General features: G+C 35.9%; 7 protein-coding genes and 1 long non-coding RNA gene across 17 annotated transcripts in view; 4 read left to right on the top strand and 4 right to left on the bottom strand.

Moving 5' to 3' along the window:
• Positions 1 to 5528: 5528 nt before the first annotated feature.
• LOC100257965 (uncharacterized) lies at positions 5529 to 11410 on the top strand. Its single transcript, XM_010661303.3, has 4 exons — positions 5529 to 6400; positions 7188 to 7469; positions 7579 to 7670; positions 10197 to 11410. Exons 1-4 carry the CDS (start codon positions 5762 to 5764, stop codon positions 10975 to 10977), a joined length of 1794 nt encoding a protein of 597 aa, XP_010659605.1. The 5' UTR covers positions 5529 to 5761; the 3' UTR covers positions 10978 to 11410.
• A 299-nt stretch (positions 11411 to 11709) lies between these two features.
• On the bottom strand, positions 11710 to 15427 carry LOC100263103 (protein SOSEKI 1). Of its 4 annotated transcripts, none has more exons than XM_010661306.3 (8): positions 15189 to 15427; positions 14734 to 14831; positions 13737 to 13870; positions 13564 to 13633; positions 13358 to 13470; positions 12654 to 13275; positions 12440 to 12541; positions 11710 to 12010 (listed from the first exon to the last, which is right to left on the bottom strand). In XM_010661306.3, the coding sequence occupies exons 2-8, from the start codon at positions 14784 to 14786 to the stop codon at positions 11845 to 11847; spliced, it is 1260 nt and encodes a 419-aa protein (XP_010659608.1). In that variant the 5' UTR covers positions 14787 to 14831; positions 15189 to 15427; the 3' UTR covers positions 11710 to 11844. The 4 variants fall into 4 exon arrangements, with proteins under 4 accessions (XP_010659608.1, XP_010659610.1, XP_010659609.1 ...); XM_010661308.3 differs by having other exon boundaries at positions 13737 to 13921; positions 15189 to 15425; XM_010661307.2 differs by lacking the exon at positions 15189 to 15427 and adding an exon at positions 15005 to 15134.
• Positions 15428 to 17644: 2217 nt separating this feature from the next.
• Positions 17645 to 36302, bottom strand: LOC100242579 (hypothetical protein At1g04090). 4 transcript variants are annotated; one of them, XM_059742175.1, is made up of 5 exons: positions 35838 to 36302; positions 35489 to 35583; positions 22741 to 22789; positions 19430 to 19547; positions 17645 to 19341 (listed from the first exon to the last, which is right to left on the bottom strand). In XM_059742175.1, the coding sequence occupies exons 3-5, from the start codon at positions 22777 to 22779 to the stop codon at positions 17774 to 17776; spliced, it is 1725 nt and encodes a 574-aa protein (XP_059598158.1). In that variant the 5' UTR covers positions 22780 to 22789; positions 35489 to 35583; positions 35838 to 36302; the 3' UTR covers positions 17645 to 17773. The 4 variants fall into 4 exon arrangements, with proteins under 4 accessions (XP_059598158.1, XP_059598159.1, XP_010659612.1 ...); XM_059742176.1 differs by lacking the exon at positions 35489 to 35583 and having other exon boundaries at positions 36217 to 36280; XM_010661310.3 differs by lacking the exons at positions 22741 to 22789; positions 35489 to 35583; positions 35838 to 36302 and having other exon boundaries at positions 17645 to 18612; positions 18787 to 19341; positions 19430 to 19724.
• Positions 36303 to 44739: 8437 nt separating this feature from the next.
• On the top strand, positions 44740 to 47790 carry LOC100240836 (beta-hexosaminidase 2). The gene is made up of 2 exons (XM_002266861.4): positions 44740 to 45957; positions 46748 to 47790. Exons 1-2 carry the CDS (start codon positions 45180 to 45182, stop codon positions 47698 to 47700), a joined length of 1731 nt encoding a protein of 576 aa, XP_002266897.1. The 5' UTR covers positions 44740 to 45179; the 3' UTR covers positions 47701 to 47790.
• A 3150-nt stretch (positions 47791 to 50940) lies between these two features.
• On the top strand, positions 50941 to 51669 carry LOC100245930 (non-specific lipid-transfer protein 8). The gene is made up of 2 exons (XM_002269584.4): positions 50941 to 51410; positions 51511 to 51669. Exons 1-2 carry the CDS (start codon positions 51064 to 51066, stop codon positions 51518 to 51520), a joined length of 357 nt encoding a protein of 118 aa, XP_002269620.1. The 5' UTR covers positions 50941 to 51063; the 3' UTR covers positions 51521 to 51669.
• A 327-nt stretch (positions 51670 to 51996) lies between these two features.
• LOC100247715 (protein neprosin) lies at positions 51997 to 55476 on the bottom strand. Its single transcript, XM_002269463.5, has 7 exons — positions 55037 to 55476; positions 54735 to 54821; positions 54390 to 54647; positions 54117 to 54281; positions 53223 to 53276; positions 52990 to 53136; positions 51997 to 52741 (listed from the first exon to the last, which is right to left on the bottom strand). Exons 1-7 carry the CDS (start codon positions 55175 to 55177, stop codon positions 52364 to 52366), a joined length of 1230 nt encoding a protein of 409 aa, XP_002269499.1. The 5' UTR covers positions 55178 to 55476; the 3' UTR covers positions 51997 to 52363.
• Positions 55477 to 65717: 10241 nt separating this feature from the next.
• Positions 65718 to 70065, bottom strand: part of LOC104881352 (uncharacterized) — a 20140-nt gene continuing 15792 nt past the window's right edge. For all 3 annotated transcript variants that reach the window (XR_009467534.1, XR_009467533.1, XR_009467532.1), the window contains exons 3-4: positions 68926 to 70065; positions 65718 to 68806 (exon numbers count right to left, since the gene is read on the bottom strand). The exon at positions 68926 to 70065 is cut by the window's right edge and continues 1786 nt beyond it. This is a non-coding gene — a long non-coding RNA (uncharacterized LOC104881352). The remainder of the gene's footprint in view (positions 68807 to 68925) is intronic.
• LOC100266530 (myosin-12) overlaps positions 67556 to 70065 on the top strand; it is an 18603-nt gene continuing 16093 nt past the window's right edge. Inside the window, exons 1-9 of one of the 2 annotated variants that reach the window (XM_059742325.1) lie at positions 67556 to 67670; positions 67788 to 67916; positions 68652 to 68795; positions 68920 to 69065; positions 69167 to 69323; positions 69398 to 69456; positions 69542 to 69701; positions 69796 to 69945; positions 70041 to 70065. The exon at positions 70041 to 70065 is cut by the window's right edge and continues 112 nt beyond it. In XM_059742325.1, the coding sequence (XP_059598308.1) occupies positions 67668 to 67670; positions 67788 to 67916; positions 68652 to 68795; positions 68920 to 69065; positions 69167 to 69323; positions 69398 to 69456; positions 69542 to 69701; positions 69796 to 69945; positions 70041 to 70065 (973 nt within the window). In that variant the 5' untranslated portion in view covers positions 67556 to 67667. Of the gene's footprint in view, positions 67917 to 68651; positions 68796 to 68919; positions 69066 to 69166; positions 69324 to 69397; positions 69457 to 69541; positions 69702 to 69795; positions 69946 to 70040 lie in introns of both variants that reach the window. The other variant, XM_010661311.3, reaches the window with a different exon arrangement.

The following is a 70065-nucleotide window of genomic DNA, read 5'->3' on the forward strand; positions in this document are numbered from 1 at the left end:
TCGTGTTTTGATGATAAAAAATTATATTTAAGTTACTAATTAATTAGTTTGAATTATAAAGAATTTTAGGTGTTAATTCGAAAATTCATCAAAAGACCTAATGGATGCAAGATCAAAACTTTTGAAAGATCTTTTAATCATAGGAAATATATGTAAGATGAATGCATAAGTACATTTAGAATTTTCATATCATTTCACGCATATTTGAAAACCCAGTTTATGCTTTAAAGTTACATTTCCATTAAAATCCGAGTTATATCAAATGAACCTTAAGTAAAACGTTTCAAAATTGACATATTATTTTACCTAAAGACTTTGTTTAAGTGCTAGAAGCAAAAAGTTTAGAAAAAGATAGGTTTTCAGACAAATAATGGTAAACCGGTCAAGACACTGACCAATTGGCTCAACCGATTAGGGTACCGGTCTATTGGTTACTCTTTCTCGGTTAAGGTCCGATCAAGGGTAACGGTCACCTACTAATCATTTAATTCTCCAACAATTAGTGAATCAATCGACCCCTAGCTCGACTGATCAAGACTACTTTTTGGTTTTTTGGCTCCCGATGTTAAAAACATAAAAATTGAGAGTTTCACTTCATTTATGAAAAAGAGAACACCTGCATTTATTTGTTCACCTATTTGTTCTTGACATAAAAGGTCTCATTCTTTTATTAGTACATTAAATCTCCATTTGCATATTCTTTAGTGCACCTTTGAGATTCATCCTAGCATTAAGTTGAATTTAAGTAATTGTTAAGGTAGGTTGAGAGATTCAAACTTGTCAATTACGTGTTAAAATCTTCAAGTGAGTAGAGACTTAAAGAGATTGTGTAAGAGCCAATTGGAGTCGGAATCCAAGTGTAAAAAGTAATTAGAAGTTTGGTTGAAACTTCAAGTATAAGTAGAACCCTCACTTGGTTAGGAGCTTGAGAAAAGTGGATGTAAGTAAGGAAGTGTCGAACCACCATAAATCTGAGTTTGCTTTCTATATCCTTATATCTTTATATTTGTGCTTGTTGTGCTTAATTTTATTGTGTTTAATTTTTTTTTTAAACTCCAATTCACCCCCTCCCTCTTGGGTTTTTATCTATTTAGATTAACCCTTTATTTTCTCAGATAGGTTAACACAAAAAGTTTAAATTAATGAGTTTAATCAATCTATAATATGCTCGTCAAATTAAGCTCGCAACAACCAATAGTGATGGGATTTTTATGACATAATATAAAAATAAACTCTAAAAAGTTTAACTTTATAATGCATAGATTATTTTTGTTATATTTAAGTGTTTATGGTATCATCGTTTGTAAACAAAAATTTGACATGAAATGCTATATATGACCAAGTTACTTAAAAAGCTCTTAGTTGTTTACTATGGGACGATGTTTTGAGGCTTTTAAAAGGAATTTGAAATATGACATCTGGAACTTAGATGCTTCTCCTCTTATCTCTTCAAAGTTGTATTGGAAAGTAATTGAATGACTATAACTTCTATTATTTATGATTTCACATGATAATGACTTGCAAGCAACTCCTATGAGGTCTTATTTTCCAACTTCATCGACCACTTATCCACTTTTGGGTAGGACATTCTTTATTAGATCATTGAGCTCAAGTTGCCTTCATAGTTTCAATTTTGTCACTTATGTTTGAAGCAAGGAAGCATTTTATAAAATTATTAGGTATAAATCATTATAGAAGTAAAAAATTACGTACATTTGCATTAATAACTCTAAGAGATATAGGGCACTTGGTTTTCGGTATGTTATTTTGTTTCTTTTGAAACATTGTAAACCTAAGAAATATGTATAATAATACCTTGTTTTTAAATATGGGTTCAATTAATGATAAGAGAAGTTGAATAACATAACTCTAAAAGCTTTTTGTCAAGCTTTTTTATGGTCTAAAAATTCAATTTGATTGTTAAAAAAAGCTTCTATGATGTATTAATTGATATATTAAAGTACATTAATATTGTTTATAACTAGTCATTTGTTAAAAGAGATTGATCACATAAATACAGGGTGCTTTAATTTAAGTGGAATAAAGTAAGTGGTGAAAGAAAGTTGAGAACTACAATAATGTCTTAAAAGGGTTATGCGTAGAGGTTTTAGTTAAGAGTGTATATACATTTGAAAAAGTGGAAGTTGAATCTTACATAAAAAGCTCTAATTCATTCAAATAATGGCCTTTAAACTTATTTATGAATTGCTCCATAATTGCTGATTAAGTCAATAAATCATGAATTAATGAGATGATATCATATGTATATTGATTATTAATAAGATATTACGTGTTTTATTACTTGATCATTAAAAAAAAAATGTAATAATAACATATTACATCCCATAAAAGTTAATTCCTTTCTCTCTTATTTTGGTTGAATTGATTAAATAAAATGTGATAAAAAACCATTGGGATGAATACCTTGGTCTAATTACTAAGTTAATACCTTTAAGCCATGGTATAACCAGATTCAACAATAAGAAAGTTAAAGACTATGATGAATCAAGAAGTGAAGAGAAGCACGCCTCATCCAAAATCCATTATGTCGACATACCTCAGTACAAGAATACTATTTGTAGTGTGATAAGGAATCAATGAATGGTAGACATTGAAGTGGCAGCTGTAAGTGCTTCTTTCCCAGATTTGCCAAAGAGGAGTGGGTGATAACTGATAACACTAAATGAGTAAATACTAAGACAAAATAATTAAAGTAATAGATATTAGTATTGTCAATGAGTGCCATCAAAGAGGTGATCTTTCATGATTGAATCCATGCCTTATTTTTTATCTGCATTGGATGAATATCATATAGGTCCATGTATCAACCCAAAATATGCATCAACAAAAGTTAAAGATATGAGCATTTTCTTTTTCTCTTTTTTTTTTCTTTTTTTTTTTTCATCCATATCATTGAATTCGACAGATTGAAGCAAGCCACCATAAATACATATATGATATAACTAAACTGGGTCAACACTCAAGCCAATATTCATTCTATATGAATCCTACAAAATCCATACTCTACACTTACGTCATTGAAAAAAAATAATGGAAAAATAAGTTCTAGGGCTAAAAGTTTAATTTACCTCGGAAAAAATGTACATTTAGACCGCACTATTAGCCCACACCTCGGGGAAAAAAAAAAAGGACATGCACAAACCCATAAAAGGTCGATCCAATCGCAAGAAGAAATCGGAGCTATATACCACATAGTTGTTGTTCACTTGTCAAAAAAACACTTGGAAAAGAAGACAATTTCAGGAAGCTTCATGATCAAGAAGCTTATAATTTCCCAACCAAGATAAGGACAGATCTTCCAGTTTCATTGAAGTCCCCTTGTATTAAAATTGCTTGAACCTTCTTTTGTATCTCTCACAATATATATTTTTATAATAAAGAGATTCATTTACAGGTGATTATTCTCTTTCTCTTCTTCTCATTCTACCATTTATGAAGAAATTTATCAACTTAAATTAGTATACAAGATAAAAATATTTTTAAAAATATGACTTTTTTGCTACATTTGATTCCAAAAGAGTACTTCAAAAAATAAAACAAAATTAAAAAAAATTATTTTATCATATTTGATTTTATTATAAATATATTTAATTATAGAAAAACTAAGGGAGAATACACGAGAATGAAAATAGATAAAAATAAATTTAGTAAATTATTCTTATATATTATTTTAATTTATTTCATTTATTTTAAATTTTTCATATGAAAATTTTATAAATTAAAATCACATAAATTTTTAATTAATTTCAATTACATTTACTTATTTTTTAATATTTTTTAAAATAAAACTAAAAATGAGAAAATTATTTTTCTTAATATTTTTTACTCCATATTTTTTATAGAACCAAATATAGATAAAGAGTTCAATCAATTGGTTTTTACATTAGAAACTCATTGAAAGGACATGTTTTATCTCTTGCCTACCATAGTTTGTCATTTTTTGTTTTATCTAAAAGATGAAGTGAAAATTATAATTTTCAAAGATTATTATTATAGAAATTTCATTAAATATGGTTTTATTTATTTATAAGCTAATATCTTATTTTATGAAAAACAATATGTTTTTGGCTTTTGGGTTAGTTTTGCTTTAAATCATAAACTTCAAATAGGAATGGAAATTTTTATTAAGTTTAGGAACATGTTAATTCTTACATTCCAAACAACATTTTTCGTTTTCTACTCTAACAAGTAACAACTAACAGAAAAAAAAAAAAAATTGTCACCACAGTGAAAATGGAATAAAAATAATTTTAGTGAAATCAATGAAATTTTAATTAACTTACAATGATGTATTTTGTTAGATGCAGAAAATAATATAAAACATATTCAAATTAATGTTTGATTCCTTTGTTTCCGGTAGGCTTGTATGATTTTTTATCATTAATTTTTATTTATTAAATAAATATTATTTTTTTAGTCTTATTATTTAATAAAAAAACTCTCTCAAAGATGCTGTTTTAAAATACAAATAAAAATTTATTTTAAATTCTATGAACAAGAATATTATTATCATTTTTTTTTCATTTTCATTTATTGAAATAAAAACAAATAATTATTCTAATTTTAAATTTCAAGGTTTTTCAAACACAACATAAATGCTAGAATTTAGGGTTTTTTATAATATTTTTTTAAAATAATTGTTTTAAGAATGAAATTATTACTACAAAATAATCTATTTTTAAAATAAATTTAAAAACCTATTTTTGAAAAAAAATGTTACAATGTTAAGAATGTTTCAAAAAAACAGTTACCAAAACCCTTAAGAATCAGAACAATGAAGACAAGCCGAAAGAAAAATTAACAAAGAAGGATCAAGTCTGAAAACACCACTGTTTTCTACTTCTGTTCATTAATGAAAGCTGGGGAATCGTTCCTGGACAACTTCTCATGTAACAAATCCCAAACTATTCATTAAAAAATATAATACAGTGGGCGTTGAGATGACCGGCAACCTGGTGGCGGTGGCAAGGCAATGGTCCAAACGAAGGTTGGAGGCCACTACATTTTTCCATGAAGGTTGGAGGCCACTCATCCTGTTTCCACTTCCCACGTCTTCAACAAGGGAAAAAGGAGAAAAATAAAAGAAGGGTACAAGGAGAGAGGACCAGCGCTTTCAATCGGAAGCCACGCCCTCTATGGCTCTATCGATAGGGTTATCTGTGGGTCCCAGTGAGCATGACCTGTACCATCACTGTCCTTCAAAAATTTCAGTTGAAGCGCCCTTTTCATATGTGAAAAGCGGCTGTGCCTGCTCTATAATCCCTATTTATCAAAATCCCACCACCAACCTCACAACAGGCGCGTCCAGACATTTTTGCTTTTTCACAACCTATTAAAAGGGCGCGTGCAGGCAAGCATGATGGGAAGATTTTTAAGATTTATTATTAAAATTTAAGATTACTTCCATCCTCATAGGCATAGGCATGGGCATGGGCATTGGGTCTGAAAATTTACATTACCATATGGGATAAACCTAGGAAGTTGCGCTTCTTCTTTCTGCATATCTATATATACATATAAATATAATGCTCATTTTCTCTATAGTTCTCTGCAAATCTCAAGCAGAAGAATAGACATCTGCACTTGACACCTGTCGTCCTCTGCAGAAAGGCGGTATCTCCCATGACGCTTTGAGATTCGATCGTGACTTGCTTCCAACTCTCTCATTGTCTTCTTCTTCCTTGTCCTCCTCTGCAATGCTGCTCTGCATAAGAGGGACACACCTCAGTTCTCTACTCTCATGGCGTCTCTAACACCAGGCGTGTTATCCAAGCTAATACTAAATGCCGGCAACAAGGATGTGAAGGTGTTCGGAGAGCATCGATCGGCATTGTTGCAGGTCATTGAAATCGTGCCCTCCCTCGCCGGAGGCGACGATCTCTGGCAGAGCAGAGGCTTCTTCTTGAAGCTCTCTGATTCTCTTCACTCCGCTTACGTTTCCGTTTCTGATGAAGATGTCGATTTGATCTCCACCGATAAGATCCAGCTCGGCCAGTTCGTCCACGTGGCTGGCCTCGACGCCGGATCCCCTGTTCCCGTGCTTCGCGGGATAAAGCCAATTCCGAAGCGGAGGCCTTGTGTGGGTAATCCCAAGGATCTGGTGTCCAGTGACTTGTTGCCTATTCGATCCAGTGCTGTTCATTTTTCAAGGACGACGAAGAAGGATAAATTGAAAACCAAGGCCAAAAGGTCGGTGCTTCAAGATACTAAGTCGAGGCGAGCTTCGATTGGGAATGGGCCAACTTTGGAGTGTTTGGAGCTGAGGAGATTGAGTTTGGACTCGGCGAGAAGGGCTTGGGATCAGAGTCCCACGCCTAAGAAAACTACTCCACCGAAATCATCGCGTTTCAAAACCAAACAAATTTCCACTTCTTCAAATGTATGTTTTCTTGTTTCCCCCTTTTCTGTTTGATGTTAATTTTGTGAATGTGGTTGTGATTTCAATATCAGGCATATTCTATGTTTTCATTCTGCGGTTGTCTTCTTTTTGTTCCGTGATACTTACTTATCCTTTGCTTTCATTTTAGTTCAACCCAAATTTAATTAAAGTAGCTAACTAAAAGCCTTTCTCCATTTTGTTGCTTTTAACTATTTCGTATCCTCTGTTAGACCCCTCCTTTTTTTTTTTTTTTTTTTTTTCTGATTAAATATTAATTTAAGTCCTTTCTTTGGGTTTGTTCTAAGAAATCTGGTTGCTGAACCGAGCCCAAATTCAATTGTGCCCATAAGAAAACCGACTTTAGGAAGCATGAGTGCTACACTGAAATTAATGTTGGTATTCCCAGCAAATAACACCTAGTTCCTACTACAAGTTCATCTCAGATGGGTAAAAGGTGAATATACTACCAACTTGAAGATTAATTTAGGACCTAACACTTCTAGTTGGTATGGTTCATTTATTTTCAGAGCTATGCATGTACTCCAAGTGGTAAGAGCAAATGAACTCTCCAAAAGTTAATTCACCTGCACGATCACTGTAAGATTATATGCTTTTATATTGTCCTTGAAAATTTGTGAGAACTTTGCTACCACGGAATGCAAAAGGAACTCTTGTTTTCCTGACCTATCTGATGAGCTATAGTTGCTTACATATCCGAGTTATATGTTTTCATAGGTATTTGACTTGATGTTGGGTATGAATTCATCTGTGTTCTGTTCATTTACAGGTTAGTTCTGATAAGAAGGCTTCTTTCAAGATCGATTCATCATCAAAGCGTTCAAGTGTGAGTATTTCACCATTGAAAAGCAAAAATGAAATATCTTCACCAAAACTAGCTTGCAAGCCTTTGCAAAAGGATTCGAAGTCATCGGTTGGGGTTGCCATTCCTAGTCGGGTTGGGGTTGCTATTCCTAGTCGTGTTGTTAAAGTGCCCTTCAGGTTCAAAACTTGGTCAGACCAAAATATTTCATGGGATTCACTTCCTCCTAGAATTCATGATTTAGGAAAGGTGTGCAATTATGTCCATGTCTTTTGCTTTTTTCATTTTTTCCTTTAGTTCATATCATACCTTATCCTTATTTTTACATGATTGGGGATTTTTTGTTTCTTCTTTTCAGGATGCTGCATCTTATAGAAATGTTGCATTTTTAGCTGCTGTAAATGCACTGGAAGAAGCGTCAGCTGCAGAGGGTGTCATTCAGTGCATGAGGTATGCACTCTGTTGATTAGGTGCTACGAGGTGCCTAGCTGAACATATAATTTGGCTTCACATCATGCTCACTTAATGTGAAAAAGCCTAGGTGTGGTCATCTTACAAGAAGTGATTGTTTTGATGCCTGAAATTTAAAGGGTTCTTATAACATGAAATCTTCTTTTTAAGATTTAGGTATAGCTTTGGTTATTGAGCAAAACAAATAGTTTGGACTCATGATTTTCCAGCCTTGGTAGCTTACACTACCATCAGATGTGCCTACTTTTACTGTGCCAATGCTGGAGTATTGGCTCTGCGGCATACCGATATGGAAATAGAAAATGGTCTGGAAGAATGCTTTTCCTCTTAAGACTTTGACCTTGTAACTTTACATGGTCAATTAACCCAATTCTTCCAGAGAAGAGATTTTTTAAGGACTGCTAGTGGAAGAAATATTATCTGCTGCTATATTAAAGGCCTTGACTTTGCAGCTTGTAACAGAAGGCTTGGAAAGAAAATGTTGTTACCTGCCAAAAATTGATTGACTTAGAGTATTTAATTTATTGAGGTAAATGAGAAGGCCAGTGAGTTTCCTAATAAAAGGATAATGGACCATTACAACAACAGTATGGGAGAAAAAGGTAAAGACCACAACACCTAGATATAGTTGAGATTGGTTGGTATCAGCAGAGAAGAGCAATATCAAGGTTGTTCCCATATCAGCCAAAGGGTATCCTTCTGTGTTGGCAAAATTAGGAAGCCAGTGGAGAGAGCTTTGAACAGAGATGGCTGAGTAAGAATCTCTGTTGCAGTTTGAAGATATCTCTAAATATCATTTGCTTCATTGCTAAACTTAGTCATTGAGATCCACCTCGTTACCTTCCAATATGGTCTTAGTTGAGTACTAAATTTAAGCTTAGTAAAACCCAAGGGCTAGAAGCTCAGCCTTGCAAGAATCTTTTAAAACTCTGGGCCTTGAACAGATAGATGTCTCAGGAGTTTTCTCTGTAAATCTGCCAATCTCACTTTGACCCAAATTCCCTAAATAAGGTCCATTCATGCTTTAGCTCATGCTGTCAAGTGGTAGAGAGTATCATGTAGGAAAGATGATGACCATAGGAATGAGGTCCCTTCATTTCATTCTTTGATAATGTTTGATTGAGTGATACTTTTTAATTCATTGGTGAAGATAACCAAACACCCAAGAAATGGCATTATTTCGGACCCTATGAAAAATGTTTCTGTATTTAAACATTCTTTGGTTTATTCCTTCTAAAAGACCCAAAGATCAGGGCACTATCATAGAGTATTCAATCCCTAGAACGCCCAGACTTTGGATATTGGAAATGGAAGAAGTTAGACCCAGAAGCTGCAACCTAATAAATCCCCTTGCCATCATAAATAGGATACACTCATTGCATCTTCCAAAGAACAATGAAGAAGCAAATTTCCTTTGTGCTGTAGTAGTGTCATTCAATTATTGGGAGAGAATTTTTGTGTTATTCCTTTGAGAATTGCCAACTTTTTGTTCTCCCCAATTTATTGGCCTTGAATTGGAATCTTGAACAACATTGTAGTATAGTGCGACATTTATCAAACTTGATCAAGTTAATGCAATTCTGCTCATGATGAGAAGGAATACCTCTTTTGAGATGACCTATGCTTGCTAAACTTTTCCATGATAGGGGAACTTGTACTTTAGCATTGAGGGTTGTCACATAAAGGAAGCATGGGGATTGACAAATTGGATGGGTACTAATTACAGTTTTAGTGGTAAAGTATGCGTCCCTGAAGGAAAATCAAGTAGGCTTATAGAACTTTGATTTGAGATCCTCAAATGTACCTACAAAGATAGGAAATACATAAGTTATGAGCCATTTGGAAGTCCCTACAGTGTGACATGTCACATATTTGACAAGGACAAGTCTTGTCAAGTTGAAGTCAGTGGAAGGTACTGACCTTGTAACATGCACCCATTAGATGGAAATCATTATCAATTAACTAAGAGGAGTTTTGAAGTGGGCTAAAATGTTCAATTGGCTTCCTGTGGGCAAATCCTGTAGTATAAATCATCATGGATAGAATAACATTTTAGCCTTATTTTCTTTTCCATCCATCAATGGAACAAAATAAAATGATTTTGCTTTGCATTTATCAAACTGATTTTAACTTGATAAATAAAAATTTTAAGAGGTTTTGGAGTTACTCATTGTTGGAGGTATTTCGAAATGCCATGCTATATTATATTGCACATGAGGTATGTAAATAAAAATATCCATTCTCTTCTTCTGAGGAAAACAACAATCTTGCTTTAAGTATCATAATCAGCAAATTATATAAGTTGATATAATGTATGTATCTGTTCTCTCTATGTATACACTGACTTTAAGCTCTGGATTGTCTATGCAATTAAAACGAAAAGGGTAATTTGTACTTAACATTCATTGAAACATAAAGAGGGCCTATTGGAAACAATTTTGCTTTCCTAATTCTGCTGCCCTGTTCAGGCTTGCTAAGAGTATGGTTGATTCTTCTTTTTTCCAGCATGTTTGCAGAACTGTGCGAGTCCTCACAGAAAGATTCTGCCGGACCACTAGTGGAACAGTTTTTGAACCTCCATCAGGATATGCAGAAAGCAGCAATGTCAATTAATGCCTTGCTCAGCACAAGGCTTGCTGAAGTGGAGAGTAGCAGTTGTTGTAGCTCACAGCCTCCATTGGCAGAAGCATGTAAAAATTTCAACAATAAGAATGCCATATCATGGGTTCAAGCTGCTCTAGAGACAGATCTTTCCAAATTTTGTCTGTTCAGGAAGCAGGACAATAGAGAAATTCGGAGTGGTGAAAAATGTCACTATATTGTCTTAGAAAATTCTCCAGAAATGAAGTCTGAGAACCATTCACCTCAAAACAAACCAAGCCCCAGAAATAATGGAGGCTTATCAGATTCTAGTGCAAAAGGGTTGCCAAGCCCTTCATGGCGGCGGTTCTCAGCCTCAAAGAGAATGAGTGCCAAAAGGGAGGAATGGTCTAAGGGGAGTGGATTAAGGGAGACTGCAAATTTGGCAAAAAAGCTTCTATCTGTATCTCGTGGGTGGTTCCTGAAGTATTTGGAAGATTCATTGAATAAGGGATTTGGATTGAAGAGGGAGGAGGGAGGTGCTGAAATTGCATGTCTGCTTGGGCAGCTTAAAAGGGTGAATCAATGGTTAGATGGCTCAGTCGAGGATGGAATGGAGGTTGATGAGAGGATAGAGGGTTTGAGGAAGAAGTTATATGGCTTTTTACTGGAGCATGTTGATTCTGCAGTTGTTTCTGGCAAGTAGGTAGATATGGTAAAACAGAGAAAATTATATTGGCATATATTCTCTCCATTACTGATTAATTTAAAGTTCTGATACATATATCAAGATCCACGGTTAAGAGTTTACCAGGATGTGTGTTTTTGGCTTGGAGTCCCATCACAGGATGCACAATCATCCCGTTTCACTTTTTCTACTGTTTCTCTAACTGTTACTAACTGATGGAAAAAGAAAATCAGAGAAATAGCATTGACATGAACTTGTAGTTTCGGATCATTAAAGTGTATAGTTTACTTGGTTCTGTTGTAGATCAGTGTGAGATTCCTTTCCATTTATTCTTTGCTTTACTTTTTTCCTGCTTAAAAATGTTGGCAAATTTGGAGCTAGAGTCTTGCGTAATCCAAAACTGTCATCTTATTATGTTCTGAATGTATGATGATTGCCTTTATGGATTAAACTTATCGTGCAATGCCTTTCTGTTTTTTTTATTTTATCTTTGAAGACTCCCTTTCTGAGGTTTTAGACTAATCTCATCTGCAAATATGTGGAAGAAGTTTCCCACTCAAAAGAAGTGCTTAGAATGCAGGGAACAATCTCTATTTTTTTTCCTCATGGCTTTACTTGGAGAGATGATGTCTTTTTCAAATGAGGAAAGAAAGGATGTTGCCTTCCTGCGTTTAATTGCAGCTGATCCTGGATTGTGGGGTAAATTGGAGCCTCTGTAACAAGACTCATTGGCCAACTACTAACCAAAAATAAAGAACCGTAAATTCTTGTTTTTCTATATTTGCATGCTCATCCTCTGAATATGCACCCTCTTTTTGCACTTTACATCGAGAAAAGGTAGAAAGATAAAAGGAGAAAACTAATCTGTATAAGAGATTGGAACTTTCAGTGGGTCAAGAAATAGCCAGGAACTGAATCAGTGTTACAGGAATTTGCCGGTCGAGATGGTGTTTTCTCAACAGCAGCAGCACTCTTTGCTGATGCCTTCTTCCCTCTGCATGATTTCATGTGTGTGTGCATTTTCTCTGGCTTAAACGACTTCCCGCATTGCCTGCATAATAATATCAGGCAACCAACAGGCATCAGTACTTTTGAAATGCTTTCAACCAAGTGATTGTTTGTTGCTAAATCCTTCTTTTGGAAGAAGAATAATAATGGACAAAAGAAGTTGAAACATGGATGATAAGCCAAGAACAGAGGAGAACAGAGGAGTTGGTTCTGATGTCACGAGATGAAGCCCACTTGTTGTTAGATTTATTGTTATTGAGTTGTTATTTTTTACCAGCTGTCATTACAGCCTGTCTCCATCTATTTTGAACACTATATATATATTAAATCTCTCTCTCTTTTCACTTTAACAAAAGAGAGCAGAGTTTTCAGCTTCAGCTTTTCTATCTATGGAAGATGATTGGAATACGAACCTTTGTGGATCCTTATCATGAAGATTAAGAACAAAATGGAGATAAATTTGTCAACTTACGAGCAACTGGGAGTAGCCACTGGCTTGAAAGCAGCAGATGCGGCTTTTAAGTTGGCGAATTCACCCTTCTTCTTTAAACCCTCTGTTCCATCAAAGCTTATCCTTCATCCCAATTCACCCAGCACAAACAAGTAAGTACTTTGTTTTTTTAAAAAAGGATTATTTATTCAGGGTGTGATAGATTAACATGGTATGAAGGTGGAATTTGATTTACCGGCCGCTGTGTTGCTGTTGTTGATGTTTCCTAGGAGTCCCAAGGATTCTGGCAGACCCTCCCAACTTCTCTGCTCGACAATCCAATTTATTCATAGTTTTATCAGGGCAGTTCATCATAACTAGGGCTGAATCCTTTGTATCCACAGCACCGCAAGTCATCAAATTGCGGAACACCTGAGAAGCTCCACTTGAATGGCTCTTGCTCTTTGTAAATGATGCAAATGATGAACTTGGTGCTGCACTACTCTTTTCCACATTATTTGTCTTCTTTTTTTTCTTCGTCTTGCTCTTCTTATTGATGGGGTTAGAATAGAAAGAAGAAGAAGAAGAATTTTCAAAGCTCAAATCCCTTTCACTCATTTCTTGTTTACTCCTCTCCAGAGATTTGTCTTCTTCAAACTTCATAGAATAGTCTGTCACCGTGGAGGTCTCTGAGCTGAATGGGGGTGATTCTTCAATGATTTCGGATGATGTCTTCATTGGGGTATGGATTTTAGAATCTGGGTGTCCTTCACTTGCTTCTCCTGTTGAGGCTCGCTGTTGTCTGCCTTCATTCTCATCTTCAACTTCAATCTCAACCTCTTGCTGCTTCAGGGTGGAAGCGTTTTTCTCACAGGGATCTGTTAGTGGCAGTAATGATTCAGTTATTTGGACCGGAGGTGATTTTAGTTTCTTCCAAAGATGGGAGTAGTGAGCAGTTACCCAAATGGAGACCAGTGATTTGGGATCCCTTGAGGACGTATTCATTGTCAGAGATTGGGGTGATGAGATCATCATTTAGCAAGTCTTGCCAAACATAACCCGTCTTGTACTTCCTGCAATCAGCAATTAACAATGAAATGAATGCTAGCAATTCATATATAGAGACTCAAAACAAGCGGGTGTTTTATGTTTGTTAGGCGGCTAACCTCTTGTAAGACCAAGCGAATGCTTCTGCCATTTCTTTCCCTCTCAAATCCGAAAGCCATCTTTTAACATCTTTCATTTGCAGAAACAAAGACCAACACATTTAACTTTGAAAGAAAAAAGAGATTAAGATGAAGGAAACTGAGAAAAAAAAATGGATTGATGATGAACCAACCTCGCAAATATACACCATTGCGGTTGAGATGATGGACACGAATGAGATGGGGTTGTTCCACTCGACCCATTCGACTCAGAAAGTAGATGATGTGAAGTCGCCTCACTTCTCCTCCTTTGCCTTCCATTGATCTTCTGCATCAACCACCCCGGGCAAAGCCACAACTCTCAGTTTATTAATTTCACCTACTCGAAAAACTAAAAAACAAAAATGAAGAATAGAAGATCTTTGTCTCCTTTGCCGGCCGGTTATAGGAAAAGCCGAAAAGCAACTACCACACTTGTTGTTTGTTTACTGATGAATCTTTGCAGGCTAACTATGGAATCATAAAAAGATATTAACACATCCCATAAACCAAAAGAATAATTGGAAGTAGAGTTACCCAATGCTTATTTTGCATAGCTCAATTATAGTATTAGTTTTGTTTTTGCAGAAGAGAGAGAAAGAGAGGGAGAGAGGTCTAACAGTGGCGCGTAAGATTTGGATCTCTACCATGTATGTAGCTGCTTATAGACCCCTCCAACTTTATCTGATTTCCCGCATCAAAGTTAACAAACACATGCATCTGTGGCTTTTTTTGACTAAAAAAGGCCTTTTTTAGAAAAACTACTGTGGACCTGTCTGAATTCCTAATACTCTGTATTAACAACCAATGTTCAACCTCTAGAGACCATGTATTGAACCAAAATGATTGACATAATTATCAAATTCCTTACCTTAATTGCACTAGTTTGGTGAATTGAAACTTTCTAGGGATGGAGGCAGGGGCTGGATTAAGTAATTCAGATTTGCTTTATATTGGTTGTTAGGGTGCTATAGTTTATGCTTTCATTTGTTTTGATGTGTGCAACATTCTTGTTTTTGGAGTCACATAAGGATTGATTTGCTCTTTCCAACCTCTCATCAAAGAAAGAAAATATTATTCTCAAACAAACAAAAGGGTTTAAAAGGTAAACAACCAGAACTACCAATAGAAAAAGGTGAAACAGTGTTTGACCTTTTGATGATGCGCTGCTCTTTCATAAGCTCCAACTCCATCGTTAATTCCATTGCAGTCGAAACTGAACCTTTTGAATTCGTATAATCTCCTTGCAACTGCCAATCAAAAAAGCAAAAACAATGAATTCATTAATCACCTTGCCTAATGGACAAACATTTCTGGCTTTCCTAGGCATCCTATGGGTGGTCTTTTTCTCTGGAACAACATAATTAAAGGCATTTTTATCTTTGAGGTCCTCTAAAATAAATGAATACTCCCTCACAGCAACCTGCGGTGTAGAGAGAGACAGATTTGAGTATCAACATTCCTAGAATGAGAAACTCTTCATGCTAGGATTTTTTGTATGTATGGCTGTTTTCACCAAATAAAAGATGCAAAAGAATTGAAGAGAAAAATAATAGAAGAAAGAAAAAAGTTGATGAAAGTCATATATAACTGGAATAAGCTCTTACTTTCGTGGATGGTCCCCCTTCTATGCCTCAAACCTGCAGGCTGAAGATTCAATGTGGTATATATAAATATATGTATATATAGATATATGAACAGACAGAAAGTTTTGCTGTTGGTGGTGGAGTTGGGTCAGAGAGGCGATAGGGAGTGTTTGATGGTGAAATCTATTCATGAAAAGCAATGCGTGCCGTCTGGGATGAAACTCAGAAATTCGGATGTATTCCCTTCTGGTATATTACAATACTATTCTTCCTAACTCACTGATGTATGTCCTGTACTGACTCACCTCACCCAATTTGATTAAGGTTCCCTCCCCCCACAACCATCTTCCTTTATTATATATGGTTTCCTCCATTATTGTATCCATCGTCAAGCGTTTATTTTATACATGTATTGGTTGTTGATATTTTTGGAGATGGATGGTATAGGGAACACCATTTTAGGGGTCAGTCTTATGCATTAGATTAATGGATTCCTGAAAAAACATCCACTGTTTTACAAGACCGTACCATATAATAAAAATCATTAAAACAGGTTTGATTGTCATTTCTGATCATAAAAGAATAGTTATATCTTTGGAGATGGTAGGTCATTCTCTCGTGTGGGTATGTAATTTGATGATCAGCACGTATTTATTAAAACCAGGTGTGGTTGGTATGAGAAAGTATTACTAATTGATAAGTTCAGGCTCTTGAGTGCCAATGCTAGTTTGATTTTTTCATGGGTATGAATCACAAAATAGATCCAAATGATTCAATCATAGCAATAGATGACATTGAGTCGTTTATCAAGCATATGAATCCAAAAACTGTAGATATATTTCCCTTAATTGGTTTCTCTTGTATCATCTAACATAAGGTAAAAGAAAAATAGAAGAGACTGTGCATGCACTTTAACTATCATGTTGCTTTTAGTTTGGTGTAAAGTTCAAAGCAAATTAATGTGTTTAATTTGAAGGGGTGTTTCTCTCTTTTGCTTCCTCCGAATTAGTTGGAATTGTGTGTTTAGCAAAGTTGTAAATTTTAGCTAAGGGAAAAAAAACGTGTAGTTTTCTCCTATGCTTGTAGGCAATACCATCATAGTACGAAGGGAACATCTGAATGTTAACGGCAACTGCATCTATATTAGACCAAAAAAAGAAAGAAGTATAGGGGAAGGTTGGGTTGGATCCCTTCTTGTTCGGCATCTTTATCTTCACTTCTTTATATATTTAATTCTTCACAATAACATACCTGATATCAATAACTGAAATCTCACAGTTTGTAGATATATATTCATGAAATTTAAATTCAAGATATTTGAAAATGCGAGTTTTTAGAGGATAGGAGTGTAGTAGTTTTTTATTTCCAAGCACAAGAAAAAAGGGAATAAGGATTCATGAATAACAAAAAGGAAGAGGCAGTTATGAAGTTATAGTAGCCTTCTTAACTTTTTTTTTTTGTCCAACAGCGCGAAGGGGTATTGGTTACGTGTTTTACATGAAAAAGAAAGGGAAAGAAAAGAGTGAAGAAATCCAAACAAGCTTTCTCAATCACTTTCTTTTTATATGGGAAGCCACGCATTACCGCAGGGGGCTTTCTATATGAAGATGAAGACAGGAAGGCGTAGCCTAAAATGCACGTTACAAGACCGGATATGTGGGGAGGGAGACCTGTGAAATAAGATTGGAATTAAAGATTTCAACTCTTCATTTCCTATCTATCTTACTAATTGTAAATTGATAACTACTCCTAGATGTACAGGAGTTTTCATATCTTCTTCTAGGCTTCAGATCATAGAGAGTGAGGGCTCATCTTTATGGCCAGCTGGTTGGAGAATTTACAACAATTCAATTACCCACATCAACCGCATTTGATTGGTGCCAAAGGGGCTGGTTGGGAATTGATTCCTTTTAATGCTGATTTTTCCCCACCAAGCAGAGATACTATGCTTTCATTCATATTTAGCACTAACATATAATGCGTTGGCTGGTCTATCTCTAATCCCAGAATCTAATTCTTTTGCCTCATCAATTGCCTCACGTATATATTTGAAACAAAATAGAAGCATTACATTTCCACGGGGAATGTTAGCTAGGGTTGCAAATCAGGCTGGTTGGGTCGGATTGATGGTCAACCCAAACTTAACCTAAGAATAGACAAACCTGATTCATCCAAACACAAAATTGCACAAGGGATTGCCCAAACCTGTCCAAAATCAAGTTACTTTCAGGTTGGGTTGAGTCGAGCCTGCTCTAAGGCTAGCTCATTGGATAACATGATTAGGCTAACCTGGATGACATAGTAATTCGGAGTTCTGGGAGTGGCCATTGAATGGGCCAAAGTAGCATCATAATTGGGGCTAGAGAACACAGGGCACACAGTCCACTGCCATTCAAGTTAACATGGACTTTTGCTTCCCATTGAAATGTTGGCTGCACAGCCAGTCCTTTAGTCCTTTAGCTTGACAACCCAACCAATTGAAAGCATGTCAAATTTTCAATAAATGATAAAGAGTTTCTTGTCATTAAGTGTAATTGCATACCAAACAAATTATAATTGTGATTTACATCACAAAGCAATTATGCGCATATAATAAAGTTGAACCTTCAAACTTCATCCCCATCCCAATTCTTTTTCATCTTGGGGCCAGTAGGCCCTTCCTCCCCCAAGATTTCATTTGGAAGACTTTTCACAAGCTTCTCAAAAGCAGATTTCAGCTTCCCAGGCAATAATTTTTCCACCTCTTTGATCTCAGCTGCGAGGTCATAACTAATTTTTGGACCCCATTTCCTATAGTAGTTCAACCATGGTGGTTCAACTACTGCAGAGCCCAAATATTCAGCTGCAACTACTATATACCTGGTTCCAGTATCCATGACCATCTTACTCTTTGCTGTGTCATTCCTTATTCCCATTGCCCCACTCCCTTGTAAAACAAGTCCGGGCTTCGGATAGAAGGCGTGGCCATGTAAGGACGCATAGCTTACCACTTTGTTACCATTTTGGAACTCAAGCTCGGAAGCGTTCACCCATGTTCCTGAACTGTGCTCTGAGAAAAAGACGTTCATAAGCTTTCCATTGAAGTTGCTCACTCTAAGGGTCACATGCTCCCAATCACCCACATGTTCGCCTATCTTACCCAGTGAAATATTGATTAACTCAACTTTAGCCCTTGCAGGGCCATTAAATGGGTAGAAAATCCAGATGGCAATGTCGGTGAATGTTGCGCCCAACATAGGTTTTATATGCATATAAGTCATGGAATCTTGTAAATCTCCTTTCTTGACAGTTTCTTTGGCCTTCGCATCCACAGGAAGGTCCAACCAGTAGGCACCATCATTTGATCCGCCTTGGGGAAGGTTTGAGCCAGTGGGATCGATGTTGACAGGTTTAGACTCCTCCCCCTGTTGGTATAGTAGTGCCCCATTCTGGAAAAACCAGGAGACTGAAGAAGGGAGGTATTGTTCATCAGGATGCAAATAAACCCAGGGAGAATATGCTTGAACTAAGGCATCGACTTGGGCTAGATTAGGCATAGCATACAAATTAGAACTGATGTTCTTTAAACAGGCTAGAGATAAAGAAGAAGCAGCCCCACCATTTTGTGCCACAAATGTACCTACAGATACAGCGAGAGCCTGTGCCCCTCTGTCGCTGGGTTGCAAGTCATATACATTGAACCCATTTGCATTGGCCACCTTATCTAGTCCCCAAATCCACGTATCAGCCTCACATAGGTCCGTAAGGTCGGAGCGAACACAGCGGATTTTATCCAGGGAAGGCTTCTCAGGTAAGTTTGTGATAACATGACCAACGGCTTTATAACCATCTGGGGGTGTGGGAAGCCAGACATAGCCATTGCCATCTTGCTTAATTTTCAAGGACTCACTGCTCCAAACAAGGGTGTAATCAATTGGCTTCTTCAGAGCCCCACCCAAGGGGTTATTTGTGTTATCTTTCCCAGCAAGAACCCACCCGAAGAGAGGCTTCTTGTTGGGCTGGCTGTAGCAACCCAGCATGCAGAATTCCTCCGGCATTGGGGAAGGTTCGAAGAACGTGGCGCCCAGGTTATCTGGTCCCCCTTCATGGGTTGCCCAAACTTTGGTGAAAGATGATATCTGACAGACTTCTAATCCCCCTCCAAGATCAATGGTTCCACCCGCAAAACCTTCACCTGCATATGTAGTAAACAAACAAAATAATTAAACCAGGTAATCAGCTGCAAGAACATGATGCCCATAATGAAGAAGAAATGAAGGCACCTGGAGGCCAAGTGGGCATCGGAGCAGGAAGCTTGAAGGAGGTTTCAATAGCCAAAGACTTGCGCTTCTTGGAGACGTCGCTTGCAGAAGAGACCGTGAGACAATTCCCCATCTGTGACTGATAAAGGAAAAAGGATCGATCGTGAATGATGGAAACCAAAGGAGAATAAAGGAATATATATATATGTAGGCCAAAAAAAAGCATATTCTGTTGATGGGAGGTTTGAAAAATATGACAAAAAGGGGAATAAATGTAAGAGGGCCAAAGGGGAAGCGAGGTTTGAACTTTGAAGGATGTTTCGTGCAAGAAATGAGCATGTACGGGTTCATCAAGCGTTCCAATTGTGGCAACTTCTCTTATACACCAAGCTGTTCCATTTCTGTTTTGCTTATCGACTGGTTACTTGTCTTGTTCGGCAGTGAAGGTGGAAACCATTTTGTTGACGACACTCGCGTCCCGGATTTTAATCGTAATTGATAGATTCTAAGTTATAACCATTGATCATTAGGTGATATTATCTTTTAACATTCGAAAGATAAATTCAAGGGATTTGGCCAAAATAATTTGATTATCTTAATATTTTTTATTATAGCATATGATAATGCTGTTTTGATTTGATGAGGTTGTTGTATTAGATAATATTTTTAATCTTTCTTCAATAATAATAATAATAATCGAGATTACATAATATAGTTGATGCTGTTTGCTATAGCGTGGGCATGGCAGAAATCAATTTAATTCCCATTTTATACAACACGTTTTACTTCTGGATATATCTCCAACAAATTCAAGATGTGGGGAATGAAAATGATTGAAACTGACGAGGCTGTTATTCGTAGCTAGTAAGCTCCCATTTCCATGAAAAGCCATTAAATTGATGTTCTTCTTTCTCACGTGTTAGTAATTAAATACATGTTCTTTTTTCTCACGTCTTAATAATTCTAAAAGTTTCATGTTTCTGCCGACACCCACAAAATGATAATACGATAAACAAATCACTAATCTGTAGTTGTAATAACAGTTGAAGAATTATAACTAGGTAAACAAAATTGCAGCCTACTGGAAACTAATTTTGATGAAATCGTATTTGCAAGGAAATTAATCTTCTACTTTTAATTTTACCATCTTGTTAATTTTTAATTTTGCAATTAAGAAGTTATAGCTGATAGTTTTGAAGAGGATGAAAGGGTGTTGTTTTAAAACAATGGTGAATTAATCATTAATCAGTGAATGAATTAAACTAAACTGATTTAGCTTATTCAAATCAATCAAAGAGAACTGTGGGTCGACATTCTTGTCTAAAACCGGCCAAGTCATGTGCTCGAGGAAGCATCCAAATATGTATTATATTGATCTTCTTTTAGTTATTAATTTGAAAGTTGGCATTCTGGATAGAATTCAACACCAAAGGTTCCTAATTCTGGGCTTTTAAAACCCAAAAAGTTGTCGATCATGTATAGATGTTATTTGAGCTTTTTCATGTTTTGCTCCTAACCACCCAAAACTACCTATAGCAGCTTTCTTTCCCCGCATATAGGTGGAACTCCGTGTAAGTTGCCTCTCTATAATTCACGAAGGAAACTCATATTTTCACCTGACAAAAAAATAAGTCATCCAAGGATAGAAAAACTAGCTAGCAATAATGTTGGGGTGTAACAATGTACCTCATAAGTCCAAAATGGATCATTCAAATGATGGTTCTTAGAGTGAACTTGCGGGACATGATGTCGAGTATCTTAAAAGGTTTGACATATTTTTATTGGATACCAATTAATTTTCAGATGAAATGATTAAAATTCAATCCAACAATTAGTATTTGAGCCAAGAGTGATGGGTCACCCAAACAATGACTTGAGTCACGAGAGGGTCGTATTGGGCTCTTAAGTTTGGGAATGAGTCACCCAAATAATGACTTGTGTCATAAGATATCATGTTGGGCTCTTAAGTTTGGGGATGAGTCATCCAAACAATGACTCTTAGAATAGGCTCATGGGACATGATATAACAAGTGCTTGGTAATAAATTAATAATTATGCTTAAAGAGCAATAATATTACTTTTTGTTAAAACTACTAATTTTTCTAAAAGTTTAACTTTATAGGATTTAAATTTAATATACATATCATGTTTCTTAACACTCGTAAGTTCCATAGTAAATTACCTAAATAATGACTTTTAAAATAAGTTTGCGAGTGTTGCTCATCTTGGCATTAATGGTTATGCTAACATATTCTTGAAACTATCACTACAAAAAAAGGGAAATAATGACGCTTTTTAAGCGTCAAGAAAAATATAAGATGATGCTTCTCTAAAGCGTCCTCTTCTCCCCTGTCATTATATGTTGTAGTCAATAATAACGCTTCTAGGAAGCGCCATCTTTGATTTATATCTTCAATGACACTTAAAGAAGTGTCATATTTGAATAAGGTTAATGATGACACTTATAAATGTGTCATCTTTGAGTATTTTTTTACTAATTTTTATAGAATTGTCATTGTTGACACTCATACGGGCGTCATATTTGGATTATTTTTCAATGACACTTTTAAAAGTGCCATCTTTGGTTTATGTTAATAATAACACTTAATATAAGTGTCATCTTTAAGCATTTTATTTTAATAATAATATTGCTATTATGTTTTTAAAATAATGAATTTCCTATATAATTAAATAAAAACAAAAGAAATTACAAATCATAAAATTAAATTGAATTGTACAAATTAAAATATCTCCAAATATTAATATACAATGACTTAGTTTGAATAATTAGTATAATTACTTGTATACAAATTATAAATTTGTTCATTAGATCAAAATATTTCAATGAAAATTTTTAAATCCAATATAAGAACAAATATCGGTGCAATAACTACAAAAAGAAACCATCATCAGCAAAAGCCTAGTTCAACCTCCTAATGATTTAAATGACATTATCTTCATGATTTTCAGCATCGCTTCATTGTAATGATTTCTCTTCTTCTTGTAAGCCAATTTCCTTTGTAAGCTGTAAATAAATATACATATATATATATATATATATATATATATATATATATAGAACTTTTAATTTGTACATGTAACAACCAATATAATTGAAACAAAGAGGATATACTAATAGAAAATAATCCAACATGTTAATTAGCTTTTGTTCAAGTAAAACAATAAAACAAACATACTAATATTCTTCTTATTGGTAAACAATGTTTGAAGAGTATTTGAAAAATTCCCTTGAACATGACTAACAACTCTTCTAATTGTAAGTTCTTGATGTTTCCTAATACTAAATAAGTTTCCTGAAAAGCAATATTTACCTTAAGTTGACCTTCTACATGTGCCTTGAAGATGGACATCACAACAAACCTGAAAACCATATCAAGAATTAAAATAAGGAATAAATTCACATATACTTATGAGACCATTTCAAATAATTGCCTTGTAAATTTTGTAACATATCAAGAATTAAAAAATGAAAAAAAAAAATCTGCAATATATTGCCTTGTGAAGTCCTTCATAATCAAGTGGAGCAATTTTTACAAATATAGTTCCTTCATTTAATCTATCCACCATCTCAAAGTGAAATATAAGGCATTAATGAACATCAATTTTCCATTGTTTACACAAGGAAAATACATAAACATGATAAACAGTTAGAACCACAATCCAATATGCCTTTGATGGAGTTATAAAATATAAAAAGTTTTATGATACTAACATGGTATACTTATAGTTTGAAAAGAGGTAGAGATCTAAGCATAGATATATTAGTATTTGTTGTTTTGTAAAGTTATAGTTTGCCATTTTGAGAAGAGAGATAAGCTTTCTAGAATGATGTTTGGAATCTAAAGGTTTCTGGATAAGCATGATTGAGACAAATAGTTGGAATGAAAAACTAGCTAAAAACTAGAAGAATGAGGCCAGGATAAACCCAAAAAGTGACTTTTTCCCCAATGTAGATTGATTATCCATAATGAAGGGGAGATTTAATGAAGTAGCCTATAGTGTTAGTGCAGGATGAATGAAGTAGGGTTACTAATCTAATCTTTATAAAAAATAATTTAGGTTATTCAAGTTTGCTCGCCAACTTGAACTCCCTACTTAACAATCATTAATCTATTCTCAACAATAAAGAAAATCATGTTCTTGCACACAATCCCTTGTCTTCTATCTAAAGTAATACTAATTTTGACATCAAGCAAAACCTAATTTAGCCATGGTATTACAATAAGTGAAGATGAGATATGATATGTAATTGAATTATTTAGAATGAGAAATTAATTTTATACCTTAAAGATTGAGTTCCCAATTAATTGACAGGAATAAAAGAAAACATATACATTGCCTAGCATAAATTTCTTAAGAAATACAATTCTTGGTATTTCGTAAACAAAACACCAATAAATAGATGTTGTAAATTCCTACTGCAACTTAGAACCTACCAACCATCCCCAAGGTTTGAAGCTTCAATTTTCAAAATTGTTTTTAATAAGGTTGGGTTCTTATAAGCATAAAAAATCTACTTCCAACTTACCTAATAAAGAAATATAATATTTCCTAGATTTAAGAAGGCTAAAAGGTCACTTAAAGAGTTGAGGAACCGTTTGATGTTCTAACATCTTCCTTTGTTCCTACTTCTTTTGAAGCATTTCTTAATTTTTTTTTTGGTTTGAAAATAAATATAAAACTACAACCATATATAGATATACAAAATGATAAGGAAAAGTACTATATTATATTTATCTAAATAAAAATTAATAATTAAACAAATTAGCAAGTACAAAAAGTTTAAGACTAATGATAACAGTAGACATCATGCATTTTATTAACATATTTTTGTAGGATAAAATCCTAAAAATTAAAATAAAAAAGATAAGAGGAACAAAGTTCAAAAGATTCCCAATCTTTTTTCTCCCTCATTGAGTATCTTGGGTACTCTTTATACAACCATCCAACAAGTTCTTTTAATAATTCAACCAGATAACAACTTCATTTAGTTAAAAAGAATAGGAGAAATATAACCTAATTATCATCTTGATCAACAATTAACAAATGAAAGATTTAGCAGTTTGTACAATGGGTAGTTTTTCATTTTCTCTTATATATTATCAATAAATTGGCTAATTGAAAAGCACAATTGGAATTAGAGAAGTAACAAGTATAAGATAAAGCAAAAGGATAATGGAAGTCATAGTTGAATCAACATCCTTCTTTGAACTAAATTTTCTACAAATATAAAAATATAGACTTATAAAAGTACATACCAAGTTACATTTATATTTTTAGTGTAGAACTTTTAGAAAGTGCAAACATGTTCATAAGTTCTTGATTAACATATGTTGGTTTCTATTTTTTGACTGACAATATAACAACTTAATATGAATAATCAAATACATAAAGACATTGAAGAAAAGGCTTAAATAAAATAATGTTCAAATTAAGTTTTTTCTTGTAATGATGTCAAGTTATAGAAATTGATATATAGAGTGCTAAAAGGCAGCACCAACTAGGCACAAGATAAGAGAGGTGATCTGAGTTGATATTACTAGCTATGCCAAATAGAGTGGAAATAAATAAATAAATCAACAAATAATTAAAAACGGTGGGTCTTGATTATAATGAATGAAATTAAAAGCTTAGGTTTGAAATATATTCAATGAAATTTGATTCCTGCATTTATGTTGAAAGAGTGTTGTTTCATCATGATTCACGTGTTTTACAATTCATCAAATTGTAATTTGACATTCAAAGTCATGTTTAATATTATCTTAGAAAATGGAAAAAGAATTTGTTTCATTTTTGAGATGGTTGAGATAGTAAAATCTATTTAAATTCCATGTAAAGTCCATATGATTAAGAGAGAATAAATAAATCAATAATGTGTCACATTTTCAGCTAGAGAGTAAGTGAGAGAGAAATGAGGAAAATCAACTTACTAAATCAATTAATTTTTTTTCTTTCCAAATTCTCAATTTGTTGAGAATTGTTGTTGGTTTTAGTGTTCAACTATAGATTTCAATGAGATGTTGAAGGAAGAGCTACTCATGAGACTTGAGTTAAAAAAAACAATGATTCCTTGTTCTTTGATGAATGAGACATCAAGTGGATAATGATGAGACATTAATAGTTCAAGACTTTGCATGTAATAGTATTAAAGCAAGCAATGATTGAGATGCTAATTATGAGATAATCTAGGTTCTAAACTATTAAGATATCTAGAAAATGCCTAAGCAAGTATGGGGTTTCTAAGAAGTCACACACCAAGAGAATATAACAACTTAAAAAACACTACCTATATGATCAAAAGTATGTTTTTTGTACGTATGCCATAATGCCACTCCATTATTGCAAATTTTCCCTTAAACCAAAGACCATACATACATGCCATGATCTGTATATATATATATATATATATATATATATATATATATATATATATAATGTAATTTAGAAAGTAAAAGCCCCATATAACATTTATTATAAATAGAAAAAGACCATTTCCTTAATCTAGAGTTAATTAAAATACACTACTTATTATTTACACAAGAAACTAGGACTACTTATTCTTGTCTCACATTTTACTTCCATTTTTTTTTATTCATTTACTTATATGTGTTTTTTTTTGTGGGAGTGTTTTTTCTTATTTACTAATCCTAAAAGACTTTATAGGATTTCAAGCACCATTTATATAACATACTATTGTATCTTAAACACTCAAAATAAGGCTTGATGAGGAATATCCTTTCTTCTCTTAACATTGTTGGTTGAAAATGGGGGGAGTTGATGGTCTCATCTGGAGCTAGAAGCAGTGGACTTGTTAGCAACAACATAATTGTGTCCATCCAAGGCAGTGGTCGGTTGGCCCATCTATCATCAACCAACTAAAAAGATGCGTTCTCAGAAACTTCCTAGGTATGGATCATTCATCTTATTCAGACCCATGGAAGGCTTTGGGACCATGTTTCAATTTCAGTCAGAATGTGAGGTTTGAATCGCCCCTGCTTCATGGCTCCAAGCTATTAATGACAAAGGGCACTTTAACCAACTGATTTGTCATACGAGGTATTCACACCAAAGAAGTAAACATGTGTGTGTGTGTGTGTGTGAGAGAGAGAGAGATAAATAAAACAAAGCAAATGAAGTAAGAAATCCAAAAATACAAAATAAGTCTCCTGGGCAACTTCAATTTACCCAAAAAGAAGACTTCATAGGGCAACAAATATAATGGAAAAATTGGCATTTCATTAATGGAAGCAATGATAACCTTAGGAAAAATGAAATTAACAAAGTAGACCCACAAACCAAAAGTCGTATATTGAAAACCCTCAAACAAAATTCAATGAATGAAAAAAAAAATGTGGAAGAGGTTGGAAAACCAGAATCAGAGTTGGTGAAGTAATGATAATCAAACAATAGAGCAAACAAATTTACACAGAAAGAAAAAAAAAAACAAAAGGAGAGAAAGACAAACCTTGCAACCCAAAGAATAGAAACAAGAACTCTCCATCTACAATCTTCTCAAACCCTCACAGATTTGAAAACCCTAACATGCACAACTTCAAAAACTCAATCTTGCACAACTCCAAAAACCCTTATTAGAATAATAATGCACTATAATCAATATAAGTGATCCCAACATTTTGGATAAAGATATTTACTTGAATAAATTAGAGATTAAGAGGATCAAACCACAACGATGGTTATTGCTATTGTCAGTGAACTCTCGATTTCGATCCTTGGTTGTAGCCTTGGGTTATAGAGGGCCACAATGATCGAAACGAAGGAAGGTGGTGGCCAATGATGGAGTCTCCGATGGTTACTCATCAGATTCTTCCCATATTAATTTTTGGTGGATGGGATTCAAGGAAACAAGGTTTCAAAGCTTCTCAAGGATGATGTCTAAAGATGATGCTGGTGCAAGTTGGATGCATTTGTTATTGTACTTTCTAAAAATTGGTTGTAGCTTGCCGATTGAGTTATCAAACAACTTACAATGGGAGTTTCTATGTGGATCTCAAGTTGAGGGTGGGGTTTGTGGCTTATGGGTATTTTATTGAATGAAGGAAAAATGGATTAAATATATAATAAAGAGAAGATGGTGCTTCCTATAAGTGCCAATGTTTACCATACTTGCTTCAATGACACTTCAAAATGCGCCGTTTTATTTAGAAACACCATTATCTCTCTCCACAAAACACCAAAAACATGCCTCCTACCCCAAGCGCCAATATTAACCTCTTTTATTGATAAACAATGACATATTTTAAAAGCACCACGAAATCAAGCGCCATTGATTTGATTTTTTTGTAGTAGTGCTACAAGGAAAATGTCAAAAGATGACGCTTTTAAGCGTCAAGATAGATATAAGATGATGCTTTCCAAAAGCGTCATATTTTAGAGTTTCATCTTATAAATTGCCATTTGTTGATGCTTTTTAGAAACGCCGTATTATTTTCAGCTCAACAATGATGCTCATAGTGAGTGTCATAATTTTAAACCTTGGCGCTTTATAAGTGTCATTATATGTTTATAATTTCATTCATGTCAATATTGACACTCGATAAAGTGTCATTGTACAGGTAGAAATAATATTGACACTTGTAATAAGTGTCATTGTACATGTAGGAACAACGTTGACACTTGTAATAAGTGTCATTATATGGCGTGTTCAATGTTGACGCTCATAAAAAACGTCATTTTCTTGGATCCTCAACGTTGATGCTTATGAAAAGCATCGTTTTATTGGTATCCTTAACCTTAACACTTATGAAAAACGTCATCTTCTGCCTTTATCTAATTGATAGGAAACCATTATGCTTTAAAAAGCATCATATTCTCTCATTTGAAATTGTAATATGCCAGAAAAGGAAATGTCCTAATTATGCCATGTTTTATAATTTTCTACAAACAATTAATTCAAAAATAAAAAATTAATTTAAGAAACTGCATAGAGAAAAAGTAGCAATATTCTGGTGTTTATTTTCACTAGTAAAATTTACCTATAAACATCATACATAAGTAATTATGAATTTGTTTAGCATTAAATTAAGTTAAAGTTGTTTAATAAACCGAAAATTTAACAACTTCTTCAACATTGAGTTGTTCATGGTCCTTTGCTGCATCTAGTTCTACATAATTTTTCTTCAAAGTGCATAAATATGGTTGCAACTCACTTTCTAGATGCTCAATCTACAAAAATAATTGAATGGGTTACATATTAGTATTGACAAATAGTTAATAAAAAACAACTCTATAAATGAAATGTGTCTATGCCAATTTTTTAAATTTCCAATATATATTTCTTTCATTGCAATACATTTCAAAATATTGGAAGAAGTCAACAAACCTCAATAATATTGTTATACCAAATTTCGAAATACTTTTGAAACTCTTATTCTAAGTTTAAGAAAACAAACAATAAACTATTACCGGTGCTTTCCCAAATGCTATATTTAATTTTATTTAACTTGGGCTAAATGCAATAATTAATTTTGTCCAACTCTTGTTATCATTCATGTCCTAACCAAGAGTGAATGATGACTTGCAACCACGGTTATCAAAATATGTTGTTAGTATATCAAACTTGGGCTGAATGCAATAATTAATTTTGTATAGCTCATGTTATAATTCATGTTGTAAAACTAATAATAACCCAAACATGTTACCTCAAAATTATTTGGGCAAAATTTTGAACTGTTTCGGGGTGTCCTTCATGTCATTAATCATTTTCAGGTTTGAATAAGCAAGAGCAGTAGTTATGTACTTAAGAGAATGACCTATGCCTTTCTATACAACTTGAAGAATATATAATAAATAATTTAGCAACAAATTAGATTCTTAAAAGTTTTTTTAACACATTATATTCAAACTACTTATTAATTTCAGAGAAGATTGGTAGCCAAGGGCAGTACAATAATTAAGATAAATAAAGTTGGAATGCTACTGAAGAGAAATTAATTTAAGCTAAAACGTTATTATTAAATTAATTTTTAAATTTGACATGTAATGAATCCATGAAGAATTATACATGGCCAACACTTTATTGATTAAAAGGATAAAATAACATCAATGACAACAAAAAAAGATCATATGGACAAAGTGGTTTTTTTTTATAAAAGTCAATAATAGGTTAAAAGTAAGATGACCTTGGTTACACTATTATGTCAAAATGACTACTTCATTTCCTACAATTGTATTCAAGTTGAGGGGCTAGTATTCAAGTTGATATCCTACTCAGACAAGAAAGCTTTAGAGGCCTTATTTAGGGAGAAAAATGTGTTATTTTTCCCATAGGCTAATTTGTAAGAAGTCTTAATCTATTTTAAATTTTTTTTTTTTTATGTCAAAGAAAATAGAAGTACATGATATTATAGACTTTAAGCCCGTTAGTTTAGTAGGAGGCCTTTACAAGTTTAGATTGAAGAAATTTATAAAGCAAGTGATCTCAAATACCCAAAAAGCTTTTGTAGAGGATAGACATATTCCTAATACAAACACATGTAATAAGACTAAAGACTTCACAAAAATGAGCTTTAAAATGCAAGAATTTTTGTACCAGTGTAATAATGGGATTTCAATAAATCCAACTAATAAGAATGTGTAGAGGAAAGGATGAAAGGTTGTGACACCCACCATGTCTACTAAGCTTCATCCTTCAATTTGCCAATTACACATCAATCGAAATAAAGCAACCATTGGATGATCCACATTGAAAACACTGCCAACTAGGAGTACCAAGATGTTTAACAAATTATGACTGAGAATAAATCCATTATAGAAATAACATTCACAAAATATTTAGTAGATCTTTAAAATAATAGGAAGTTATATTAGACTATAGGTCACAAGGGGTACCTTCAAGCATGAGTAATGATTAATTGAGTCATTAACATAACCCAATCTGAGCAAACTTCATTAATCTCCATTTCACTGAATGATTTTCTCCCATCAAACTAAATTGGAATACATAAACCATTCACTAAGTTTAATTGAAAACTCAAATGCCATAGTAAAATGACCAACCAAATGAATTGAATTGAGTACAAACCTTTGTTGTTAGTTGGTTTGGATTAGCAATGATTTCCTTCTTGTATCTCATCACGCAATACCCACATTCCACACTACCCGGTTGTCTTGGGCACTATGATAAAAGTATCAACAATTACAACAAACAATAGAATGATATTCTTACTTCTTTAATATCTAGCCAATGATCATATTAATAACCATCCATTTCCTAATTTTTTGTAACAAAGTAAGTGGTCAAACAATATATTTTAATCTAAATGAATAAGTACTTACAAGCACTTTGACCTAAGTTGGTTCTCTCTTTGATGTTTTATGTTTTTCTGGTGGGTTGATTCTAATTGCCCTATAAAAAAAACATAATGTTCTTCAACCCCTATGCATTGTATTAAAATATGTGAAGATACACACTTACATGTTAACTATCTCTTTAAGATCATCACATGGTTGACAAGCCATTGGATCAAGGTAATATGCGATCATTCTCTTCATTTCTAGTGCCACTAAGACCTAGTGGAAATTAAAGAAAAAGGAAAAAAACAAAAAGCAAATGTGTTAACATATTATCCATAAATTAATACATCACAAACTAACTTACATACACCATATTGACATTTGGGGTAAAAGGTTACTCTGGATTGTATGGAATAAACGTATATTCAACATGCTTTATATTCCTTAGTCGATCTGCAATAACTCTTGGCTTGTTTTCCTTGCTTCGTTTTCCCATTCTAGCTTTCGAAACCAATACTGGATTGATAAAAACATATCGTTCAACTTGCTTTGCATCAATCAACTTTCTATGCAAGTGCCTAGTTAAACCTCACATAACAAGTTATCAACAATCAATATAGGTCATTAGTAAATAATTTTTTACCTAAAAAGAATGTGAAGAGTCATTCAAAAATTATAAAATCCCTCACCAGATGTAATATAAGATACAATTGGATGATACTTCTTTTGATGATCTAATCATGTCCATAACTTCTTTCATTAGGAAGGTCTTGAAACTCTCACCAAAAACATCATTTGGGAAGTCTATAGGTTATACTCTCGAGGTTGCAAGCATGAGGCCAACCAATGCCTCAAAATTCTTGATATCTTGTGGTTTTTCACTTTTGGATTTCACTTCAACTTCATTTACTGTTTGTTTCTTTCCTTTCTTAGATGCTTGTATAATTAAGAACCATGGTACAAATTAAGTAGTTAATTGCAACCCCAATAGTAGTAGTTTGTCCAGGATTAGGAATGAGAAGTGGTGCACTTGAATCATAAGGAACATCAACAACTACTAGATAGTTGGGACCACATTCAAGTATAATTGTTCCACCACCCGCTTTATTTTCCTTTGTCCCCATGACCAACTCATATTTTCTAAATGAAGCCTTGTGCAACACCTACTTTACCAAGAGATTTATCTTGCCCATTGCCATATCAAAAGTTAGTCTTTCCAATTCTTCAACTCAAACTTGGTACCAGTCATCTTCACTATAATTGAACAATCTTGACCTCAGTTGTATTGTAAGGCCAAGTCAGTTAAGCACAAATATAAGAAAATAGAAAATTAAATAAAAATAATTGCACAAAAAAAAAAAAATTTGATGTGATATGCTAGTGATTCTACATTTATGGACGATGTAGAGATCAAATCATTATAAAGTATAGACTAGGATTACAAAAACACTAAACTTCTCAAATTCCAACCTTTCATAGGACTCAAAGAAATAGCCTTTGTACTATTGGAACTTGGAAATGTACAATATTTATCTAACCTATATGCCCATCCTAAAAAGGTAGAAGTTTGGAGGCCCTAAAATTTAAGAAAAAGACATGACATATCCCTAACTCCACAAACTACTAGGCAATACATAAATATAACTCCATAAGAAGGATAATAATGAAAATGGAATTAACAATAGAAGGAGAGCAAAATGGTTTGAGTTTGGTAGTCCATTTCAAACTAATCATTATGCATGTCCTCCATGAATTCAACACACCTGTAAATGCCCTCTGTTCCCACTTTTTCACATGTCACTCATTTATTATTCCTTCAATAAGAGTCTCTTATACTCACCTTGAATGAATTTAAGACGATTCAAAGTCTCTACTTTTCCTTTCCTAATTATGAGTTCACTTAGATCTTTCTTCCCGACCTTCATATTCAACTTAGTAAAAAATAATATAGATGATCCTAAGCCTTGAATTTTACCCCATATTTTTCATTTTTAGGCAAAATTAAGAACAAGTAAAATTAATATTTGGTGTATAAACCTTAATATTAAGGAAAAGTAATTTTGTACCCTTTTATACTCTTTTTGATTTGGGTTTATGTTATCTCTATTTGTAGGATACATTCTTTTCTTGTACTGCTTCAGTAATTTCTATATTAAATAAACTGTTTGTTTCCCCTTGAACAATTTAAAAATAAAATAAAAATAAAGTAAGAATAATTTATTTAAAAAAAAAACCAAATGTAACTGTTACTTCTCCTTCTAGATGAACATTGTTCTTATGTCTTATAACAACCAATAAAGGAAGAAAGTTTGAATTTTTATGACAAAATAAGCAAGAGAAATTTAATGATTAGGAATTAAAAAGAATGGCAAAAATAGAGCATCTAGTAAACCTTTCCACCTAAAACATCTCTTGTTTCCTACAATATAAGCTTCTGACATGCATTTGCCAAATATGTTGCAGTAGACAAACCAACCAAACCTATAAGTGTTTAAAAATTAGCAATTTGACATCACAAGCAAAAAAGGTTTCAAAGGGAAAACTACTCTTCAAAAGCAATTTGTATTACATAATCATTTTATGGTAACTAAAGTTTTATAAGTATGATAATAATAATAAAAAATATGAAAAAATTATAATCAACAATGGATAAAAATATAAGAAGAAAAATGTAGGAACAAAAATGACTAAAATTACCATTAAAAAGACAAAGTTAAGACCCTAAACAATAGGAAAAGGAAAAAAATGAAATTACAATAAGGTTCTTTTGCAAGTCCGAGAGAACCCACACTTAGGAAAAACAACTAAATCTAGTTTTATAATGATCCATTCAGGTCTGCCAAAGTCTATATTTTTTTGTGCATGCTACAACTTGAACTTAGCATCTCTCGTGTCCCCCAAACCCTTGCCACTTGAGCCACGCCTGAAGGGCAGGATAAGACCAATGGAAATGCCAACCATAAGGTTGGGAATGCTTATTTAAAGGCAACACAAAAGTCATAGATGATATAGAGTCACATCATAGATTAAACATTCAAACTCAAATAGAATCAGGGATGCAAGTATCAACATGGAATGTTTTCAAATACATATAACTTTCAACTATGGTGATAAATATGGTAGTAACAACCTCATTCCAGTCTACATAATGAGTTTAACGTATTCTATATTTTTACATTGTTAGAGTAATATCAGCCACTAGGTTGGCCTAAACTAGTTCCAATGGGAGCCTATAGTGACCTAGGTGTTAAATGGGGAAATCCCAACTATTAGATTGCACTTCTTAGGAACTTGACCTCTAGAAAAATGTTGGTTACCTTTGTTAATTATTTTATTCAAGGTAAGTCATATACCAAACTAATGGTATTATAAAATCACTTGGTACTCATGGTTGGTGACCAAATAATGAAAGTATTCTGCACATAAATAATGATTTTATATCCTATTAAAATAATAAATAATAGGGATTAGAGGTTGAACCAGGTAGTGATATCAACAAGTAAGATAATACACATGAATTCTATAGTTTAAGCAATATCTTAACTTCAATAGAATATTATGTATGTTAGATTGATATATATTTTGAGTTATAAGTATTTTGTTGTAAATATAAGATGAGAGTTTTATCATAAATTAACTTTTATGGAGATTGCAATGATGGATCAATGATAAGGATTGTTTTCCCATTGTGGTGCCATTAATTACCTAAGGACCAATCAAAGGGTTCTATTGAGTGAAAGTTTTCATTCAACTTGTCTATTTTTTGTTCCTGTATCAAGAAACCAAAGAGAGAGGTGAAAATGTTAATGTCAATTCTATCCACAAAAGAAAAGAATCAGTACTACATATCAATGGCCATTCTTTAAACATAAATGTCTAACTTCTCTCTTTGAATGTGATAGATCATAATTCATGCCATGAGAAACATAGATGAAATAATTAATAAACAAACATCCATGAGTGAAATCTGGGGAAAAAAAATCTCAACAGATATGGATAATGTAGACTAGAGGGAAAAAAATAGTTGGTGTCATCACCAAGTGGAAAGAAAAGAAATATTCATTGTACACATTGGTTTCTTATTGAAATAATAGAAACTCTATAATGGTGGGACTAAAAGTGTGACACCACAATGAAAAATCTATACCTCACAAATACCCTTCAAAGGAACAGAGCAAAATTTAGGAATCAATGGGATATGACAACCAAATAAAAATAAATATAACTACAAAAAAAGAAACAAGCATATTAGAATTCCCTTCCCTTTCTCCCACTTCCTTCTTCATGTATTCTCACATCTTAAACCCCATTTAAACTCTAATGTACTGGTGTGGTTATAATGCTCTGTTATGAAATGAATCAAACCTGTAATCAGCCATGAGAACTATATCCCGACCCTATCTGGAGACAAAAATATCTTGTTTTCTTCTTCATTAAATAAGTGTGATAGATCATAAATTCATGCCATGAGAAACATAGATGAAATAATTAATAAACATACATTCATGACTAAAATATGGTAAGAAAAAAATGTCAATAGATTTGGATAATGTAGACCAGAGGGAAAAAAAATAGTTGGTGTCATCACCAAGTGGAAGGAAAAAAAAATTCATTGTACACATTGGTTTCTTATTGAAATGAAAGAAGCTCTATAATGGTGGGACTAAAAGTGTGACGACACAATGAAAAATCTAAACCTCACAAATACCCTTCAAATGAACAAAGTAAAATTTAGGAATCAATGGGATATGGCAACCAAATAAAAATAAATATAACAACCAAAAAAAAAAAAAAAAACAAGTGTACCGAAATTCCCTTCCTTTCTTCCCACTCCCTTCTTCATGTATTCTCACATCCTAAACCCCATCCAAACTCCATTGTACTGGTGTGGTTATAATGCTCTGTTATGAAATGAATCAAACATGTAATCAATCATGAGAACTATATCCTAACCTTGTCAGGAAACAAAAATATCTTGTTTCCTTCTTCATTAAATAAGTGTGATGATTCATGCATCTTCCAACTAATGGACTCTTTTCTTTATCAAATCCTCTAATCTCGACTATATGAACCTCCAAATCAAAAGCACCACATTGAATATCTTAATAACATATAAAAAAATCTAACTTTGATCGTAAAACAAAACCCTCCATACCTCAGTCCATTCTTGGTTGCTTCAAGGACGATAAGGCCAAATTGCTCTATTTTCTGACAAAACACACCTCATTTTTTTATGATGCGATGTATCCCGCTGCAATTGCCTCTCACTATACTACTGATTTCATTATTGTTCAGATATATGAGATTCTATTGCCAGTAAGTGAAGAAAAATTGTGGGTCAAGGTGGGTATATGGTAATCTTCCAAGGGTTTTTCATGGAGAGTGAAGGCTTAAGGTTTTTGACGGAAAGTAAAGGCTTAGGGTTTTCAAAACAGAGTAAAGGTTAGGATTTTCAACAAAGAGGGATTTGAGGCTTAAGGTTTCAGATGTTCCAAGGGTTAAGGTATTCCAAGCTTAAGTCTTTGATAACTTACTATTTGATGGTTGTTCATTGATTGACTTTGCTATGAGCTCCACACTTGTTAGGGTTTCTCGGGTTCTCAACAAACGGTGGAAAGAATATTATTATATGGGCATCGTGGGAGGGGCAAATATTTTTTAAGAGGATATATATATACCCATAAATCAATGACACTTCAGCAAAGCGCCAAAATTGAATAATAAAATTAGGACGCTCTCAATAAGCGCCATAGAATTAAAAAAATTATACTAAACAAAGAAGCTTCTAATAAACGCCATGGTATATACCATTCTAGGCTAAGTAATGACACTTTATAAAAGCGACATGGAATAAAACATCATGATTTTAAGTTTTTGTAGTAGTGGGCATACTGATGAGTTTAAGTTTTGACCATCACAAATATGATATGGAATGATAATATAACAATATTAAAGATGATGTCTTGAAAGTGCTTGAAGAGGAATTGATATTGTTTGCTCCATGGGATAATTTCTGAATCATCACTCATTTTTTTATTTTTCAATCTAATCACATCAATGGATAAGGTTGTTGTTGTTATGGTATGGACAGACATGATAACACTTACCTTTCGAGCTTGAAATCATTTGGTAGTTTTGGGATCATATTCAAAATCCTTTTCCTAGGTACTTCATAAGCTAGATTCAAATTTCTAAACACCAAAATCTTTTCCATCTGAAATGGCTTTCGTTTTCAAAAACATTATCAGTAACTCAAATAAAGATTTGAAAATGATTAAGGAAAATTTCAAGTATCAGATAAATGAATTTTAGTTTCCTATACGTATGAAGTTCATTATATAATACCAATGTCACTAAGAATCAACAATAGATATGTGAGTTTGAGTGCAATACAAGTCATGTAGATAATGAGTGTCACATTCACAAATCTTGCTATATTTTTTTGTTTTGTTTTGTTTTGTTTTTTTGTTTTTTTGTGATTGTGTGGCGCTATGTCCTTACTTGACCAATCTTATCTTAATAACAATTAGACAACAACACAAGCAAAACACAATAGATACGAAAAAACTTCCTCCAATTTGTTTTATTACTCAATAATAAACAATATTACAAAATTTTCTTAGTACCCCTGTTGAGCAAAATGCCTTAGTAGCTACAAACATGCTGGAAGTCGTGTGAAAGCTGTTTGAATTGAGATAACTTAAGAATTTGTTAAGAAGACTGTTGAAGTGTGAAGAGATGCTGAAATTGAGGCTGCAACCATGAAAAACTTAGTCAATGAAGCTAACAGAGTTTCATGGAACTTAATAACTGTTATGTTGTTATTGCTATTTTATAGGAAATAACTGTTAGTCTTAACGTATAACTATTTTTGTTGTTTTTTTTGTTGTTTTCTGTTACAAACTTGTGTATAAATGCTGCATTGATCATTCAATAAGTTTAGACATTTTCACTGTCTCAAATATAGTTTTTGGTTGTTGCTTCTAGCACTTTTTGATTCTAAAACCTACAGATTGGTATTAGAGCACACTATCTTGAGGAACTTGTGAGGATAGAGTGCAACCAAAATACCTTCACGCATACTGAACTCCAAAGCCAACATAAACACACAACCTTTAACAACTTGTAACTATAATTCTGCAACAAATGGACATAGATATAAGCTTTTTGTTAGTACCAGTTTTCAATTGGTGATAATTATCAGACGTGGGCTGTTAGAATGATAGTCCACCTTGAAGCTTTGGCTCTTTGGGAGACAGTAGAAAAAGATTATGAGGTACCACCACTTGGAGATAATCCAAGTATTAATCAAATGAAGATTCATAGGGAAAGAAAAACAAGGAAAGCCAAAGCCAAGGCTTGCCTTTTCTCTACAGTTTCATTTTCCATTCTCACCAGAATCATGGAAATAGAGTTTGTTGTAGCAATCTGGGAGTATATAAAAAATGAGTATCAGGGGAATGAAAAGGTGCAGAATATGCAGGTAATGAATTTAATATGAGAATTTGAAATGAGTAGAATGAAAAAGTTTCAAACTATCAAAGATTATGCTGAACAACTGCTTAGCAAAAAAGGTGAGATTGTATGGTAAGGAATTTTCTGATGAAAGAATCGTTTAGAAAATCTTATAACTCTGCCTGAAAAATATGAAGCCACAATCTTTACTTTGGAAAATTCTAAAGATCTGTCAAGTATATCTCTAGCAGAACTTGTTAATGCTTTGTCGGCCTTAGAACAAAGGAGAACAATGAGACTTGAAGGATTTGTTGAGGGGGCATTCCAAGCTAAATCACAAAACAATGATACTGGTAAAGACAAAAAGAAAAACAAGAAAAACAACAAGTGAAGCAATAACAAAAAGAATAAGAAATGAGCTCATCCACATTGCCTTCATTGCAAAAAAAAAAAAAAAATCATCATCCACAAAGGTGCTGGGGGAGACCAGATGTCAAGTGCAATAATTGTGGTCAATTAGGCCATATGGAGAGGCTGCAACTGCTACTCAATAACATAAAGAACAGTTGCTTGTTGCCACATGTTTTTCTAGCAAAAACACATCTGTAAGCTGGCTCATAGACAGTGGTTGCACAAACCACATGACTTATGATCAAGAACTTTTCAAGGAGCTTGACAAAACTACCGTTTCCAAAGAATTGGAAATAAGGAATACATCTCAGTAAGGAGCAAAAGGACTGTTGCCATTGAAAGTCTCTCAGGTTTGAAACTCATCCATGATGTTTTATTTGTTCTTGATATTGATCAAAATCTCTTGAGTGTTGGGCAATTGCTTGAGAAAGGTTTCAAAGTGCTATTTGAGGACAAGTTCTGTTTGATCAAGGATGAAAATGGAAAATATGTGTTCAAGATCAAGATGAGAGGCAAAAACTTTGCCTTGAATATGCTTAAGGAATAACAAAATGCTATTTCTCAATAAAATAATGTCACAACTTTATGACATAAGAGATTGGGGCATTTTCATCATAATGAAGTGCTCTACATGAAGAAGAATCAACTTGCAGTAGGTCTACCTGACCTGGAGAAAAATCTTCATACTTGCATTGTCAATATGGAAAACAATCCATGCTTTCTTTCCCACAAAAATCTACATGGAGAGTATCACACAAACTGCAACTTGTACACACTGATGTTGGAAGACCTCATAGAACACCATCCCTAAAGGATAGTAAGTACTGCATTGCCTTTATAGATGATTATACCAAATATTGTTGGATTTTTTTTTTAAATTTTAAATATGAGATTGTTGATGTATTTTGGAAGTACAAGGCCCTAGTAAAAAACCAAAGTGGTGCCATCATGCATGTTATAAGGACAAATAATGACACTGAATATACTTTTGAAAGATTCAACAATTTATATGAAGAAGTAGGCGTAGAGCACCAACTGACTGCACCTTACACACCATAGCAGAATGAAGTGGTGGAGAGGAAGAATAAGATTATAATGGAGATGACAAGATGCCTCTTGCATGAGAAAAGACTACCAAAAAAGTTATAGGCTGAAGCTGCAAACACTGCAGTGTTTCTACTAAACAGACTCCCAACCAAAGCTTTGCAAAAAAAATTCTTTCGAGGCTTGGTTTAGATATAAACCCCTACTGTTAAACTTAAAAACATTTGGTTGCCTTTGTTTAAGTTATGTGCCTTAGATGAAATTGGACAAGTTGGATAAAAAAGAAGAAACTGAGATCTTCGTAGGATACAACAACCAATCAAAGACTTATAGAGTCTATATGCGTCATGATGACAAAGTCATTGTTAGTAGAGATGTCAAATTCATAGAGGATGATAAATGGATATGGGATACTAAAAAAAATAAATCAGAATCTTGAGTTCCTTGATGAAAATATTGATGACATTCCTATAAGGGGCACCAGATCACTTTATGATATTTATCAAATGTGTAATGTGGTTGTGTTTGAGCCTGCAGGGTTTACTGAAGCTACTGAGAATGAAAATGGAGAGTTGCAATGCAGGAAGAGCTCGACATGATAGAAAAAAACAACACTTGGGAGCTAGTTGACAGACCAACACATAAAAATGCCATTGGTGTCAAGTGGGTTTATAGAACCAAACTCAATTTTGATGGTTCTATAAACAAACATAAAGCTAGGTTGGTTTTCAAAGGTTATGCTCAAATGTTTGGTGTGGATTTTTTAGAGACCTTTGCACCTATAGCTAGGTTGGATACAATAAGGATGTTGCTAGCTTTGGCTGCTTAAAAGGATTGGAAAATCTATCAACTAGATGTAAAATCAGCCTTCCTAAATGGCTACCTTGAGGAGGAAATCTTTGTGGAGCAACCTGAAGGATTTGTAGTGAAAGGGAAAGAGGACAAAGTTTCTCAACTAAAGAAAACCTTGTATGGCTTAAAGCAAGCCCCCAGAGCTTGGTACAACATGATTAATGCACATTCGCTTAGTCTGGGGTTTAAAAAAAGTCAGAGTGAATCCACACTTTATATTAGAAAATTTAATGCTGACATACTTATTATTTCATTATACGTTGATGATTTGATTGTAACAGGGAGCAATCAATGTTTAATGGATAAATTCAAAGCTAAAATGGAGGAGCTCTTTGAGATGACAGATCTTAGAGACATGTCTTATTTCCTGGGAATGGAAGTGCATCACAATCAACACGAGATATTCATATGTCAGTATAAGTATGCAAAAGAAATTCTAAAAAAGTTCAAGATAGAGGAATGCAAGCCCACAACCACACCTATGAATTGAAAAGAAAAGTTTTGCAAAGAAAATGGTGTTGAAAAAGTAGATGAAGAGTTATACAGAAGCATGATTGGATGCTTGATGTATTTGATTACAACAAGGCCAGATATAGTACATGTTGTAAGTCTACTCTAAAGATACATGCATTGTGCTTGTGAAATTCACTTGCAGACAACAAAACATGTTGTGAGATATATGAAAGGCACTATTGACTCTGGCATTAAGTTCAAGTAGGTGCAAAATTTTCATTTTCATGGATTTTTCTAATAGTGATTGGGTTGGCTGCATTGACGATATGAGAAGCACATCAGGTTATTGCTTTAGTTTTGGTTCAGGTTTTTCCTCTTGGTGCTTTAAAAAACAGGATATTGTGGCACAATCTATAGAAATAGAGTACATTGTTGTTGTTGTAGCATCAAATCAAGCACTTTGGATAAGAAAGTTGCTAACAAACTTAAACATGAAACAAACTAGAAGTACAAAAGTCTTTGTTGACAATTAGGCTGCAATTTCAATTGCAAGTAATCTAGTATTCCATGGCAGGACAAAACACTTCAAAATCAAGTTTTATTTCTCAAGGGAAATACAACATGATGGAGAAGTAAATTTGGTACATTGTAAAATAGAAGCACAAAATGCTGATATTCTAACAAAAGCTCTATCGAGAGCTAGGTTTGAATTTCTTAGAAAAAAATTGGAGTTTGTAGCTCCTAAGTCAAGTAGGAATGTTGAGAAAAATGCCTTAATAGCAATAAACATGCTGGAAGTCATGTAAAAGCTATTTGAACTGAGGGAGCTTAAGAGTATGTTAAGAAGACTGCTGAGGTGTGAAGAGATGCTGAAATTGAGGCTGCAACCATGAAAAACTTAGTCAATGAAGCTGACATAGTTTCATGGAGCTTAATAACTATTATGTTGTTGTTGTTATTTTATAGGAAATAGCCGTTAGTCTTAATGTGTAACTATTTTTTCTCATTTTCTATTGTTTTATGTTACAAACTTATGTATAAATGCTGCATTGATCATTCAATAAGTGTAGACATTTTTGTTGTCTCAAATATAGTTTTTGGTTGTTGCTTCCAACACATTTTGATTTTAAAACCTACAACCCCAACACTTATGATTGTTTCCTAAGTAAGAGAATCAAGATCCCACATCAACCTTTACATCTTCTAATCCTTCAAGGCAATGGGAGAGCCTATTTATATGTAAGGTTGCCTTTTCTCTGCTTTATTTTTAATTCAACAATCAACTTTTTTGAATTCAAATTGGTAGTTATGGTAGTTAAATAACTCTAATAACCACCTAATTGAATATTACCCTTTATCCTTGACGTGTTTTTTCATGTGTTCTTACAATGACATCACACAAGATCCTCATTTGATGCCTTCTTTGAACCATTGACTGCCATAGATGGTGTCTTTTCCCAAGAGGTGCTATGCAACCAACCAAATGCTCTCTTTGATGGAGTTAGTCCATTAGCCTTATCCAACCCACCTTTTGTTGCATGCCAGTCTGTATTAGTATCTTGCTTTGACTTATGTATACAAGTCAGTCTACCCATGTAAGTCAACTTGTCCATGCAAGTTAACCTACCCATGTTAGTCAACCTAAGCATGCTAGCCCATTTTATGCCTTAGTGCGCCTTAACCCACATTGTGATGCCCATGCTTTAGGCCATGTCCTTTAAGCCCTGACACATCAATGTTGTTGTCTATGTTTAAGCGCCCACGAAACAACCCTTTATTTCTTGCCATGCCTTGCATGTGACAAGAGTCGACACGTCGCGTTTCACACAGTTTTGCATTGCGTTAGTCATGTCCACCATGTTTGAGTTAGCCTACCTTGATGCAACATTAAGCATTGTTTAAGTTAGCCCACCTTGGTGTAGCAGTGAGCCATGGTGTTGTGCCTATGATGAGTTATCTCATTAAAAAAGGCATTATGCCTTTGTGCCAAGTTATCTTGCTATACAAGACATTGTGCCTTTATAACAAGCTGCTTGGAAGGGGTGCTAGCAAACAAATGGGCGTTGCGCTCATGTATGGGTGTTAGCAAAGCTCATCTGTGTGCCTTGTTGTTTGGGGCCCCACGTCATGTCCTCTAGGTGTGGCAAAGATCAAGCCACGTTGCCTTCCTTAAGTCATGCCACCTCCCTTGAAGAACATTTTAAGCCATTTCCAAAGTGTCTAGAGGAGATATCAAGGTGCTTAAGGAGATATAATAATTTTTCATTAATTATAAAAACTATGAAAAATCAATATTCCACTTAGAGACTCCATCTCCATGTTTCCTATTTAAGGGAAAAATACCAACATCCCAAAATTCACCACTAGAATTTTGGTCATGTTAGGCCATACCTCATGCTTCACCATATGCTGCAATGTGCTAAGTAGTGTGGTAGGAAGTATTGCGTCACATGCTACCACATTGTGCCAATAATGTGAGTTGCCCCTGTAGTCAACATTGAGCTTGCACTTAACCTATTGTAACTCTTGATTTCCACTTTACCTCACTCTTTGGACCCTCATGAGTGCAAGGTGCCTACTCATGAAGCCCTTGGTGCCATGTTGTAAGAGTCAAGAGGCTAACAATAAGACTTTGAACTTAATTGTGTGGCCATTGTGGCTTGTGTCACACTGCACTAAGAGATGGATATCTATAGAAAAATGCATTTTTGACATCAATTTGTAGAATATATTAATGTATCGAGTGGTAGTTGTGAGGATATTTTCTCCATGACTCAACTCCTTCACAACAAAGTGAGCCTTAAGCCCTTCAAAACTTACATTGGATCATATATAGTTTAGTTTTGAAAATCCATTTATTTCTAATCACATTCATATAATATGTGTGAGGTATGAGATTGATCCCATATTTAGTTCGAATAAAAAGCATAAAGTTTATCATGTTTAATGTAGATGGTGAGTTTGACATGTGAATAAGTTGAGTTGCTTGTGGTGGCAGTTTCTCCTAGTAGAAGTGGTAGAATTATTCCAAATATTTCAACTGAAACAGCAATTGCTATTGACATTTTCGATTTTCTATTCACCCTAGCCTAGTCAACCCAATCATGATATTGAAGGATGGGACCTTTTCATGCTTATTTCTAAATTAGGCAACATGTCAAGTTCAAAATCAGATCCACAAGCTCCATTTATACATGTAAATGAAGTGACCTTAAATGAATAAATATAACACTTGTTGAGGAGAGTAATGAATATTGTGAAGCAAGTTCATTTATTAAATTTAAGCTCGCAAAGGCTGGCTAAACACTTGGGAGAAACCAGCATTATTCTAGTGCAGGCGGAGAGAATGATGCCAAATGGAGACAAACTCTCAATGCCGAATCTTCACTCCAAAAACAAAGACAGAACAAGGAAGCCATTGAGTAATTTCTTTATCTTTCACATTGAGTTGGTGAAGTTGTGCGATGTGGACGGAGTGTAGTATTACATCAGCAGCATCACATGTGGCTCAATGCATCTCAGAATCCCAACTTACACTGCTACCACAGGGTCCAGGAAGGACAAAAGCCAAAAAGTCGCCCAGGCTCCCACACAAAAAACTAGTATCATCTGGACGCATATTAGACAATTGCCAGCCGGCAGCTGGTTATGTAACAGAAAGAAGTAACTCACAGTTCCAAGGTAGCCTCAGGAATGCCGTCATCAGAAAAATATTTCAAGCCTGCCAACCATAAAATAAGACCATTCTAATGTGCCAGTTAAGTGGAGGAAATTATAATTCTATTCCTCTTTGTATTGAGATTTGTATCTGATTCAATTCGATATCTTGGATTTTTTCCATAGCGAAAAAAGATTTCCCTGGGAAGTGACTACATAAAAGTAAATATAAATGTCAAATCAAGGATCTTCTAAACGGTGTCTTTGAAAACATACTGGCAAAATGAATAACCTGTGGTATGCCGAGGCATTTCCATCTTCACCGAAGTCCGCATTGGGATATTTTTTTTTCGTAAAATATGATATAATACAGAGGTGTGGAAACGGCAGCAAGGTTGACCTTAAATTTCTTCTATCCGAAAGCGATCCAAAGAGGAATTTTAGAAAGATTGATTGCAGAGACAAGCACAAGTGCATAATTCCAAACCATAAGCAAACAAGAAGAGCGGGAAGACTGCCCCAAGGGCATCATAGATCATTATAAGTAGCCACCCACTCTCCATCTTCATAATTCATCTCCTCCCAAAAAAGGGCTTACATACAATACAGGTATACAACTAACCCAATGGCAGTTTCCGATAAAGCCCTCTTTTCCATCGTCTTCCTCTTTACAGCTTTTGTATCTTCAATCTCTGCGTCTGAATCCCAATCCCAAATCAATGTGTGGCCCAAACCCAGAACCTTCTCGTGGCCAAGCCCACAAGCGAGCCTCCTGTCCCCCAATTTTAGCATCACTTCCCCTAACCACCAACACCTCTCCTCCGCCGTCGCACGTTACCTCCGCCTAATACTGACGGAGCACCATCACCCCCTCGTTACCCCAACCGTCAACATCACTGGTCCTCCCTTGGAGACTCTTACCATCATCGTTTCCGATCTCGCTGCCCCACTCCACCACGGAGTCGATGAGTCCTACACCCTGATCGTCCCAAGGGGCGGAGCGGCCAATCTCACGGCCGCGACGGTGTGGGGCGCCATGAGAGGCCTCGAGACTTTCTCGCAGATCGTGTGGGGTGACCCTTTACGAGTGGCCACTGGTTTATTCGTGTGGGACTCGCCCCTTTTTGGACATAGAGGGGTGATGCTGGATACTTCGAGGAATTACTATGGAGTGGAGGATATATTGAGGACGATTGGAGCAATGAGTGCCAATAAGCTCAATGTCTTTCACTGGCACATTACTGACTCGCATTCCTTCCCTCTGCTCTTGCCCTCGGAGCCTGATCTCGCCGGAAAGGGATCTTATGGGCCCCAAATGCAATACTCTCCGGAGGATGTGAAGAAGATTGTGGAGTTTGGCTTGGAACATGGGGTTAGGGTTTTGCCGGAGATTGACTCACCCGGTGAGTGATACTAATAATTCTTTCTCGAACTGCAATGCCTCTAGGATGAACTTGACATTGTTTTGTTTTATACATGAAATTTCTTTATTTTATTATAGGAGCCGATCAGAGTTTATAACATTACTCTTTTGATATATGGGCAGTAACATCCACATTGCTAATTTGCAAATTTTATATATGTTACATGTTGTTCCTTAATTACTATAAACTTAATTAGCCTGCTCATACTCGAATTGAGGCAGCCCTTAATTAATGAATAATTTGAGGTTGTTCTATGGGATAGATAAGTTAGCTCAATTCTAATTTTGAAACTCTTAAGTTCTTTGTCTCTTTTTTTCCTCTCTTTATTGGGGCTCAAATTTGAGCAGCTTGCGGCTTAGTTTGTTAGGTTTGTGCGGGTATTCTATGAAGCAAACCAGTGTTACTTGAGCTTGATCCAATTGGCAGACTGTTGGAGACTTGAGACAAGTGAGGAGATTTTGGGTCCTTGAATTGATCTCATAATTACACAGACCCAAATGCACACTACTTAAAGCTGCATTAGATTAAAGGGAGACCATGTTTTCTCGAAGTTTTCATGTTTTCTCTCAACCTATAGTAAGGTTTTGTTCATGCTTGGGTAAGTCTAATCATCTCCTATGGTGAGCAAATCTGCAAAACCTCTGTTTCTCGTCAATCTGAAAAAGGTTTCCTAGTGTTATTACTACTTGTCCATTGCTTGTGTGTCATAATATAGCCTCAAATTGTTTAATACTGAGACTAACCAATGACGATTTGTGCTCATTTGCAGGACATACAGGATCATGGGCTGAAGCATACCCAGAGATTGTGACATGTGCAAACATGTTTTGGTGGCCTGCTGAAGCTGAATGGGCTGACCGGCTAGCATCAGAACCAGGAACAGGCCATCTCAATCCCTTAAACCCCAAAACCTACCAAGTCTTCAAAAATGTCATTCACGATGTAGCTGCCCTGTTTCCAGAACCGTTCTATCACTCAGGGGCTGATGAGATCATCCCAGGTTGTTGGAAAGCAGACCCAACTATTCAAACTTTCCTATCAAATGGTGGAACTCTCAGTCAACTCCTTGAGATCTTTATCAACTCCACCTTCCCATACATTGTTTCCCTAAATCGTACAGTGGTTTACTGGGAAGACGTTTTGTTGGATGCCAACGTCAAAGTGGATCCAAGCATGCTTCCGCCAGAGAATACCATTTTACAAACATGGAACAATGGACCAAATAACACTAAAAAGGTTGTTGCTTCTGGCTACCGAGCCATTGTATCATCTTCAGATTTCTACTACTTGGATTGTGGGCATGGGGACTTTCTCGGGAATGACAGTCAGTATGATCAGAAAGCAGGTAGCAACACAGAAAATGGTGGGTCATGGTGCGGCCCCTTTAAAACTTGGCAGACGATATATAATTATGATATAACATATGGATTAAGCGATGAGGAGGCAAAGCTGGTATTAGGTGGGGAAGTGGCATTGTGGTCTGAGCAAGCCGATCCAACAGTTTTGGATGCTCGGATCTGGCCAAGAGCTTCTGCAATGGCAGAGGCATTGTGGTCTGGGAACCAAGACAAGACAGGCATGAAGAGGTATGCAGATGCAATGGATCGGTTGAATGAATGGAGATATAGAATGGTTGCTAGAGGGATTGGGGCTGAACCCATTCAGCCCCTTTGGTGCATTAGGAATCCAGGAATGTGTAACACAGTTCATCCCTTTGTTTAGTTATAATGTAAAACAATTTTTTTTTCTCCGTTACAGTTTCAATTGTTGAAAAGAGCAGTTGCAAAGAATAAATAATAACTTCAATTGTTACTTCAGGTGTCTTGCTAAAATGATTGTTAAAAATGGGAAATAATTTGCCTTTTCTAGCTTGACTGGTGGTGAGGAAGTGGCCTATTTTAACAGTTACGAGGAAGAGGACTAGTAGTGGTTCCACCCAAAGGCTTCTTAAAGGTAAGCCTGCATTTTTAAGATGGTGCATAATGGAAGGATTCTTTTCTAAAACTCTGCAACTATAGTAATTTGTAATCAAAATACATGTTGGCTTATTGTGGCCATAGCAGCACCAGGCTTGTTTCTGATGCAGATAAGATTTGAATTCTGTGTCTTGAGCTACAATTGGCTTCTGAGGCACATCTTTTAAATGTGATTTTGGAAAGCAATTGAAAACCAAGCTGACAGATTCTCTACTTTAAGTCCAATGGCTGATGGTGTCCACATAGGTTCATCTCAGCTTAGATCTTGCTCCTCTGTTATGCAAAAATGGAGTGGCATCTTCATTAATTGCTTATGAGATAGCTTGATGCCACATTAGTTGATTGTTCTGAAAAGGACTTGAAAACTAAGGTGATTAACTGGTTTTAGGACCAATCACTGCAGATATCCAGATGGTTGGTCTCTGTTCAAATCTTGCAGGTTTATCATTTAAAAATGAAGTTTGATGTTCATTGCTCATGATTTAGCTTGAATGCCTATGCGTTCCCACCTGTATTTGGAACCTCAAAAAGGACCACGACTTCTGTAACCCTAATGTATTTTGCCACTTCAAATCAAATACATACCAGGAAAAATCTAAGTTCAACTTCAAAATCCTAGTCAAGGATTGTGTATTGTATGTTACTCCTTTAATGGTGGATTTGATTCTTTGCTTAGATGTATAGTTTCTGAAGTTTCTCCAATAGATTAGCACTAGGTTATTCTTGCTGTATAGAGCTCCATGATTTCATGTTTCAGTCACTGGAAGCTACCAACGTATGATGAAACATGCAGAACACAAACCAGAAGTCATAAAGGGCACATGGAAACAGAACCAAAGATCCTAAAGGGCAGATGGAATTTGATGAAGATTCTTCAAATCATAATTTTTAGTGAAGTAAGCCTCGGAGCTTAAAGGAAACAAAATTGACCATTCACAAGCATATTCGAACTTTCCTTTTCTGTCCTTTGTTCTTTGTATATCCAAATGAAGCTTCCAAGATTGTGAAAATTGATTTTCGTTTTAATAAAGTAATAACATTTTAGAAATGCTGAGCATGATAACTTATTTGAAATGTAGATCATGGTAATTTATCTTGGTTGAGTGGAGTTCTATGTGGTTCAATGTAGGTTTCTTATTGCCCATCGTTTTGCTCCAAATGAGCTCATCAGAGTGGTGTTTAGCAATATGAAGATAATTGGTGAGACTGGTAATATTGCCTAACTGATGAGTGGATCAATTCTGCAAAATTCAGGAGAGAAATAACTACTTTTATGATCTTTTTTTTCTTTTGAATTTAGTTTTGAGGAAGAAAGTTGAATCCTAATTGAAGTTGCACAAAACTACCACTAATTTTTTCCTTACTTTGTCTTTACCGAAGAGGGAAAGTGAGTTTTTTTTCTTAACAGAGCTTGCCCTTTCCTTTGCTAGGACTACCCTCTTATATTTATCTTGCTGGTGAGGCTCACAGGCTTTTCTTTCTATTTTACAGCTTTTTTCTGTATGCTTCCAAGGGTAGTTGGAGGTGTCTCTTCAGGGGCAGGTGCTGGATGATACCTGTTCTGGAGGTTGCCGAGTCCTCATTTTTGGGCTGGATGAATTTTTGTATCTTCACTTATCATTCTAGTTACATATTGATTCTGTTTATGCATTTCCAGCTACGCCATAAATGGAAAGGATGAGATTGAGTGAGTTACCAAGCAAACCACGCAGGAAGATATATATCTAGATGTTGTACATTTGTATCTCGGTGCCTAGGCTTGAGCCAATGCAGCGCCCGAGATTTTTGGCTCTGGTGCCAAAGCGACCCAAAGTGGCCTCCCCAGGATTCGAACTCAAGACTAAGGTCTTTTTGGTTGCCCTCCTGACCCAGAGTGGCCTCCCCAGGATTCGAACTCAAGACTAAGGTCTTTTTGGTTGCCCTCTTGGTACTTTGGGTCGCTTTGGCACCAGAGCCAAAAATCTCGGGCGCCGTATTGGCTCAAGCCTAGGCACCGAGATACAAATGTACAACACTAGACACACGCGCATTCTGGTCTGATGCATGGAATTCAAGCAGCTGCAGATTTGTATAACAAAAACTTTTAGAAATAATCTCTTTAATAGAGTCCAGAACCGAAGTCATAGCACTGGGCAGGCATATTACAGAATCTATTCCACTAGAGAACTCAGAAGGCTTCAGCACAAGGAATAAAAGCGCATTTGGGACTCAAAAGGTTGCAGTGAAAAGCTGGCCCCAGAAGTCAAGTCAGATGGGCGACAACAAAACAAAGCTAAAACTATCTAATTTCTTGGTTCCAATAATTGAACAAAATCTGAGATACTTTTTTTACAGGCTAAAGCTGAGTACCGCAAGATAATAATATTTTTCAATCAAGCAAAGCAGGGAAAGGAGAAAGAAAGCAAAAAATCAAAGCCAGAGTCATATATGATGATACAACTATTGTCTCAAAATTGGACCCATTTCTGAAACAAATTTGTTAAAATGAGAAGGGTACAACTTCACTTTCTCCATTTCTTCTAAATTTGCGCAAAACTTTTAAGAAATTGTACAAATGCTGCACAGCTAGATGATACTCAATAGTCCATTTCAGAACTTACTTTACTCAATCATGTCTTTTCTTAAATGATATCGTACAAGGTTGAGACATCCATTTGTGGGGTCTACAGTGGATCTGTGAAAGGTGGCAATCTTCTCACGAGTCACGATTAGCAATCCTCCGTTATGCATCTTTCTGGTTATTACTTGAAGAAGGCCAAGTACATTTATTTTGGTATGCAACCATGATATCGAAGTAGAGTAGGGATAGAGGTGATCTCCTCATCAAATAGTGCGTTCACGTTGTATGAGTGTACAAGTAGGCTAAAATGACAGCTGCGTTAACTTGGAGGAATTATATAACCCCAGCTTAATCAATCCCACCAAATTTTGACTTCTTCCAACCACACCTAAAATAAATAAATCTTCTTTTTTGTATTCAGTGACTAGTGCAAAATTTGTACGATTATCACAGTTTTCTTGTACTAGTAGTGAGCTTCCAATTAGATCTCCTATAAAAACCAGAAAATCCAAAGCAACCTCAGCTTAGTCTTATCTATTCTCTCTCACAATGAAATATTCTAGTGTAGCAGTCCCAGCCACGGCTACCCTCATGCTTCTTATCGTACTTGCCCCAGCTGCAGAAGCTGCAATTGCATGCAGTGATGTAATTAAGGACCTGAGACCTTGTGTGAACTACCTTGTGAATGGCAGTGGGATGCCACCAGCTGCATGTTGCACTGGAGCCTCAAATCTCGCATCTTCTGCATCAACCTCAGCCGATAAGAAGGCTGCTTGTGAGTGCATTAAGACAGCAGCCAAGAAATTAAATCCCAATCCTCAATTGGCAAAGGGTCTTCCAGGGAACTGCAAAATCAGCTTGCCCTTCACTGTTTCAGCCAATGTGGATTGTTCCAAGTATAGCTCTTACATACTTAAATCTGCCGGTCCCCCTCCATAGTTACAGTTTTCATACTAACCAAAATCATTTAATTATGTTTTGCTGTGTCCTTTGCAGGATTGGTTGAAGTTGAAGGAGCGTGCGTATTTTGTACGAAGCTGGCTTCTATTCCCTCCAGTAAATAAATAGTAATGGGTGTGTTGTTTGTGCTGTATTAAATAAATGCATTTTCATCCTTCAGATGAAAGTACAGAATGGATTTTATGCTTTACGTAATTTGTCAAATGGGTGCATTTTTTTTTTCTTTATTGCATTTCAATGGCTTTGGAATTATTATTGTTATTATTTTGGAAGTGGTTGCATCTTATTTTCCATAGCATAAATTTGAATTAACTATTTGGAAAAATGAAAGCAATTCAACAGGTTATAAGTTAAATTTTCCTTTGATCCATAATCAGTGGAAATTGTGAAACTTTTTCCAATTATCATGTATGACTGTGGGTGTCGACAAGAGGATTTTCCTTCGGATTGCCAAGAAAAACTGTGTTTTCAAATACCATATGATTGAGGCTCAGGCATCACAACAAGAGCCCAACCCTGCCATTAACCAAGCCAAAAGGGAAGTTTCCATTAACCTTTATTACACATTACAGAGATTGAATTACTTAACCATAAGAATATTATTCATGCATTAACAACTCACAAATAGACAAACACATGTAACAAAGGTGCCTGTTTCTTTAAGCATAAGAAACTGGATCACCTCTCTGTCTCCAACATTTCATGTGGAGGGCTCTAAAGAGCCAGACCATCTTGATACAGACAGAAAGAAGATTCAGAGGTTACCAGGCTAGACTAAGAATAAAGGAGATGTATAATAATGAATTAATCAAAACAAGGGCACATGGGTGCTTTGAGTGATATATGTGGGAGAGAAGAATTGAAGGAGGCCCTGCTTTTTTCAATTTGATCATGGGCAATTGGGATTTCTACCAGGACCACCATAGTACAAGTAGCTCCCCCACTCACCATGGTTTCCATGTTGGACATCGTAGCAGCTGGATTGCTCAGTGAAAGTGCCAATGTCTTTAGGAGGTCGTAGACTGTTGGATCCATCAACAATTTGAATATTCCTGAAATAACTAGCCTTACCAAACCCTTCTCCTGGGAAATGACCACTGCCCATTTGAGTTGAGGTGTGCTGTCCATCAGCTTCGGAGTTAACAACCTCCCCTCCCCATTCAATCATGGAAGCACTGTCAGATAGGTACGAGAAAAGTAGGGCTGGCCAATACCCCAGCACATAGTCATTTCCAAATTGCATCCACCAATTACCCTCTTTTGGATCCTACAAAATATTAACCCAATATTTCATAATTAGGTACCGATTTCAATAAACAGAAGATATGTTCAGAGGAAAAAGGCATGCATTCATTACATGAATAGATATTACACACATAAATATAAATATGCAGATTTTTTTTTAAATTTTTTTATTTTATAAAATAAGTTTGAATAGGTATATTTTATTTGGCTGTCCAAAATCTTCAATTTAAAATTTTTAACCAGGCACCAATCATGTTCATTGCCTTTTACCTTCCACACAAGTATGCTGATATCATATTGGGAACCGTGATAACGGGAAACAGGGAAGATGCTCGCACCCATTGCTATTTCATTGTTGATTTGAACAAAGCCTGAGCAGAGGAGGTTATAACAACCCGTCGCTTGATATGCATCACTCTGTCCTTTGTGTGGGAGAAAGAGATCCTCAGAAAATAAATAAAAATAAAAAGCCACTAAAAAAGATAGAAAATATGGAAGCTCACCGTCCAGTATGTGAAGAGTCTACTGTTGTTATCTCCATATAGATCTGGGCTGACCTGTTTTTGAATCAGAAGAGAGGGAAAAAAATGAAATGACAAAACAAAAGATTGCAGGTATTGTGTTTGCTTAAGAGTTTCTACCAAAATACTTTATTTTGAGAGGAAAAAATAAATTTCAGGACACTGTTGTTAAAACTAAAAAACAATGCTAGAGGTATAAGAGTGCCTAAAACCACAGTAACACCCATTCCTCAAAAACTGGACTCTGAGCCTTTCTTTCACACCCTTTTTTTTTTTGGTCCATATTTCCCTGAAATTACTTCAGCCCATCAATCGTACCTGTTCCACTTCAACATTACAAAAAAGTACTATAACATCACTTATATGATTTCAAAAGTGTGCTAGTTTGAAGTAATATATGCAGATATTCATGGAGATCATCATTAGAAAATGAGGATGATGACATGAAAAATTGAAGATTGGGATGATTCAAAATCACTTCAACTTTCACAAAGTGGAATAGAAAAAAAAAAAAAAAAAGTGTTCTAAGAAATAGGAAAAATGAGAGTTGGCCTGTTCAAATTATAACACTGTTTTACAGCACTGCTTATTTTGGAAAGAGAAAAGCCAGTGCCTTAGAAAAAAAATCTGCGTTTACCCAAAAAACGGTTTGTTTTTAGTTCTTTGTTTGAAAAAATGAAAAGCAATAATTTAAGTTAAAAGAGCATTTCCAAATGCATAATTGTAGTTGTTAAAAAAAATAATGAGCGTGGTTGGAATTTTTCCCTCAAAATGAAAGAAATTGGTAGAAAGCTCAAAAATTAATTTTGGGCAGGGATAATTCAAAATTTCCTTTGTAAGATTAGATGAAAATAAAAATAGAAATAGAAAAAGTACCTGCCAACCAACTTCAATGCTGTTGAGATCTTCACCAAAAGAACCTCCTAAGATCCACATCTGAGAAAGGCTGAATTCATTGGGCTGCTGGATTTTGGGTTCCCAAACGTTTACGGTTGCCTTTGCTCCATAATACTTATCTCCTTCCACATAAACTATTGCATGCTGAAAAATCCACAAGAATTCAGAAAAAGAACAACAAAATCATCAAGACCAAGAAACTAAAAGAAAAGGATTCTTACTTAGAGGAAGTAATTTGGATCTGCATGTTACCTGATGGCCACTTTGACTGATGAGGTCAGGATCTGCAGACCTTGGTTGAGGAAAGGTTCTGTGTTTCTTCTTTCCAAATCTGCTGATGGAGTTGGCTCTTAGAACATCTTCTCTCTTTGTTCTTCTGATGGGAACAGTTCCTTTTGGGCACCTTCCGTTCAGCTGCCACAGCTGAGTAACAGGCTTTGATCTTTTATGGGACTTGGACGGCGCCTTCATCTCAGTAAAAAGCCCTTCTGGGTGAAAACTTGGTTTCATCTATAACAACAAAATTTGGCAAGAAGAAGTTAAATTACAAACCACCCAAGCATTGAAATTGAAACCACAGAGAACCTGAGTAGAGACCTGAATTGTATGATTCTTCAGCATGGGATGATCAAAAGCTGGTTGGTGGGTTACTCGGACACAGTCGATTATATCTCCATCTCGGCTCTGTTTTTAGTAATGACAAGCCATCGTTGCATACAATTACTCAGTTATTGTCACCAGAGTTTACATTGTGGACTAAAACCAAAACCGATACCCATAATAATATATACTGATTCAATAACACGAGCTGGCTTAGGATATATAAGAATCATTATTAGAGGAAAAGGGAAAAAGGGGAAAAAGGAGAAAAAGTGAAAGAAAGGGAAAAAGAAGCGAACCTTAATGGTTTTAACAGCACGCTTGTTCAGACGCTTCAAGTGCTTCTTTATCTCCAGCTTCCGACCACCGGCAGATGATGGGGGTATCAAGAAAACCAAGAGGCAGAATAACATTACCACCACCCTCACCCTGGCTGCCATATCCAACCAATAGCAGCAACAACAGCACAGCAAACACAGGTGTAATGTAATAGGTCACAGTCTGCTTGATTATCGTCTGCTCTTCTCGCGAACAACTGCCTGACAGAGAAGGGTCGCAACTACGAAGGGAATAGAAGGGAAAAAAAAGATGAGGTAGTTGGTGGGTAATGCGTCCACTATTATTTGTTGTTTTGGCACTACCGCTGCTTCTGTGGCTGGAGTCCACACAGCCTTTTCTATTCTACTTTCCTTTCATCAAAAACATTTTAATATTACTTACAGTTGTTAATCTCAGTCACCCCCAATTTCATTTTTGAAATCCAAAATCTTCTTCCAGAATATATCATCTTTTACCATTCTTGTACATCTTGTTTATGGGGTTGATGCAGAAAACTATTGATTTCTGAATAAACTGTAAATTTAAATTTTAAAAGAGTAATAAGTAATTATAACTTTTAAATCATATTATATTTTATAATTCTCTAAGCACTAATATATAGCTGGCCATATATTCAAATATCTTCAGTAGCCCCACTGTGCATGCACGGGTGAAGGTGAGAATCTTATCCATCCACGGGAGAATCCTTCGCCACCAAATGCATGCCACATTTGTGTTTCCTTACGGTCTGAGTCCCATGCAAGAGTTTGAAAAAGGCGAATTTACATGTTTCTTAAGTTCAATAAAATTACAGAAATTCCTGCTCCTTCCCATTGAAAGGAACTCCTCTCATGACATTGAGGGAACCTGCTTATTATTGGATAAATGTAAGATTCAATGATAGAATTTATAATTATAGTCTATATATATATATATATATATTATTTCCAACAACTCATCTTTACAAACTACATGCGCTTGAATAGCTCCTTGATCCCTTGCTCAAAACTTGGAGATTTCACTGAACGTACATATATCCTTGTATACACCAAAATAAATTAATTTCTAACTAGACATGTCTCTAAATCATTTTCAATCAATGTTTTGGCTTTTGGCAGCCACATAACACGTAGCACACTGGAGATATTTCTTATTAATTAATGCCTCTTTGTAGTTAATATATTTGGTATCTGCTGGCAAATGTGACGGCCGGCTATTTAGTGACCTGCCTTGGCAAGCTTCTAAATATATTCTTTTGTTTTTGAGCAGGGTTATATACTAGTATCTCTTAGCAGATATTGTTAATTTCAATGTGTTATAATGTTCTGAATTATGAGTTAAGACCCTTTTTTTTTTTTTGAAAAAGGCATTCGCCTTTCTGAGTTTTTCATGGTGGGTCTGCTGGTTATTCAGGTCCTCCCTGTAAGTAACAAAGGCATTTAATGGTAGTTGTCATTGAGCTATTGGGTGAAGACAAAGCCCGATGTGAGAGGCAATGGCCCTCTCTCCCTGTAACATCATAACAGATCCTATGGTTATTGGCACTTCATGTCCAGTGCATAGAGGAGATTGGGTTGACCCACATTTGTACAATCAAACGAGTGGTGAAAAAACAGGCTTTCGTAGCAATCACTAGGGGCCAAATTATGGTGGGGGCTAGGTTGTATGGAGGGTAAAATGGCAACAGCAATGGCAATGAGGGACCAATATTGAACCAAATGCAAGAAAAACAAAGGAACATTAATTTAAGCGCAGGTAAATCTGAATATGGATTTTGAATTGGCCATTTAGAACAATTAACATAGAGAAAAAGGAGAAAAGGAGAAAAAGTAGGTCTATACATTTCTGAGTGGTGGTAGCCTTTTTTATTTTCTCCAGTATCCAGGGACCATGTCTATGTACTGTATTGCGTGCCAACCCATCAATGTACCAAAAGAAACTTGCGGGACTAATCAGGATCACTGGAAAGTAACTCGTCACTCACTAAAGGTGCCCACTATCATCAAATGGTCTTCACTAAAATAATTGGAGACCGATGGCTGTGCTAACACCAATCATTGATTTATCGGATTTCAAAAGGCAAAACAGCAATTGGTGAGACGGGTAAGTATGCAACTTCTGAAACATAATAATACCTAGGGTTTGAAATATGAGTAAGTTTGGTATGGCCATTGATAAACTTAGGAGTACGTGTTCCTATCATTTCTTGTTGAATTTGCCCCTACAGCCGTGAATGAACTTGAGCCTGGATTCATCCAAGTGGCCATAAATTTCGAACAGGGAATGGATTTATGTGCTTTTGTTTAAAATGAAATTATTACACTTTACCCTTTAATCTATACTACGTTTTTCACAATGTCTCATCACATTTAAAATCGAACAATGTATTTTTCATACTTCATAAATACATGCAATGTACATTTGTTGTATAATGGTATTAGTTGTAATAAATGGAAGACACTTGTGTTGAACACGTGACGTGTTTAAGTAAGGGCAAAATCACTATTTCATTTTTAAAACCCCCAAAACCCCAACCCAACCCTTTTCCTTCGATTGTTGTCTGGAATTTTCATAAGGTTTAAGGTTTCCATAACTTTTTCTAGAGAATTGAGAGTCATAGTCTTTATCATCTTTTCCATCCCCATCGGAAGTGTATCAAGATCAAAGTTCGAGTCATCAAAGGTGGAAGACTTCGGGTTTTAGAGACTTCATACAACTTCATTCTTCATTTTCATCACATGGAATCAATTCGGGAATATTCGAATATTAGGTATGGTTTTTGCTAGCATATTTTAAATTCATATAAAATTTAAAAATGCAATTTTTTTTTACTATGCATAGGATTTAGAAAAGCCTAGGATATGTATGTTCCTAATCTAATCCAACCTTAGGAAACAATGAGATATGAGATTTTTCCATTACTCACACTTTTAGGTTTATCAAATCGATTTTCAACCAAGTCTCCCAAGACATCTTGAGACAAAAATAAGGTTTCCATTTTCACACATTAAAAATAATAACTTTCACCTTTGAATAACATAATAGAAGAAAGTTGAGAGCTTACACTTGTGTTACTCGTGCCAGCCTTTTTTAATATAACTCTTTGAAATTCTTCATAATCAAAGTTTTTTTTTTTTTTTACTCTTCCTTCACAAAAAACAATCGACTTGAGTTCTTTAATCATTTGCTCTATTGCCAATTTGTTTCAACAAAGATAACTCAAGAGATATAGTGGAAATATTTTTAAAATTGGAAAAGTGACATCCCTTCATCTTTTTTTAAAAGATTAACCCATTTCAGACATTTTTTGCCCTTCTTTATTTTAACAACAATGTCATTACCCCTAATTCCTAATTCATTTCCCTCATTTTGATACCTAACTCTCTTTTTCTTATTCAATTCACGCTTCCTTAAGGGATAACTATTTACTCTCTCTCTCTCTCTCTCTCATTTTCCAATTGTACAGTAGTTTTTTGTCGAGGTTTTTGCCATTGTTTTTTTGTGGGGGATTTTCGCATTTATTTTTAGTTGGTATTTTTTGCATTTATTTTTGTTAGAGTTTTTAGTTGTTTTTATTAGGATTTTTTGTTTGTTTATATATATTTTTTATAGTTATTTTTTGTTGAAGATTTTTTTTATTAGAGATTTTTGTTTTTATTTTTTGTTTGGATTTTTTTTTTTTTTTTTTTTTGGGGGGCGGGGGGAAGGATTTGGATTGGATTTTTTTTTTTGTGCTTGTTTTTTATTAGGATTTTTTGCAATTGAATTTTATTGAGTTTCAAATTTTTATTGGAGATTTTTGTTTTTGTTTTTTTATTGGGATTTTGATTAGAGTTTTTTCTGATTGTTTTTTATCAAGGTTTTTTTTTTTTTTTTTTTTTTTTGTGTAGTTGGGCTTGATTAGGTTTGAAAATGAAATAAAATAAAAGAACATTCTAATTGAGATTCATAAATAAAATGAAAACTTAACTTTATTTAATGTTTTTTTTTTCTAAATGAAACTGAACCACAATATAATTCAGATTATTATGATCAAGTTCTTTGATGAAAGGAAAAACTTATTTTTTGTTAAGTTCTTTATAAATGAAACTTCTCTATAGAATAATTTAGATTAATTATCATTATGATCGAGAACTTAACTTGATTTCAGTTTTTTGTAAATTAAACTTAACTCCCATATAGTTTAGAATGTCGTCAATGAGAAATTCATATTTTAAATAAAATGAATTGAAAAAGTAAATATATTATAAAGAAATGGTGAAATGAGTGAAAAATAAAGTGGAAAGTTGATGTTTTTGAAGGCAAACAAAGTAGAAAGGGGTAAAAGAGTCCAAAGAGGGTCATTTATCAACAAAATTAAAAAGAGAGGTTATCGTTACAATTTCATATTTATTTTGGGTCATGCATCCAAATCAAGCTAAAGAAAACAAGCCTAAAACATCTTCTTCTTCAAAAACTCATAAAAATTCAACATTTAGAACTCTTAAACCCTAAACTAAGAGTGTTTATATAGTATGGGAAAAACCTTAACATTTGACACTCTCTTATTAGTCACTTTGATCAAAATTACATCATAAATGTTGATGAAAGGTCAACTGAGGATGGATTCCTCTTTTAGATGTGGCAGTGAAAGCTCTTACTTCGGTATCGGAATTTGGGCTTTCTGCTTCCTTGTACAAAGATGTCCGAACACACCCTCCGAAGCCTAAGTCATACTTTAGGGATGAAATAGAAACCCCAAGAGAGAGAGAGAGTCAGAGAGCTCACAGTGTCCCCATTCTGTTCTATTACAATAGGGTTTTTTTATAGTGTTCAAAGGTAGAGAAGGGTTCAGTAGTGTTGAGCTAACCCTTGTAGTGATGATTGCGTAATAGTGACAAAACAATCATCACATCTGCAGGGCGGCTGGGGGCTGTGTCAGACGACGCGTCATGACATAGCTTGCTGTCCTTTCAATCTTGCTGATGGCCTAAGACTTGACGTGCCTGTCTATTGAAGTAGACGTGAGGATGAGAAGAATCCCATTAATCAATCTGGTGTCAACTAGCCAAGACCTCGCATATCAGAAAAAATTTGAGGCTATGTGGGCCGCTTAATGGCGCAAATGGTCCAAACAAGATGTCTCCGGATGCCTTGAAGGTTGTTCGAGTAGTGGTGAGAGAAGTGACATGTGGCCTAGCTAGGACGATGCCACGTGGTCAAACGCATGGAAGTACTCAAGGGTGGACACGTGGGATAAGGCCCTCACAATGCCCTTTTCAGCTCGTGCACTTGTGTTTAGGTAGAGGTGGATAGGTTGAAATTGTCCCTTGGAGTCCCCCAGTGTGAGTGAGACACGTGTCAATTGTTTACAGGAGAGACACTTCCACCGAGGCGTTTTGTCAGGCGGTATGTCGCTTCGGGGTGTGTTTTCTGACGATTGTCTTTTAGGATCCCTAGGGTTTAGGTCCCCTATGTGATTGTCACATACACCTTCATGTAGTTCTACCAATACATACTATGCTTCCGCGTTGTTTAAGCACCTGAGGTACGAACCTCCAAAGGATCGCTTGTAGAGGCTGTCCCTGATCAGAGTGAAGCGAGCAGCTTGCACCTGGATCTTATGTGCTCGTTTGCTTTCTTCAAGCAAATCCTCTGTCTAGAGGTAGGTTTCGATCTCGTGCATCTAACCAACGCTTGTTTCACTGATGTTGCATACATGTGCGACTACAATTGATGAAGTAGTTTGGAGGTGGACGGACAGTAATACTACTTCCTTTATAGGGAGTGTAACAGTTATTCCAGCCAAGGCGTCGACTTGTACATCTTCTATGCGGAGGATTCTTTTGATGGCCTGCTTGCTTAATTTATCCAAGGTATTTCATACCTTAGAAAGGTGCTGAGCCATGTGTTCGTCCTTGGCTTCGTACTCCCCTTGAATCTGCCCAACAACTAGTTGAGAGTCACTGCATATTTTGAGCTTAGATGCTGACAAAGCAAGAGCAAGACCCAATCTGGATAGGATAACCTCATACTCGGCTTCGTTATTAGAGGCTGGGAACCTGAGCCTGATAGCCTGTTCCAACTGTTCTCCAATTAGTGATTGTAAGAGGAGGCCCACTCCGGACCCCGAGACTCGGGATGCTCCGTCAACGTGGAGAATCCACCATCCCTTTTCAATAGGTCATATGAGTTGAGACGGCTTCTGAGGGATCTCAGCTATGAAATCAACCATGACTTGCTTCTTCATGGCCAACTTAGGTTGATATTTGATTCTGTACTCACTCGGTTCTGTGGCCCACTTCAATATTCTTCCAGACAGGTCAGGTTTATGCAAAATACTTCTGAGTGGTTGATTAGTGAGCATGGTTACCTGATGGGCTTCAAAGTAAGGGCAGAGCTTCTGCACAACACTCTTTAAGGCTAAAGTCGTCTATTCCATCTTGGAGTATTGTATTTCCGTGTCAACCATGACCTTGCTTGCATAGTAGATGGGTCTATGTTCTTTATCTTTCTCGTTAAGAAATAGTACAACACTGACAACACAATCAGATATTGCTAGATACATGTACAGTTCTTCGCCAGGCTGAGGATTACTCAGAATGGGTGGCTGCATAAGATAACCTTTAATCTCTTTAAATGCTTGCTCGCAGTCACTTGTCCATTCGATCATGCTGGCCCCTTTTAGTGCAAGGAAAAAATGCCTTAGCTTGTCTATGAAACGAGCTATAAAGCATCCAAACACAACTAGACGGTTTGTGAGGCGCTGCCGTTCTTTTTTGGAACTTAGGGAGAATGTCTCCATAACGACTTTGATTTGGTCTAGATTGAATTTTATTCCCTTTTGTGTAACCATGAATCCCATGAACTTGCCTGCGCTGACTCCAAAGACGCACTTGGCCAAATTCAGCTTCATGTTGTATGCTTTCATCAAACGAAAGGTTTCTTCTAAATGTCAAGCGTGTTCGCTCTTGGTTCGCTCTGTGGGCGGCTCGCCATCAATGGCGGATCTGGTCTCTCGTGCTATCTGATAACATTGGCGTGCAGCCAACTGGCTTCCATAGAGGTTGATATGTCCGTCCTCAATTAGGTAACTTACCATTTGGTGATACGTAGAGGGGATGACCTTCATGCCATGCAGTCATGTGCACCCCATGATGGGGTTGAAAGGGGACAAGTCTTCCACCATTGAGAACTGCACATTCTGGATAACTGGCACGACTTGGACGGGTAGCACGACATCTCCCAGAGAGGTAGTTGAAACTCCATTGAATCCTGATAGTATTCGTTCGGGATTTTCTAGAGTTGATGGTAGGAATCCCATTTGTTTGAATGCGGACATCTGTAACAGGTCGATTGAACTGCCTGGATCAACTAAGATCCGCCTTACGTCGAAGTCGTTGATCCCTAAAGTCAGGATCAGGGCATCTTCATGGGGCTGTAGCACCCGGTTGGGGTCTACTGGAGGAAAGGTGATTACCCCATCTATTGGGCGCATGCCCCCAGGAGGCAAGCCAAGTTGGATGGAACTAACCTGCTATCGTATGGAGGTAGCTCAAAGTAACATTTTCCTCTTCCGTTTAGAGTTGTATTTTTCATCAACGGGTGCCCCATAAATGTAGTTAATTATGTCTCTAAGAGCCGCTAAAGTTGTGGGGGCCGTGGTGGCCGGATTTCGGCTACCTTCCCACATTTTTCCTCTGAGCGGACGTACTGTTTTAGATGCCTGACTCTTATTAACTTCTCCACCAAGTGGTGGAGGCTTTTACATTTCTCTGTGATGTGGCCATGGTCCTTGTGATAGGCACACTTTCTGCTTCAATCCCTTTTAGCCGGATCCGTCTTTATTGGCTTCGACCATCTGAAATCAGATAGTTCACGTATCATGGGGATGAGCTTCTCATATGAAATGTTGAGGGAAGTGAGACTGGCTTGGTCTAATTGTTGTTATTTGCCTTGCTCCCTACCCACCTGCCTCCGTTGGCTCATGGTTTTGGAACACCGAGCTGAGTCGTTTCTGGTAGGTCGACTGGTGACCAGGACTTGTTGAGTAGCTGCACGGATGTCGTCATCAAGCATGGAATATTTGTTTGCTCGTTTGAACAAATCATCCATAGTTGTTGGAGGTTTCTTGGTGAGAGATTCAAAGAAGGGCGTACTCGAGTAGATATTCCTTTTAAAAATTTGTAAGTAGTTTGCCTGAACCAATTCACAAATTCCCTCATCGATTCATTTTCCTGTATTTTTATGTTTTGCAGGGTATTGATGTTTTGTTTGTGCCGTGCTGAGCACAGATATTGTCTCACAAAGGCCTCCGATAGTTTCCGAAAGTTATTCACGGAGTTCATTGGGAGACGATGGAACCATGAAAGAGTCTAGCCTTGGAGGTTGGCTGGAAAGACCTTGCACAGTAGCATGCCATTCCCTATGTCAAGGGTCATGAGTTGCTTGTAGTGCATGATGTGGTCAAATGGATCGTTGGTTCCATCATATGTAGAGAATTTTAGGACCATGAACCCTCTTGGAGGATCGTAGTTGATGATGTGAGGGCTGAAAGACATGGAGAGCATGTCGTCTAGTCACTTGCTGATAGAGCTGGGACCCCTATTGACCAGATCCCCCACTGGTTGTTGTACTGGTGGATGAGGGAGCCAATCGGTAATGGCTGGTGCAGTTAAGGGACCAGGACATTCCTCTTGGGCCGTCGCTACATGCGGTTTCCTCCTCGCGCCATGCATCTGAGGCCCTAGCCTTGTGTACATTGCATCCGATAGCTTGGGACTTCCTATCGCGTCTCCTTTTTGATGAGGCGCGAGTAGAGTCGGAGCTCTCATCTTGCTGCGCATGGCAAGTTGGCGGGGATCTTTCCTCAGGTTGTATTTCTTGTTCATTACAGGGGAACTCTGTATTCCCAGGATACATAGCCTTCTCGTTTTATCTGGAGTTCGTGCGCTGACTTCTAGGTTATCGTCTACGAGGAGGGCCCAATGAGGACACCTGAATACGCAACACTTTGTTCTCCTCCCTAAGTCTCCTTGTCTCGCGGAGCAGGGCTTGCATCTGACTCTTGCTCTTGCGCTGGTGTTTTTCTATACTCTCGCACCAGTTGAAGTAGTTTTCACTACCCATGGCTAACGATCGACTTCTAGAAGGTGTTGACATCTTTATCGGGTTCCCACAGAGGACGCCAATGTTGATGCCAGGTCAACTGAGGATGGATTCCTCCCTTAGACGTGGCAGTGAAAGCTCCCGCTCTGGTACCGAAATCTGGGCTTTCTACTTCCCTGCACAAAAATGTTCGGACACACCATCCGAAGCCTAAGTCAGACGTTAGGGATGAAATAGAAACCCCAAGAGAGAGAGAGAGAGAGAGAGAGAGAGAGAGAGAGAGAGAAAGAAAGAAAGAGAGTCAAAGAGCTCACAGTGTCCTCATTCTGTTTTATTATAGTAGGGTTTTTATAGTGTTCAAAGGTGGAGAAGGGCTCAGTAGTGCTGAGCTGGCCCTTGTAGTGATGATTGCATAGTAGTGACAGGGCAATCATCACATCTGCAGGGCGGCTAGGGGGCCGTGTTAGACGGCGCGTCATGACATAACTTGCCATCCTTTCAATCTTGCTGATGGCTTGAGACTTGACGTGCCTGTCTACTGAAGTAGACGTGAGGATGGGAAGAATCCCATCAGTCAATCTGGTGTCAACTAGTCAGGGCCTCACATATCAGAGAAGATTTGAGGCTATGAGGGCCGCTTAGTGGCACAAATGGTCCGGACAGGATGTCTCCAGATGCCTTGAAGGTTGTTCGAGCAGTGGTGAGAGAAGTGACATGTGGCCTAACTGGGACGATGCCACGTGGTCAGACGTGTGGAAGTACTCGCGGGTGGACGCGTGGGATAATGCCCCCACAATAAAAATACTAAATAATTTCTAAATGTTTCCAATTGATTTTGAATTGTGTTGATGTCTTGGAGAGTGAATTGGAATTAAAATGAAACTTAGAATACCAAAACAACCCCTAATGTCAAAATCAGGGTAAATTCAAAATGAAATTGATTTCAAATTTGTAAGTGAACTTTGGAATGCCCATGAGTTGAATTCGAAATTGGAACTTCTTAATTCAAAATGACATGTAAATTTTGAATTGAGACTCTTGCTTAAGTTTTTTTAATCTTTCAAGGTATATTTTGCATCCTTTCTTCCTTAGCTTGTCTTCATATCTGATATGCCTTGAACTTTATTGGACGCACTTTATCTCCTCCAAAAGGTGCTTTACTTCCCTCTCTTGCTTGTGCATCACTTCCATTTTCTTTGCTTTGGTTCTCATTACCCTCACAAGCCTCTAACCTCTCGTTTAATGCATGAATAATCCTCATCTATCTTGGTGGATAAAAGTATTCCTTAGCATCCTTCACAATCTTTTAACAGTTGTTTTTTTCTTTTTCTTTTTCTTTTTTAAACTCAAGATCAATATTAGATCCACAATTAGGGTGGTAGCACAAATTAAGCCTGAAATCTCAACAATGAAAAGTAACTAATTCATACTATGTCCAATACACATGCCTTCAATCTCAACAATGAAAAGTAACTAATTCACGCACCCATTTTGAATCATCCACTGTATCTCTGTGTTACATTCATGTTGACTGAATCTTGGATGAAATTGTTTTAAGCTCACACAAGATTTGGATTATCCTTTCAAAAACTAGAATTCTCTCAATTACGCATGAGTTCTTCACATAATTAATTACAAACGGGGTGATGAAACTCTATTTATGGCTACACTCTATAACAACACAAACATAATAGCATCAGCTAAAATCTTATTAATTAACTAAAATTTGCTCCATGGACCTTTTTACAGATATTCGCAAGTCCTTTGCGTATGTTTGTTTGCTAGCAAGAATTCACAAAATGGCCTCTACTTTTTCTCTAGGTTTTCTTGTACATGTTTTGCATGCGAGCAAGTATTGTTGGAACAATCTTCGTGCAAATGCGCAGTACCTTGCACACAATTTTGCTCTATGCATTTGCAGCCGTGTCTTTTCTGATCTCAACAGAATAATCCGTCATGTACCTCCACAATCAAATTTGCATCGTCATCAACTGAGAATTACCAACCTTGACCCAAACATAGACTCGAGTCTATCAAAAACTAAACCATAACTAAGAAGAAAAAGGAATTGTGGATACAAATAAACATATCTATGGTTTACATCCACAAATAGCTTTAAAAGGAGGAAGTTTTACCATGTCCAAAAGTAAAGAATGGAAATAAAAAGGGGAAAAGGCCTGACCATAGTCCTGCTTCGCCTAGTACAGATGACCTCAGAATTTGCCAGTGGGAACATGACAGAGGGTAGCGCATAACTCATCGGCAGCAGCAGAGAGGCAACTTATATATGAGCTCAGCCACGGTGTCAAAATGTGTTCAGAGGCAACATGGATTTATGTTTAATGGCCACATGCAGTGCAGGTTATTTCCCTCCCTTCTGCCTTAATAAATAAGCATGAATAGAATAGTAATGATTATCAATAATCGATTCAATTTAAAAATAACAAGCAAAAGGAAAAGGTCAGAGAGCTTGGTTGGAAAGCCAGCAAGAGAGGGCTTTTACTGGTCCCACAACGGCCAACCGCACCGGCATCTGAGGAAAGATTTTTCGTCTCCACCGTCCAAAAAGCCAGACCACCCCACAGCACAGCACTAGTCGGCCAAGGATTTTAAAAGCTACCAAACTAGAATGTGTGCTCCACATCGCTGTGATGCCACAGGTGGGACTCAAACTTCACCGTCCACAAAATGGTAACATGTTCAATGATCGTCGGTAGCATTTCAACATTGCTTTTCAGCCATATCATTTCTCGCCCATCCCAATTTAATACAACAAAAGCAAAGTTTAGTCACGCTGAACATAGTCATTCAGTTGGGACATTCCTTTTTTAAGTCATTTCACATAGCAGATGATGACTAGCCATCTTTAATTCTATTGATTTAAGAGAAAGCTAGCCTAACAACTGTTCAAAACAGGCTTGCTTTTCAATTTTAAAACTAATCCAACTAAAGTTACTACTACCATTGTGCTTGCTAATGGACACCATAATTATAATTGGGAACAAAATGACCTGACCATGGCAAAGCAATGGGTCCACAGCCACCAATAAGCATAAAAATAAAAAACCATACTCTGTATCAACTGGCTCGGAGGGGATTCTCCTTGTGGCTGAAGCAATTGACCCACACAAGTGACCGACTTAAGGGGGGTTCTTCTGGTGCCAAGTCAGCATCCTATGTGGAATGAGCAAAAAAAGTTTGACAGTGTGGGGGAGAGACGTGAGGGCTGGCTGCTCTTCCTTTTGCTTTTTGAGTAGCCAGCACCTGCATTTCCTCTGCTTTCCGATTCCTTTGAAACATTCTTTTTCAACATTCTTTTCTACTTTCAATTTCAGCAAATCCACCGCCCGAGCATTCCTTAAGAATACCACACATCTCTCTCTTTCTCTCTCTATCCCCGTTCCTCCCTCCCTCTCCCCATCTGCATTTCTCCATTTCTATTCTGATGTTGAAGATCATATAGATTTTCAACTCATTTTATGCTCGTTTCCATTCTGGTTTTGATGATCTTATAGATTGGAAGTTATGGTAAGCTTCCTCATCATGGATTTACGTTCATTTTTTATCCGCTTCTGGTCAGTCTGCAAGAACATTCATTATCTTTATTCATTTTTTATTTTATTTTTGTTTTTTTGGATGATCAAGGGAACTCCTGTAAACATCATAGTTGGGTCACATGCGTGGGCTGAGGATCCTGATGCGGCATGGATTGATGGAGAGGTGATAGGAATTGAAGGCAGAAATGCAACAATAGTTACTACAGATGGGAAAACTGTAAGCTAATATTACATCCAATAATATTGGAAAGGATCTGGATATATGATCTAGCAATGAATATGTTTCATTTGGTTCATATTGCAGATAAGAATATCACATGCATTTGAAAATATATATCACAACATTAACAGTAAACAAAATGGAAAGAAAATTTTGAATCCAAAGGACAAATTTTACTCAATTAAAACATAATGAATGCTATCTAGTTAGACATATCATCAGAAGTCGTGTGTGTACGTGACACCACAGGTTAACACCCCAATTGGAGTTATTAATTAGCATGCCCAATAGATAGTGGAGAGTTTGAATACAGAACTAATGAACTGACACCTAGTCAACATATAGAAGAGAATTAGATGACTGCAAATATCTTGTTTGAAGGGGATAATACTATTTTTTTGAATTTTGGAAATGGAAATCACAGTTCTGATAGGACAAAAAACTGAAAATGTTAGGTTTTCCTTCAGAGAAAAATGAAGAACTGTAGTTGACGATGATAATCCTTGTTTTGTCTAATGAGACAAGAAGTCATTCACTTCTAACCTACACTGATTTCTGTTTCCAAAATTATGAAAAAATAGAGATCCATGTGTGTTTATATGAGGAAAACTATGATGCATTCAAATTGACTCCTATGTTTATGATAGTTTTGCTCTAATCTCAAAATACTAGCAAAAGAAAAAAGAAAAACAGAAAACAAAAAGGCTGAAAGTTAGCTTCTTCATCAATCAGATAGTTGCAGATATTTCAAACATATACCCAAAAGACACAGAAGCACCGCCTGCTGGGGTCGATGACATGACCAAATTAGCTTACCTCCATGAACCAGGAGTCCTACACAACCTTGCTTCTCGCTTTGCTCTCAATGAGATATATGTGAGTTACATCTACACAATTAACACTGTTTATGCACTTAAAATTATTTGGTAATTTTATAAATTCTAAAGAACGTGGATGAATAGAAAACTAGAAATCTAATAACCAATCCTGACATAAGCAGACTTACACGGGGAACATTCTAATAGCGGTGAATCCCTTTCAAAGACTGCCACACTTGTATGACATCCACATGATGGGGCAATACAAAGGCGCTGCTTTTGGAGAGCTTAGTCCACATCTCTTTGCTGTTGCAGATACTTGCTACAGGTACTTCTATGATGCATAAACAATTGGATAAAGAGAAAATCATGTCATCTAGCATGCATAATCCAATTAAATAATGCTAGTTTATTAATTTCATATACCAGGGCAATGATAAATGAACAGAAAAGCCAATCCATATTGGTTAGTGGAGAGAGTGGAGCTGGTAAAACAGAGACAACAAAAATGCTCATGAGATACCTTGCATTCATGGGGGGCAGATCAGGTACTGAGGGAAGAACAGTAGAACAACAAGTTTTGGAGGTATGTTAAAATAACTTCATTTATATCATGTGATTCTATGGATTCAATCAAATGTTATGTTTCTATTTCTTCAGTCCAACCCAGTCTTGGAAGCATTTGGGAATGCCAAAACTGTGAAAAACAACAATTCCAGGTGAACTAGATATCCTTTCTATTTTCTCTCTTTCTTTTTTTGTTGGACTTACAGGAAAGTTCACATGACTGCATGGCTGCTTCAGTCGTTTTGGTAAATTTGTCGAGATCCAATTTGATAAGCATGGGAAAATCTCTGGGGCTGCAGTTCGTACATATCTTCTCGAAAGGTCACGTGTTTGCCAAGTCTCTGACCCAGAAAGGAACTATCATTGCTTTTACATGCTCTGTGCAGCACCACCAGAGGTGACTTCATGCATTCAAATTTCATCTCACACACCACCAACTTATATACTATCAAGTATACAGACAGCTAGCTGACTGAAGTATTCCCTTTCAGGATGTCAAGAAATTCAAGTTAGGGGACCCAAGATCATTCCACTATCTAAACCAAACTAACTGTTATGAAGTTGCAAATGTAAATGATGCAAGAGAGTATCTGGAAACCAGAAATGCCATGGATGTTGTAGGGATCAGTCAAGATGAGCAGGTATTGACCCTGTGGCATCATTAAGAAACAAGAAAATTAATTGCAGACCCATTATCCACAATTAAAATTACCATAGTGAGATTGTCCTTTTGTAGGATGCCATATTCCGTGTGGTAGCTG

This window comes from Vitis vinifera, chromosome 13 (assembly GCF_030704535.1).
Source record: "Vitis vinifera cultivar Pinot Noir 40024 chromosome 13, ASM3070453v1".
Classification (NCBI taxonomy): Eukaryota; Viridiplantae; Streptophyta; class Magnoliopsida; order Vitales; family Vitaceae; genus Vitis; species Vitis vinifera.

What these genes read in the sequence shown, in the direction of transcription:
- LOC100257965 (XM_010661303.3), top strand. Translation starts at nt 5,762, where the DNA reads ATGGCGTCTCTAACACCAGGCGTGTTATCCAAGCTAATACTAAATGCC. An exon ending in AAATTTCCACTTCTTCAAAT is followed by an intron (nt 6,401 to 7,187) that starts GTATGTTTTCTT and finishes GTTCATTTACAG; the next exon opens with GTTAGTTCTGATAAGAAGGC. An exon ending in GGTGTCATTCAGTGCATGAG is followed by an intron (nt 7,671 to 10,196) that starts GTATGCACTCTG and finishes TCTTTTTTCCAG; the next exon opens with CATGTTTGCAGAACTGTGCG.
- LOC100263103 (XM_010661305.3), bottom strand. Translation starts at nt 14,231, where the DNA reads ATGGTAGAGATCCAAATCTTACGCGCCACTGTTAGACCTCTCTCCCTC. An exon ending in CTATGCAAAATAAGCATTGG is followed by an intron (nt 13,871 to 14,118) that starts GTAACTCTACTT and finishes TGGTTGATGCAG; the next exon opens with AAGATCAATGGAAGGCAAAG. An exon ending in TTCGCTTGGTCTTACAAGAG is followed by an intron (nt 13,471 to 13,563) that starts GTTAGCCGCCTA and finishes TGCTGATTGCAG; the next exon opens with GAAGTACAAGACGGGTTATG.
- LOC100242579 (XM_002269709.5), bottom strand. Translation starts at nt 19,634, where the DNA reads ATGCTTTTTTTTGGCCTACATATATATATATTCCTTTATTCTCCTTTG. An exon ending in GATGCCCACTTGGCCTCCAG is followed by an intron (nt 19,342 to 19,429) that starts GTGCCTTCATTT and finishes CTACATATGCAG; the next exon opens with GTGAAGGTTTTGCGGGTGGA.
- LOC100240836 (XM_002266861.4), top strand. Translation starts at nt 45,180, where the DNA reads ATGGCAGTTTCCGATAAAGCCCTCTTTTCCATCGTCTTCCTCTTTACA. An exon ending in GCCGGAGATTGACTCACCCG is followed by an intron (nt 45,958 to 46,747) that starts GTGAGTGATACT and finishes GCTCATTTGCAG; the next exon opens with GACATACAGGATCATGGGCT.
- LOC100245930 (XM_002269584.4), top strand. Translation starts at nt 51,064, where the DNA reads ATGAAATATTCTAGTGTAGCAGTCCCAGCCACGGCTACCCTCATGCTT.
- LOC100247715 (XM_002269463.5), bottom strand. Translation starts at nt 55,177, where the DNA reads ATGGCAGCCAGGGTGAGGGTGGTGGTAATGTTATTCTGCCTCTTGGTT. An exon ending in GTGCTGTTAAAACCATTAAG is followed by an intron (nt 54,822 to 55,036) that starts GTTCGCTTCTTT and finishes TACTAAAAACAG; the next exon opens with AGCCGAGATGGAGATATAAT. An exon ending in TCAGTCAAAGTGGCCATCAG is followed by an intron (nt 54,282 to 54,389) that starts GTAACATGCAGA and finishes TGGATTTTTCAG; the next exon opens with CATGCAATAGTTTATGTGGA.